This window comes from Gavia stellata, chromosome 11, assembly GCF_030936135.1.
Source record: "Gavia stellata isolate bGavSte3 chromosome 11, bGavSte3.hap2, whole genome shotgun sequence".
NCBI classification, from domain to species: domain Eukaryota; kingdom Metazoa; phylum Chordata; class Aves; order Gaviiformes; family Gaviidae; genus Gavia; species Gavia stellata.
Window position 1 is genome coordinate 12,878,094 of NC_082604.1, and position 60,989 is coordinate 12,939,082.

A 60,989-nucleotide genomic window follows, 5' to 3' on the forward strand; every position below is an offset into this window, starting at 1 on the left:
TCTTTTTTCAGTGCGAAAGAGAAGATGAAGATGTTTGGTAGAGTCTGAAGTCAAAGGCTGGCCATGGATACCCTATGCCATGGTTTTTAATTTTATTGTGCTAATAAACCCGACAGTGGACATGTGATGAAATTATCTTCTTGTGTAGCAATAGAGCATAAATCCTGTGCACGCCTTCAGCCTTTTGTCCCAATCGTATTTATGTAAGGCTAATTAATTGAGGGATTAATCAGCTACAGGTATCTGTTTTGTCCTTAGTTTAGAACTAAAATTGAGGGAAAGTTTTTAATTTTAGATTTATAAATTAAAACAATAATGGAAATTACTGCTTTTGAGGGGAGGAAGTTGTATTTAGTGAGCTGTGTTAGCAAACGTCTTCCAGTTTTTGTCTGGATGGACACAGGGATAATTTGTTATTCTGACATCCATGGAACAGCCACTGCTCCAGACTATAAACCGTTGTTCTGAAATGACTATGATCTGGACATTATCTGAAAAATAAACATTTTAAAATCAGTTTAAGACAGGATATACAGGGCTTTAAGTCTTCATTTTAGTCAGGAATGGCAGCAAATGCATTAATTGTGTTTTGTCCCTGCAGTCTTCCGGTAAGGAAGAAAATAGACTCATTCTGTAAAAGCAATTATTTTAAATGAACAATGATTTTTTTCTTTTTACAATAGCAGAAGAGGAAATGCTGTTTGAGTATTTTTTTCCTTGCAGGTACGTTCTAATTCATAGTAAACCAAGTGAACAATCCTCTATTAATTTGTTTTTTCCTTTATGTAGCTAGTAGACTGCAATTAATCCTTCTACCAGCAGAATTGATAAATAAGAGAATGAAGAAATAATGTTTCAGACTTTGACATGTATCTTTGGGTCACCCAGATGATATGAAAGTATTTGGACTGTTAAGAAATTAATTTCTTTTCCGACAATAAGTGAAAAACACTTACGTAGCCTACAACCATCAAGCTAGAACTACGCCGTCTAACTTCAGCGTGCATACTAATCTAACTGCTATGAAGTTTTGTGTATTCACCTCTAGAGGGATGGTTTACTTACCAGTTTCTCAGTTGCTCAGTGTACAATTTAAAGACTATTGCATAGCCCTTTGTACAGTTTTCTGTTTCTAGTGAAAACATAAATGTTTTTGTCAACTTAAAGGGCTTTTATTTCGTTAAAGAAGCAAAGCAATGGGGAGGGAGCCACAGGAGGAGACACTTGAACAGCTTGAGAGCACAGTGTATGTGCTCAGTAGAACTCAATTAAAAAATCTTTTTATTACAAGAGTCTCTGTGGTCACAGATGCTTATCTGTGTAATTCTAAGTGATACCCTGAGGAATTTTTAAGGCTATTCTGCTGCTTCAAGTTCAGACAGCAGCGTTTTTACTTACTTTGTGCTTAATGTCAACCCTTTTTAGATCAGGAAAAAGTGTTATGAAAGAGAAAGTTAGAAAAAAATATTTGTAACTGTACAGGAGGAAATGTCTTTAGGATTGCACGTACCCTTATGAAAAAACATAGTCGTCCTTTTCTCATTTGAGCAACAGCCATGAGCTCTAGTGAAAGAATACTTCAGGTTTCCGGATGCCAAAAGGATTTATTCTGAAATAAGTTGTTTAAAAACAAAACAAGAAGTATACTGAACCCAGCACTACCTGACTCAAACTGCACACAAACTTAGAAAAGTGAGAAATGTGAAAGAAGGAATTTTTTAATTAATAGGAATCTTAATCAGCTAATTGTCTCTAGAAACTGATTTATTATGTATGATTTGACCCAAAAGAAGTGGCAATCATATGTCTAGGGAACAGCAGAGTATGTATGTCACAATGGGATTTTATTTTCGTTGGTGTTACAGAAACCAAGTTAGAAAATAAGATACTGTAGTTTTTTTCAGATTTTACAATTGAACATTAAAAACAGGGAAAGTTTCTGTATGATTAACAATGGAGATCATATTTGACTATTCAAGACATCCGTTGTCAGGAATTTCTCTCCTGGGTTTAGATTTTAAATGAGCCTTGCTGCATTTTTTCCTGCTACTAAACTGTGCTGTTGAAGAACAACTCAAATAACAAAGGACGTACTAAAATAGAAAAAGAAAAAAAACTGCAGCTGAAGAATTATGGCTGAATTAATTTCTGGAATTAAATTTTTCTCTTGTCAGGAATAGATATGATAATACAGCTCACGCATCATTTTTAGCTGATTGTTATATTTACATATTCATGTACATAATTTTTATATAATGTATCGTATATATATTTATCACTTTTAGCTGTCAGACCCCTGAGCCACCAAAGGCTTTAAAGTGGACCTACTCAGTCTTTTCTCAAAGTGAACATGCTGAAAGAAACCAAAAGCTTCCTATCTCTAAAGTGAGATGGTATTAGCACACAAATTAGCAAACAAGAGCAAGAGAGTTCTTTACAGAGAAAGCTGAGGCTTATCAATGGAGTCTGATTAAAAACTTGGCAAATAACCTCCTGCCCAGTGTGCCTTATGGGACGAATCCCTCCACTCAATTTTGTCGTCCATTTGGGCAACTTTCAGCAGCCTCCTAATCTGTACATAATTTACACAGCTCCCCATTAGGTTCCTATAGAAACACCCTTACTTCTAGGTCTGGTTCTGAGCCTTTTCCCTGTTTCAAGCAAACCCTTTTGTTCGTGTCAGCTTTCCTGCCTGCCATTCCCTGCTTGCTGTGCCTCTGCCTGCCCTCCCCACCCTCTGCTCCAGAGCTGCTTCTCCAGAAAGGTCAGTGCTTCTCCAGGCAGCTCCCCTCTCCTCAGAAGGCTGCAGCCAGAATAAGTCTACTGCTCTGCTCTCTATACCATTTTGATAGTATATACATGTAGAATTGATGCGTAAGCCAGAAGCAAATTAGTAAAAGAAATACAGTCTTTGTCTCATCATTAACTCTTCAGCGTTATTCTTCCACCTGCATGTTAATCACAGGATAAGTAATCTGCCCTAAATATGATTAAAATGGAAAGACGACAATGATAAAAATAGAATACTCACAGCTTTGTAAATTAATGCAATGCAGGAAATTAAAATTAAATGATGATTTTTGGACAAAGATACAAGCTTTTTCAAAGTTAACGGCTGAGGACTGCAAACAAGGTTTTATGTCTTCCACTATAGAAATGGCACTAATGGCAAAACCTGAATCTCCACTGGCTTCCCCTAAATGCAGAATTTCTTAGGTCTGTGTTCAGGAACACTGTTTAACAATAACTGCTGACAGTTCCTTATGCTGCATAAACAATTCCTCCTCCCATCTAAATACAGAGTTACTAATTTGTGGCTTATTTGTCTCCCAGTTTACTTAAGGGTATGTATGTGTAGATCAATGTATGTAGATAAGATGAATGGGGTTTGTATCTTGGTAATTTGAATTCTTAATGATTAAGTGAAGAGGCCTAATTTAATATAAAAATTTGAAATTAAGCCTCCTTCTAAGAATGTTTTAAAATACAGAACGCATATTTACAAGACATATATTGTAGCTGCCCTACCTAGACTTCACTGTGGGTATTGACGTAATGACTTAGGATACTAACAAAAAATCTGCTCTCACTGAGATCATCTCAACCACTTGACAATTACCAAAGGGGAGGGAACCGATACAATTATATTTCATGGTCAAACTTAAGGCAGATGTTTAGTGTTTCCTGGTGTAGTATTTATTTGAACACTGTTTTGGGCAATATATAATGGATTTAAGAAATCTGCTGTATAGCATACATTGTGTTAAGAATATGAATTCATCGCCTGCTGTCCTCTGAAACAAGCTATGCAAATAACCATTTCCTCTTCAGTGACTTCAGTGTTTTAAAGGTGATTAACTCTATTTTTCTGCTATAGTCACGCAGGGCAACAGCAGTCGTTCCTCTCAAGTATTGGTTAATAACCTTTAAAAACGTTGTTAATAACCTTTTTCTGTGTGCCAGATTTCAGTAGTCCAACTTGACGTGAAGTGCAAGGATAGTAGCTTTACAGCAGCCTTAACACTACAGGTGTGTTCAGTGCAGTGACCAACTATGCTTAGCATGTTTTTAAATGCTAAGAACACAGCGCCGGTCTTCATAGCACATACGAAGCACAGTTCCTTCATCAGCTTCATAAATCATCTTCCACACAGGGAAACTACGCAGTGATTTCTGCCAGAAATCACAACCAGATTTACTCCTTAGGATGACTCTAAGTACTTTCTTTTGTTCGTATTACGGAATTATTAAAAAAAATCCATTTCTGTGGCCCCAAATTTGTTAACAAATAGATCTGTTAGATATTATCAATATGTCTTCGGACTGAATGTTAGAATGTGCAATTATGTTTGCACAAATCTACGCAGATGGGCTTTTATTATAAATGATCTTCTCTTTCTTTTGTTAGCAAACAATTTAGCAAATAAATAAAAAATGAAGATTGATGGTATTATAACAACAAAGTACCCATTACAATTACAGCAGCCAAGAACTGCAGTAAAAAGGATGTAAAACATTTCAGTCTATTTTTTAATACTCAGGGTTTTTTTTGTAGTTTAAGATTTTATTTTCTCATAGGCTCTGTGATTATAACAGACCACGTTTTGACAGGGTTTTCTTTCAGTTTTTCAGTGGACTAAATCCTGCTCCTCCTACTCAAATACTTCCATTCCTGTATGGGAAGTATCCCATTCCTGTATGGGTAGTATCTCCGCCTGCACAGGGGAACAGCATGGGGAGAAGACACAGCAGTTTTACATGTTATGTGAGCACTTGAATGTGGATTTTTGTTGTTTTTATCTGCAGTATGAATCTCAAAAAAAACTTTGCAGGAGCCACTATATATTTAAAAACTTGTATTTTACCATCATCTGGTAGTAACCACTGTTGCCCTTAAAGTATATAGAGATCAGTTAAATGTGCTGGTTTTAAGTATAGTTTTCTGTCAGAGGATTGCATCTGGCAGTAGGAGGTAGAATGAACATTTTTGGGTTGTATTATGATTAGGCAGCAATGGAAAGGGAGGCCTGTTGTATGTGCTTGTTCAAATGTGAGAGAAATTGGAAAATACCATTTAAAAATAATTTAAAACCTTTATTGGTGGCACTTTTGGGAAAATCCAGTAGCATTTACTGGGAATGAAACCTGCAGGAGTCTGCAGAATCGAAAGAAATGGGCATATGGAACCTATGTAGCTCTGATCCTCTTTTATATTATTCCTGTAGTATTTGTTTATAAAACTATGTTATAGACTACAAAGTGTATCTACTGCTCTTTCAAAACCACAGATAGTTAAAAATCAACAAAAATCAGTCGCAAAGAATCATAATTTTGTGTAAAATTATTTAATAATTTGCTGTAAGGGTAGTATAATCTGACAAAAAATGCTGTAAAAAAGTCAGACCAAAAATAGAGTAATGGTGGCATTCCCACACATTCAGACTAGGAAAAAAATGCTGACTGTCATTTTCCATTTTCAAAAGTTCTCTTTTTTCCAACTTCCTCTTTCAAAATCGTATAAATAGATTGACTGCATAACATAAAAAGTTGACATGATCTCAGTTCGTAAGCCTTGTGACTTTTGTGTGGGCATTCCACAATTGTACTTACTATAGGGATGCTCCCTACAAATGAATCTGTCAAGAACAGATGGATGTACGACTTCACTGAAAAAACGCTGAGCATCTTCGGTATCATTTGTGGTTAATGAGATGAAGGTGGTTAGCCTTTTAACAAATCTAGCTCTCATGGAAAGGCAGAAATATTCACAAAGAGTTAGTAAATAACCTCAGGTGACTGTATCAGTCAAGAGCTGTTCCTATATACCAGCTGGTTAAATATTTTTATAACTTCAGTTTGATGCCACCATCACTAAGGTGTGTGTATTTGGATTAGGAAATAAAACGAAACATACCCAAAACACGTAGGTTACCATATATTTTATAACAGTTAAAGGAGAACTACATGGCAATGGTTTATATAATACAGTGAACTTTCTGCTAAACAGCACATAAAAGCTAGCTTGCTGTAATTTTTTTTAGCTAATGTATGCTCAGAAGGACTAATAATAGGCCTTATGAGTCACAAGCATTCATTAAGTAAGCCACCAGCGTTTTAAAAACATAACAGTTGAAATCTAGTCTGTTTGAAGTGAACAAGTAAATTAATATGTTTTAAAAAATAGTGACTCTTTTAAAAACACTATGATAATATGCTTCTAAATATTTAAGATCCTTTATTCTACGCAGAACGAGCATGTTAATTACTGGATTAGCAAAAATGTCTTTCAAGACCAAACTTGAACCCATCTTCTAGGTTTTGAAATGCATTTGGAATGCTGGACTCCCTCACGATGGTCCCAAGGGAAGATGTGTTAGTCTCACCCGTGTTTGTTTATTCAAGAAGGCACAGTTTAGGCATAGCCTTTGGTTTTCAATGAAGAGCTGCTTTTTACTTTAGTTATCCAGCTGGCTTGATAGGGGTACAATTAAATCAAATGATTTCTTGAAGATCACTAAGGGAATCAGTGACTGGACTGGGAGAAGAAAGTTGGAGTGGGAAAACTGAAAATACTAGTTCCCATCATGGAACAATTTCTCAGTAGCATTTAAGTAAATTAGAGGGGCAACCTATTGTATTTCACAGTCATCTGCGCAAACTACCAGCATTGTATAGACTAAATTTACATCAGTAGGGAAATGTAGACGCGGAAGGAAAACTGGATGAAAAAAAAATTAACACTTTCATGTGATAGATGTCTAAACAGACATACCAGATAAAGAACAGGAAAATTTAAATGAAAATTTGTCTTCCAAAGCTTTTTGGTTTTGTGGGTATCACTTTCAGGGGAGAAGTTTGGCTGCATAATGAGTCTTTCTTGCTTGTCTTTAGTCATTTGTTAACCAACCTGTATGAACTGTAATTCTAGGATTTTTCTAATTTACAGGTGTTCAAAGTTCCTTTGTCATTTTGTTTGCTTAATTATCTTTTCTTTTTCCCATTTTTTAACAACCTAGAGACATGTCAGTACTATCATGAGACCATCATGTTGGTATGATACCACTGCTCTTATCTATAAGATTAGATTACTGCAAAAGACTTTTGCCTGTTGAATGCATTGATTACTGATAAGAGTAATAAGTTGTTATCTTCCATGATAACACAAGGCAATGACATATGCACATTGGCTCATAATTGGCATCACAAAATTTGGTGGTAAAGGAATAGTGAAATTTAGCATTTTCTAATGTAGTTTCAGGGGCAGGACACAGTGCTCCAGCAAAGACAGAGACTCCCACAATTGCTTTCTACCTTCTCCATCCTTCCAAACCCTACCTCACTTCTCCAGGCCTTTCATTCCCTCCAACATCAATTTTTCAACAGATTTCTGTTGTCATAGACTCTTCATTTCAGCCTCAGGCTCCTGGCTTAGCCAGTGCTGGCTTTCTCCTTGGCTTGCTGCCTAAGTCCCCTGCTGAACTCAGGATGTGGTTCTGCCAATCTAATTGTGGGCTGCTACCGAAAGGGGTAGTCCCATTCCTCCTGCTGTCTGCCCTGGTCTCCCTTGTGAGCCCAGTCAGGGAACTAAACTCGTATGTTACATTTTCTTTCTGTTGACTCTGAATCAGGTCATCATGGGGTAAAACAAACACCAATGCTAAAAGTCACAACCAGGGTTGGAAGGGACAGTGGAAGAGGGAGAGGAGGGACCATCTCTTTCAGCAGCACTTCACAAAATTAACTGAGTTTCATCATTAAACTTCATTTTCAGCCCCAGACTCCTCACCCTGCCTTTCCTGTTCTTCATCTGCCCTTTTTAGCCTCCCTTCCTAATGCCTTCCCATTTGCCCCTGCCCTTTCAGCTCCCATCTCAGAGTTACCCATCAGCTAATGCCAGCTGTCTTGCCCAGCTCCTGTTTCTGCCTCAGTCCTGGCACTTCACTGGTCTCTTGTAGACAGACCTTGTTAGTAACAGTGCCTGTGGTCCCTCACTCAATTGCTGTTTACAAAGTATTAGCTCAAAATGGGAGAAAAATATGTCAGCAATTAAGACGGATACCTTATTATTATAAACTCTTCTCAAAGCAGCTTTAATTAAGAAGCTCTTTTTCTTGTCCATGAAAAAATTCTGAAACTTAACTCTTACTGCATGTGTTATAAAATGGATAAAACCCCTAATAGTTATGAAGTAAAATTACCTAAAAATTGAACTTCCCTCACTTCGAGCCCTTTGTATTAAAAATAAGCAGTGAAATAGTTTTCAACAATAGTTAGAAGCTCTTTTTCGTTCTGTAAACAAATGCTGACTATTTGGGCAAGAGTCTCCTCTGCGTAATGCAAGTCAACTCCCATTGACTTAACAGGAGTTGTCGTGCTATATATGAGAGCAGAATCTTGTCTCTGTGAATAAAGGAGTTTTTTCAAGAGTGAGGGGGCTCTGCACAATGAATGCATTTTTACCAGCCCTTTCTGATTCATTGGCAAACTACCAAACACAAGAACTGTTTCTGTAGTCTTTCTACTCTCACAATGACAGACATTTTCTTTTCCATTTTTAGTGGGAAGTCTTTTGTATTTTTTTTTCTCATGAAAATGTGTGTCTTATGCTTCTTGGTATTTTGTACAATGAAGTAGAAAGCATTTCTCAGTCATAATATTTTTTAAGTTGGTCCTTCCTGAGTTCCTCATGTATCTTCTAATTCCAGTTTAAAACTTAGCTGAGGATAAAGAAGCAGATTTGGGTCTAACTTGTGCATACATCTCTTGCAATTCAAAAGCTGCTTTGAAACTAGACTGGGCAGACCCCTGTGGCAGTTACAGCAGCCCCAGGGAGCTATCCAAGTGGTGCCAAAATTGTGTCTTGCTGTGGTCCACCCTAGACCCAAACTAGAAAAGAAGGGGGTGGCTTTCTAGTCTTCAGGAATCCTCCAATGGGCCAAAGTGAAATTCACATGAAAGAAATTTAGCTTGTGCTAAAGAACTGGCCTCTGTAGAGTTTCTATACTGTAAAATACAGCAATCTTGCTTCCTATCATATTTTATTTTTTTGCCAGAGTTCTGCATGACAATTTTTAAAAAGAACTTGGCAAGTATCTTTATACAGTTAGTACTTTAGAAGTTTTGAATTTTTTGTGTTGTACGGTTTACATTTTTATCATCATCATACATTATTTTCTTGAAAGTGAGTCAAGGTGGTTTTCTTCCTGTTGTGCTTTGGAAAATCACCAGTTACACCACTACAGAGATCAGCTGTGCAGATAAAACTGCCTTTCCAGAGAAATAGGAAATTGTAAACTGAGGCCCATTCCTAGTGCTGAATGGTCTGTGAGGTGATGAGCCCAAACCTGACAATCGTCAGACATCCATATTCAGAACCACCAGTGTCACTCATTCATTTCTCTCTGTGGAACCAACTCAAATACTTCAGTAACCATCTGACCAAACATGGGCAAAATCCCTGTGGACAGCAGAGACAATTGGTCTTGCTTTCTGGACGGTGTCTGCAAGTAGAGAATACGGCTTCTGACTTAAAATGTCGCATATTGCAATGTTATTTGACGGTAAGCAAAGTCTTGCTGCCTATTGGGACACAACTGGATTTCTTCCAAAGCTGAATTAAAACCAGTCTTTAACAAGTATATCTAATCTCATGTTTAAAAACCAAGCAGAGGTGTACCCGCTATCTCTCCTGGTATAAACTATTTAAATATTTAATTGCCCTCACAGTCAGGAAATGTCAACATGAAGTTTGTCTAGCTACAGCTTCCAGCAAATGGATACCATTGCCTTTGTCAATGAGGCTGAAAAGGTCATACTATCAAGATCTCTTTTCTGTATTTAAGTACCTATTCAAAGTAATCCAGTCTCTTGTCAGGTCTTTTCTTTCAGAAACTGAATAAACTGAAATGTGGAAGCTTCCTATTGTAAGTTAGCTTGTTTTCTGCTCCCTGGATAATTTTTCAGTAGTCTTTGAACTATCGCTAATATTTCCATTTTGCTGTGTAAGTATCAGAAGTGGGTGCAGGTTTTTTTTTTTTTTTGTAGCATTTCTTCACCAGTGTGCGCACAGAGATCTTCTTTCTCAAAGACAAGGTTTTATGCACACTAGACTGCATTAGTTCTTTTTGCCACAGCATTGCCTGTGCTTTGCTGAACAAATGAACACATGGATCTTTCTATCCTTTCTAAACATTATCTCCAAAGACTTCATACAACCACCTAGTCTGCTAAGACAAAATACCTTCAGCTTAGGAATCAGCATCCAGAAGGATGCCACTAGAAACACATCAACTCATTGATAACTTGCCAGTGACAATTACATTTTGAAATGTCAGTGAGCCAGTTTTTAGTCAGGTTTTTTCTATATAAACAGGGTGTTTTGAATCAGAATGGCTTGTGGCACTAAATCAATAACTTGGAGAAACTCAAGTTTAAAATGGAATTGCAATTAGTTTTATCAGCTGAACATTTACTTATTTTTAAAAATGAAGATGTCTGTCCTACTCATCAGGGTCCTGAATGCACTTAATAGGCCTTAATTGCCTTGACCAGTCTAACTTGATCCTCGCCACCCATGGCCCCCCAGCCCCGTTTCACTCGACCCGGCACTGTCAGAGGTGTGCTGGTCTCCAGCCCCGGCTGTGCCTATACCTGGCCACGGGCCCTGCCGATCTGGACCCCGACTCCAGGGCTGATGTCCAGGCCTGGGCTCTTGTCTGTCCCTCTGCTGCCCCCCGGGCCCTGGCCGCGAGGTCATGTCCTGCTGCACCCACCCTGTGGGGTCCCCTGTGGCTCCCAGCCCCCAGGGAGCCACTGGCCTGCGCTGTGCCCTGACGCTGTCTTGCATAAAAGATAATGTAGGTCCGGAGGGATGTAGGCTGTCAAACACTGCCCTGTGATTGCAGCTAATTGTATAGCAGAATGTGCTGTCGCCATTCATTGCTTTAATTAACAAAGACCGGAATATGGGTGGACCTTTCCATTATTTCACCTGGGATCAGTGTCTAGCTAATGGGTTTGTATGTCCATGAGTCAAAATATTTACCCTTTTGCATCTCGGAAACGGTTTGATTTTTAGCAGGGATGAGGATCCACCCCTCCATCCAAGCCAGGCTGGGCTGCATGAGACTCATGATTTTGAAAACGAGTATAATAGTTATTATAGTCAAACTGAGCCTCTGAACTCACTGGAGCAGAGCACAGAAAGATTCCTATGTTTTATGATGAGCAGACTGAAGCGTTTCAGTGCTTGCTGGATAATACCTAGTTCCTCTAATACTTTGGTTTACATTTTCTTTAATGTTTTTTAAATATGAATATATTTAAATGTTGACATTTCATTGCATAATGTAGGGCATGGTTGTTCCTTAGAGGAACTTAGAGGAACTCCCCCAGTTTTTGTATCTAGTAAACTTCGATGTTATTGAATCAATATGGTGCCCCATCCAAAAAGGTGGCCATAGGCGCATTTTGCTGACATATTATTCCTTAAGAGTGCAGGATACCTATTTGAATAAACGGGGAAAAATAATTCAGCAAAGCAGTTGTTAGAATGGAATGACATTCAGTCTGTGCTTGGTGACATCTAAAAGAAAAAAAGAAAAATGGAAACGTCTTATTTTGGGCCTGAAATGCAATATATTAGCTGATCAGTGTGACACAGAGTAAGTAGTGAGTGATACCTGATTTTCTGCTGTTGTTTTAGAGCAAATAGAATGATTTAGATGATGTACTGTAACAGAAGAAAAGAGACTATTGGAATTAGACATGCAGGAGGCAAATAGGTTTATTCTATTCTATGCTTCACATTTACTGCTTTCTGGCATGAATAATACTGCAGCCATCATAAAGATTTAAACTAACCATGCTGATAAATACTTAATTCCTCTTGTTTAAGACATCTCTTATATTGTTGCTCTTACATTTTTAAGATGTAGTCTGTCTTAGCTTTTTCACTCAGGTTTGATCTCTGGCTTATTGACTATTTTAAGAACTGCTTTGATGTAGTAGCTCTCCTGTTACACTTGAGTTTTGCAAAATCCCTAATTAATGGTCCATTATTTACTTGGCTGAGCAATATATGAGGGATAATACGTTAGAGCTGACCCATAAGACGGTGTGATGGGGCTGGTGGTGTGCCGTGGCTGGCACTGCTCCGTTTAGTAATGGGGAAAGAGGGAACTTCAGGGGGTAAGCTCTTGATCCACGCCAGAGCGTAAATGGAGTCTGTTCCTCTGCAGTCAGCTGAGAGACAGAGAATGATTTTTTTGTGCTATTCTTACTTTGACCTTTAGGAGTGTGATAGCAAATGAGTTTTTGAGGTATTATGCTCAAAGAAGTCATATCATCAGTACCTCTTCTATGGAATTTTTACACATGTGTTCTTTTCCCAAGGGTTTGAGGATGGTGGCACAATTAAAGGAAGTTCCGAGATAAGAATTACGCTTGTTGACCTTTCTGTCTTCTGATGTTTTTCGCATAGGGTTGTGCTTCAGCAACAGCTCCCGCAGGGCAGCGTCTCCTCCTAGGGTCAGGTATCCGTTCGATACTGTAAAAACACAGCCGTGTCACGAACTAATCCGTTACGGGTCTAGGAGGGGAAAAAGGGGGATCGCTGCACCGTTTACAGGTTGCCCCGAGGAAGCACGGGCCTTGGCGGGCCCCTGCGTCCGGCGGGGCTCTCCCCGCGCGTGGCCGGCCGGCGGCTGAGGCGAGACCCCGGGCGGAGCTGTCGGCCCGCCGGGCCGGGGGAGGGCAGCGGCGCGGGGCGGGCGGGGCACAGGTGCCATTTAGGGCGCGATCTGCCCCGCGGCACGTCTCTCTCTCCAGAGATGGCGATGTCTCGCCGCCGCCGGCCGTAGCCGCACGCTGCGGGCCCGAAGCATCTCAGAAACGCCGCCGAGGCGCCAGAGCCGCACCTCCCCCCGCCCCGCGGCGGGGAGTGAGACCGGCGGGTGCCCGCAGGCCCCGCGCGCTCCCGGCCCCAACCGCCGCCGCGCGCGGAGCCGGAGCGGGCGCGAGGCAGGGCCGCGTGCCAGCGCGCAGCCGGGGCGCCGCATCGCGGGCGCGCGGCTGCTGGCCGCCAGGGGGCAGGCGCGCGGCGGGCGGGGATTGGCTGCCGAAGGGCGGAATGGTGCGGCGGTGAGTCCCGCCTCGCCGCGGAGGTGGGGAGGGAAGGTCCCTGCGTGACTGGTCCCCCGCCCGCTCTCCCGCCGGGCGCCGCGGCGGCAGTTACTTAGCGGTTGGGAGCGGGCGCTCGCTGCGGCTTTCTCTGCCTGGGAGGCTCTGCCGCCGGGGTGCGCGACGCAGCCGCTTCTCGCCTCGCCATGTCCAAGGAAGCGAAGAAGCCCTTCCGCCAGAGCATGGCCGAGTGGCGGCAGTTCGTCTATAACCCCAACAGCGGCGAGTTCCTGGGGCGCACGGCTAAGAGCTGGGGTAAGGGCTGCTGCGGGCGGGGGGGGGGGGGGGGGCGAGCCGACCCGGGCCGCCGGTGAAGGCGAGGGGCGGCGGGGGACGAGGCCGAGCGTGTGGGGGGCGGCAGCGGGAGGGCCCCCGCGGTGATGCGGGGCCGCGGAGCGGGAGGCGGGGGCCGCGGCGGCCAGGTGAGGCGGCCCGTGAGGCCGCGGCGCACGCGCGCCGGTAACCGTTACAACCGCTGCCGGTCTAAAAATAGCTCCGGCCGTGAGAGCGGGGGGGTGGGGGGGGCGGCGGCGCCTCCCGGAGCAGGTGGGGGTCGGGGGAGGAAGAGGAGTCTCTGGGAGCGCGTCCCGAGCTGACTCACCCTCCCGCCTCAGTACGCAAATGCAGCAAATGGGGCCCGCAGGCTCCTCCTCCGCCTGATCCGCGGAGGGACGGGGGGGGAGTGGGGGGACTCCGGGGGCCGCCTCGGTGCGGCTGTGACGGGCTTCCGCCGTGGAGGTGTGGGGCCGGCTCCCGCCCCGCGCTTATCTCTCCCAGCTGGTGGCGGCCTGCGTGCCCATCGGTGCAGCCGCCCTCCTCCATCCATTCCCCACCGCCCCCCCGCTCGCCGGCACCGCAGGAAATCGAGAATGAATGACCGCGAATTGCCTTTGTACTTCTAGACGTTAGCCGCGGATCAGAGAGGAAGAAGAAAACCCCAAACCCAAAAAGTTTATGAGCCCCGATTTCAGATAGTCTACAAAAGAATGATCGTTGTGCGTCGCTGTGCTAGATTTGTTCCAATGTAGGGCTTCTGGGCCTTTAATTTTTCTTAAATGAAGCTTTTAAATGAAGGTCCTCCAGTAAAGCTTGTGAAGGCAGCGTTTGTTTTCCTGCTTTCAGGTAGTCTTCCCATTGCTTTCCTCTGAGCTGGAAAGCATGTTGTTATAACCTTGTTGCTTCCAATAAAAATATTTGGATTTTCTGAGTATGTTTTCTCATATTAAACAGTTGTATAAATGCTTAATATTGGGATGTTTCTTCAGTCCTCACGGGACATAGTTACTGACTTCAGAAAATGCTGCGTCTCCTCCCAAAACTTGGATGTAGTTGGGATACTTAATAGCTGTGCTTACAAAACCAACAAGAATCTCAGCGTGGCGTAAAGGAACAGGCCAATACATCCTTGGCCTTGACACAATCTCAATGAATACTAATGTTGAAATAGTGAGGAGGAGCCTTCAGCAGACTATGCATGGGGTGTGCTCTCTTTGCGGTGCCAATGTCTCCTGTCTGTCAAGAGAGGGCCCTAGCTCTGACACGAGTTCTTCTCCATTCAGATGGAAATAAGGGCTTGCGAGCTACTCTGCCAGTTGAATAGCAAAGGAGAGGAAATTTCCACTATGCTGTTGTCTAGTGATCTTTCTGTACAGGCAGGTTTCCTGAAGTGCGTGGGCTGGATGAATAGGGGTATGGATTACAGAAGCCTGTCTGTGTCATGAATCTGACAAGCCCAAATACTGTGGGCACATTAGAAATAGCTTGTCACTTTTTAAAAAAAGCGAAGTTGAAACAATCTTCTCTGTTTAAACCTATCTAGCAGAAGTCACTTACAATGTTACTAGTCTGTGCTAGTCCAAGGCCAATAGATAACACTTGAAATTGATACTACTTAGTTGGTAATTGAGTTTCGACATCCAGATCCCTCGATAAAAGATATTTTTCTGTATTGAGAAAGTATATATCGGCTTAGATAGCAGTTTGAATAATTTTACTTCATTAATAAGTTTTCTTAAGTGGTTTACGTGATTGGTATGTGGTTAGCGCTATACACCTTAGCCCGGACATTAAAAGGTGACTGCTCCGCAGCACTATAAGTTGTCAGCGTATTTTTTTGTCAATATTTATTTGTCCTGGCATTTTCTGACTAATAAATTGTGCTTATTTAATTTGATTATATATATTAAGTAAACGATAGTCTTTGACTGTTTGGGGTGGTGGTGTGTGGTTTTCTGTTTGGTTTTTATTTTTTAATTGCAGAACGCTAATTGAGTGGTTCTGTTGGCCTAGAGGAATACGCAGGATTTGGTGTCACTTCTGCCCTTGCAGTACTGATGTGAACTTAAAGCAGTCTCACTGACTACTGTTCCTTTTCTGTTGCCGGTCTCCCCTCTGAAAGGCGGGGAGGTAGGAGAAGAGAGCTCTGGTTGCCATCCCGCTCAACTGTGGTGTCTCCAGGGGCATCATGATAAGAATTCCACGCGTATTTCTCTTGTCTCAAGACAGCTTCCTCACAGAAACGAGGCAGAAGCAGTAGAGAAACTGTTAAATAATTATTCACAGTGTGTGCGTGCTTTGCCCTAGTCTGAGGCAGTCCTGGGGGCTTATGTAAATTGTAACTGCAAGGCAGTGATTCTCTGTGAATCTGAGTGCTATGGCATTGGAGTACTCATCTTTATCTGCCATTTCTACACCAGGATTTGTAAAAAGATCAAACACAAGCAGCTCCTATACTCATTTGTCAGGTAACAGAGGCATGTTGCCTTTTAGAGTTTGGTAAAGAGTTGCCTTTTACAGTTTGGTAAGAACCCTGTACTAAGTCTCCCCTTGCTGTAAAAAATGAGATATTTTTTACTTTAATTTTTACAGAGGGATAATTCAATTTGAATCTTTCAGAAATTGGTATCCAAATCTAACCAAAAAAAAAAAAACCAAACACCAAAACCCTTACATTTTTAATTATCTGGCATAATAATTTGTTGTATTAAAGAGACAGAGTGTACTGGAAAAAACTGTTGATGAGTTGGTGGTGTTCTCAGCAGCAAGGTATAAAGGGTACTAATAGTCCTCACAGAGGTGATGGGAAGGAGGGTCAGTCCTGGGGTTTCACACAGGGTGTGATCAGGTATGGCAAAGAAAGGAGAACTTGGAAGGCTGCTGTGAGGGGCCTTCCTGTAAGTAAAAGGAAGATTAGCATCTGGCTCTGCCCATAATGGCAAGGTGCTATGCTTGCCTAGAATTATAGCAAGAACAGAGTGAGATCGTCATGAAAGTATTGTAATGGGATGCTCACTACACACTCAAATCTGTGCATAATCTTACAATTGAGACAGTAAACTCTTTTTACACGAGGTTACAGAAAAATAATTTGTGCCAAAAAAAATAGGCGATATAGAGTCTAGCAATACTTCATTTATGGTCACACTAGATGTCATGCCAAGCCTATTTAAGCCTTTCTGTAAAGCTAGTTGTGTCAAGTTGTTCAAGGTGGAGGTGGCATTGTCTTGAAGTACATAGACATTCAGACCTACTGAATATTCTTTTGAATGCTTAGCTGTATCCTTCAGTGCACAAACATGTGCTTGAAATTAAAAAAACCCAACCAAACAAAAAACCACCAACAAAACCCAGTGCCTTATTTTTAGGAAAACTTTCCACCATGTCAATGGATACACAGTCTTGTCAGTCACCATAACAAAAGCTTCAGTTTAGCTTCTGTTTACTTTTCGCTGAGTTCTTGCTGCAACATACAGTGCTGTCAAAGTTTTAACTGCTTTTCTGAGTTGATTCTTCTGTGTTCTTTACCAGTGTTTTGAGCAGGGTTTTGTTGTGATTTAGCTTTCTTCACAGGTAGTGTAATATTAAACATTCTGGCATCACTGTCTGCCATTGCAGTAGAAGCACTTACACATCCAAGTAGTGAATTGGAGAGAGATGCAGTGCTTTTTTTTGTATTGTGGCAGATGGACAGTTCATGTAAAAATTCCTGCACAGCCAGGAATGTGACAGCAGTAAAAAAAAGTTTTTCCATGATACTGCCTACCATAAGAAATGAATATTTAAGAAATCAGTAGAATATTTTATTTTCCATGACACAGATCGCTCTGAAGAAAGAAGGCTTGTCTTCTCTTGTTGCGGGTATCAGTAAGCTCTGGTGGTACAGTGAGGGTATTTTGGGGGTTTGGGTTTTTTTTGTGTTGTAAATGCTTAATCATGACATTAAGTACTGGCTTTTGTGATTCTTTGCCAATGTTGCACTTGACAGTTTTTTTTGTTGTCTCCTGAAACGTTTAGCCATGTTATACGTGGAACCCTGGCTTTTTGCGAAATAAACTGTAACACAGGACAGAGGTTTTATTTCTTCCTGAAGTCTTCCTTCCCTCTTTCTTTCTCTCCCTCCTCCTACCATCCCCAAAATTTGGAAAACAGTAATTCTCAAGTATCTAGGGAATAAAGTTGAAACATGATTAGTGCTTATCTAATATGTATCGTTATGTTAGTTTAAGGCAAGGAATCCACCTGCTGGTGGACCAAAAGTCATCCTTGATGTTGCTGGTGTTGGTGGTAGTCACTAGTTATATTACTTAGGTATTTAAATCTCACTAGTTAAAGATACTGAAGAATGATCATGCAGGTGATAGGATCAATGCAGTGTGGAATCCAACAAACTATAAAGACAGCATTTCATTTTTGTTGTTGCAGGTAATCTTGAATAGTTGCTTCCATGTCTGTTGTGAGAGTGTTTATATTGATACCTGTATATATCTACCTATGTATTACATACAGGTAGATCTGCCAATCTGGTTTGTGGCAGATTCACATGCTTTTTATCACTTTTGCCATGTAAAGTTTGGAAAGCTTGTATTCATCATAGAAATGATGGCCAGGCACTTGATATCTTGCATTCACCAGAGTCAGAAATTCTAATTTTCATAGCACAGAAGTGTTTTGATTCCTGCAAATGAACTCCAGCTAATAATGGCACCAACATGTTGGTTCAGAAATAGCAGTTTTCCAGATTTGACTGTTGCTTATCCATGTGGTGAGGATATGAAGGGGTTTTGGTACTCTGATGCCCTGCAATAAGAAAAGAAAAAAAAAAAAGAAACAACGCAAAAAAAACCTAGGTAAATTGTAATGTAGAATTTTGGTTTTGAAAGTTTTCCTTGTGTGATAGTTTTAGTGTCAAAGACTGAGAGACTCGAAGGGTTTGGTGTAGCAAGATGTTCTGCAACAATTGAATTGAGCTGCATGTTAGATGTGGTAGCTGTACTTAACTTGGAGTAAATGTGGAGGATAGCTTTCCACTCTTACTTGGGTATGTCTTGTTTCCTGACAAGAAACCCAGTGTTATGTGAAGTTGTTTTAGCAGAGCTGCTTGACAGGTTATGGCTTGCTCACTGTGATTAGTTTAGGATAATTAATACTAATAGGCTCACAAAGAGTAGCTTACTCAGTTTGGGGCCGTTGGAAGTTGCAGAAGGGTTTCTTGTTTGTTTTTTCCCTCTTTTTAATGTGGCAAAGTAGCATACGTGGGGCAGTTTAGTGGTCAGTGTTCTGCAGTGCATTTACAAGCTATATTAAAATAAAGATTAAAACTAATCTGTGCATGTGTGTGCACGCATGCTTCGCTGGACTGGTGGAGTTTCAGGGCTGTGAACAGAAAGTGTTTTTCTAGCCTTGTTACTGCTGCAGCGTTGGTGGATATGATGTTGCTGGGAGGGACAGGACTCCGTAAGGGACTGTTCACACTGCAGTCTCCACCATGGTGTCGGTCACTGGGGTCCCTCTCGTTTTCCCCAGTATTGGCGCTCCCTCTGTGCACATGGAGGCTCCCCAGGGACTGCCTACATGTAGCAGTTCTGCCCTGCTGCAGCTCTTGGCAGGGGAGGGGGACCCCAGCAGTCCCCTTCCCCACTGGAGTAGAGAGGTGTAGTGTAGGTGGGTAGGCACCATTGCCTCGACCGAGGGAGCAAAAGGAGAGAGCTGCAGCAGGCTTGGATCAACTCTTCAGGGTGCTTCAAAATGAGGTCCAAGGCCAGTATTGCAGATGTTGTGGTAGCATTGGCCCAGAGCAGTACTATACTTAGGGCCATGTCTGCTTAGAAGTGCACCACTGGTGCTGTTATGCCCGTCAGTAATAAACAAGTGGGCAGGGATTTTTTTTTTAATTTGTTTTTTTTTTTTTTTTTTTTTACCCAGTGAAGTTAGGCATCATCTTTTGGATATTAAATCACAGAATCACAGAATGACAGGGGTTGGAAGGGACCTCTGGAGATCATCTAGTCCAACCCCCCCACCAGAGCAGGGTCACCTAGAGCAGGCTGCACAGGAATGTGTCCAGGGGAGTTTTGAGTATCTCCAGAGAAGGAGACTCCACAACCTCTCTGGGCAGCCTCTTCCAGTACTCTACCACCCTCAAAGTAAACACATTCCTCCTCATGTTTAGATGGAGCTTCCTATGACCAAGTTTGTGCCCGTTACCTCTCATCCTGTCACTGGGCACCACTGAAAAAAGACTGGCCCCAGCCTCCTGGCACCCACCCCTTCAGTATTTATTAGCATGAATAAGATCCCCAATGCTTATAAATACTGAAGGGGAGGGTGCCAGATGTATTCTGAAATAGCTCAATGAAAAAGATTTCCCTGACTTTCTTGCTTTTATGCTAGTTGCCACAGAAGGTGCTTGTCGTGTCTTAAATGTCAAACTTTTTTTCTGTTCCATTGGAACTGATTGATGAATGTCTTGATCACTTGATGGAAAGTGTATTTTTTAGACAGCTTGATGAAAGTGTATTCAATAATTGATTAACTTGTAGGGATCAAAATGAGAGCTGACCAAAGGTTTTGTAAGGGAGGTTTTTTGTTTGTTTTTGTGATACCCAAAATACTTTGGGTATTAATCAGAAGGTCATTGTTCTGTTTTGGATCCAGTTAAAGCAATTGTAAGCTTATAGGTAAAGCAAATCACTGGTGTGCCGCATACAGATGCAACTTCCATAATGGCTTTTGTTGATTAGGATTTCTACTATTTGTTTTTATATGTTCTTTTCAGCTTCTAAATAGCCTTAGAAATAGTTTATAATAGATGTCTAGCTGTCTTGTTCATTATGGAGTCAGCTTGTTCTTTTGTTCACGTACTTGGCTACTTAACTTCTAATCACTGTGTTGTATCTTACATCTCGGTGGTTCACAAATGTATTTTAAATAGCTGATCACTTTCAGATTATTGCAGATTGGTAAGTAACTTTCTCAACATGTGAAACTGAAAACTAAAACCAAACCAAAATCCAGTAACATTCAGTTGGTTGCTGCAGAGAACTTATGTTATGGTAAAGATAATTTGGGAACCACTTCATTATTTTAATATACGTACACTGAATTCTTTCAGGAGAAATAATACAGGTGCTTGCATCTTTAACAGTCATGGATTACCGGGGGCTGTAGTACACTAGAAAATATTTCGGTGCAAAATGCAAGCATAGTTTCTGGGACAGGAGCCAGGGGTTAGGCTTCCTTCTGTCATCTTCCAGTGGACAATACACATCACTGGGGTACAGTCATTTTTGCTTTTGATTTTTCCTGAAAAATTCTGTACTGTATTCTCTCATATAATCAAGTGTCAGTGGTAGAATGTTGCATAATGGTTTTGATGTGCTTTTCTTGATCTGAGTTATATTTCTTTGGCTTCCTGATAGCAGCCTTATAGCTAGAATATTTTATAAAAATTGAATTTGCCTCATTGTTTGGTTATGTTTTTGCATTAGAAAGGTTTTGAAGATGGCTCTCTGTGCAAGCATCTGAATTCCTCAATACTTGTATAGCTCCCATTCTTTTTGACAATGTCTATGCATGTGTCCTTAAGTCTCAAGTGTTCAGTCTTAAAACAGAATCACATGCTCTTTTTTTAGGTTAGTGTTGTATACTCGATTAATAAAACAATTTCTGTTGCATCTTAAATGTCTTTTAGTAAGTCTTCCATCCATATAGTATATATGCTTCATCTTTAGTTGGGAACTATCTCCGGGTAAACATAATTTTCAAAGGTAATCTAATAGTAAACATCAATTCATAGTCTCAGAACTTCTGAAAACAAAACCAAGGAAATGTAGCAAACAGTACACTGTTTTTGGTTTTTTTTGCTTTAATGAGGTACACTAACATGGGTCCGTCAGGGTCAAAAACCAAATAATGCAAGAATACAAAACCTTGTTTGAAGACTTAGTTACTAAAATAATTGAGCCGTTGCAAATTTTGAAAGGCTTTTAAATAAGGGTTATGCATCATACCTTGGAGAAAAAGGGCAGAAAGTTCTTTGAAAAATCTCTGCAGCTGATCTGAGTCCCTATCATCTCTAAAGTAAAATTTTAGCTTTGGCCTGTCTGTTACCTTGTCTTTTCAGTAAACAACTGATATGTGCATCCAGAGTGCGTCTCTGCACGCGTAATGAAAAATGGGGGGGGGGGGGGGGGCGGGGGGGAAGAACAGGGGAAAAAAATAAAAACACTTCATCACAGTAATTTTTCAAGCTGTTTTCCTAAGTAGTGTTCTCAGGTAGCGATTTGTTGCAGCTAAGTGGTGGAGAAGTACAGCATCATAATAGGCTGTTTCCTTGAGGCTTTTTCCTCGGGTTTTGAGGAGCTCTTCCTTAAGCAACTATCAGGTTGAAGCTAGTAACATCTGTGTAATTGGTGAATTCCAGGAACGTTACCGGGTCCCCAGGGTAGATTGGTAAAGCAGGTGGATGTGTTGGGCAAAGACTTTTGATAAGTCTGAATAGAAGGCTTGGTTTGTTTTCAGAAATATGCAGCAGAAAGCATTTTCACCTTGCAAAGTCTCTTGTAACAGGATGTATGTGTGAATGAATGCTCTGTGTGGAGTTCTCTCAAATACCAACTGTTATTAAAGCACCAATCGCTTCCTACCTCTTCTGGATCCAGTGTCATAATTTTACCTTTTCACTCAGTTCTTTCATCTTCCCTACAACCCCTTCCTTTCCAGATACAAAACTATAATTCCCTTAAACAAGTGAAAGTTGTGTGGTTTTTTTTCCCCGGATGGATTGCTTAGTCATCTTTGCCAGCTTTCCTATGTAGCCCAAAGAGTGGATTTTAATGCTTCTGTCTTAAAAACAGAGATGCCAAAATGCCCTGTAAATTTTAAGAGCCAGAAAGTATGAAAAAAAACGTGTTTGCATGCATTATGCTGCACTGTGCAATACATACATGTATGCTAGAGGCATATTGATTTATAACTACAATTAGGAGTGGCAAGGGATTGGGCGGGGGGAACCAAAACCAAACGTTGTATTGCTTATTTCCCATTTTGATTTTCAAAATAGGTAATAGAATTAGCTGAAATGAAAATAGTAATTTTAGCTTTTTCTTTACAGGTTTGATCTTGCTATTCTATCTGGTATTTTATGGCTTCCTAGCAGCACTCTTCACATTTACAATGTGGGTTATGCTTCAGACACTGAGCAGTGATATACCAAAATATCGTGACCGGATTTCTAGTCCAGGTAACAGTGTATTTATTTTTTCATAAACCTCTGTCTGGTTTAACAGATAAATTTCATTTGAGAGTTTGTTTGAAGTATGAACTGCCTAAGAGAAACTGTGATTATTATTCAATTACTTACAGGTTTCAAAGGTAAAACTTGGCATGAGGCAAGTTATATACGTTTATAGCATAAATTCAGTCAGTAGCTTTTTGTGTGTATGTGCTAACTTTTGCTATTTTTTCTCTAAGTTCTTTTCAGTTGAATTTGTCATGTATGTAGACTGCAATTTTACCTGCACATCCACACAACGTGCTGTTGTGGAAGTGGAATTATCATTTAATCAATGTGCTTTAACGATGCTATAAACCAGTTCTCTTGGATCAGATGGAAGGCCACTTGTGATTAGTATTTGATACTTCGAAGAAAGTACAGGAAGGCTGTACTATGGGGGTGATCTGCTCAAGAGCATGTAATGACTATGGTACGAAGGCGTTTCCAGAGTTTTCATTATAGTATTAGATAGCTTTCAACCAACATGGAATGTCTTGTGGATTCCAGGGGTTGCTGACCTATTATGTAGGGGTCCACTGAAGAGAGAGGGTCCCATTTTATGATGAACCTAAGTCCACATAATATGTAGCTGCCACTAAAAGTGGTGTCTTGCATCCTGGAACTTCTGCTTCCTTTGTGTACATGCCCGTCCAGTCCCACTGTTGGCTGGTTCAAGGAGCTATATGTGACAGAAAAAAATCCCTGCACAAATAAAAATGAATAATAAGGTGATTGTCTTTTTAATTTTTTTCCTTCTTTTTTTTACTTTTTTTTTTTTAAAGATTGGTTTAAATATATCACAAAAATCTGTCATTATAGGCTCTATTTTGGTGTATCTCCATATTGGAAAAAAATTAAGGATTTTCACTCCGAAAGATTTAAAAGATGCTTCTGCATACTTTAACTACACCAAAGAGATTAGTGTTTTCTAGTTACTGTTTCTGGAGAATGTGTAAGTATTTGATTTGTAAATGCAACTTAAATGATTGGGCGATCTGAAAATGTGATATCTCAAATTTTATAACAACTTGGCTTAGGGACCAATTTTATGTTAAAAACACAACAAAACTAAATGGCTATGCAATATTAATATTTTGGTGGAAGTTAGACGACATTATTTTTAAAAATACTTTTTCCTTTTTTTTGAACTCCAAACTCTTAAAATTAACCAGCATCTTGCAGCTGCAACAACACTTAAGATGAAACAGTAATCTTTGTGTGAGCATGTTGCAGTTGGGCCAATGTGATAAATGTTTCTGGATTCTGAACAGAATTTGTTTTGAGGTAGTGTTCAGGCCTGCTCTAACAAGTGTTCATTTCTTATAAGGGATTCTTGAGGATTTGTGCTGTTTTTTCAAGCTAAGAATGGGCTAAATGCGGGAAATAATAATAATAATAGACCTGCTTAGTTTAAAAAAAAAAGAAAGATAAAAAAAAAGAAAGTGTCTTAGTTGACCATTTCTCCCCATTTCCTTTGTGGTGTTCAGAACCTTGGTAGTGAATGGAGTTGTGGGTGGCTGTGACTTGAGTGACTTTTTTTTTTCTCATGCCTCTCGCAGTTCAGAGTATTAATTTTCCTTTGTGTGGAAATAAGTCATAAGGGATGTTTGTTTAAAAAAGTACGTATGCCATGATTAGTTTTTAATTTAAGAATTCCTATAACATTTCTGAATTAAATCTTTTTCTTAACAATGTCTTTATTATTCATACATAAAAGTTAATAAAATTGCTTATTTCTGTTTTAATGTTTCTCTTTAACTCTGTCATTTTTCACTTGCAGTGAAACATGTCATGTTCCTGGCTGTAAAACTTTAAATTATAAAACAAAATTCTACACACAAAACCTGGATGGCGTAGGTCAAAGGTTTTACTCTTGTGTTAAACATACTTGGAAATCTCACAGTTGATTTATTTTATAATTGATATTTGACTTGAATTGTACACTGGGATATAATAGTATCAATCAAATCCAGATTATTTAAATGTAATCTCTGTTACAATCCTAGATATGATCCTATGTTGAGGCTGCTAATTTTTTTCCTCTAGAAGAGCCCAAATCCTGCATCTCTCTCAGTCTATGCATCAGTCCTTCAAATAGCTTTTTCTGCAGAATTTATATCATAGTCTCTAGGCAGACTGTGATCCACTGGAATTGGAGCAGTCCCTTCCTCTTAGGATGTTTTTGAAGTTCCCCTGAAGCAATACATCTCTTCAAATTATTGTTTCATTCATTGATGACCAGTTTAGTTACTTTGTCATATTCACTTTGAAAAACAGCATCTAAGTTCTTCATTTACAGTATAATTCTATAGATAATAACAATCTCTTCTCCCCTAAAACGCCTTAGTGTGTAAAACCACTTCAGTGATTTTTCAGCCCTGTTACTAATTATCTTGTATTTTGTTGAATCCCAGTTCAGTGTGGAGGCTGGAAGATGGCTGTAATGGTGCAAAGTAATTTGCAGTCTAAAGTGGCATTTGTAGTTTTATATGGACTGTTAGTCATTAAGGCACTTAGTTGTGGCTTGGCTGGAAATAATTTAACTGCTGCTAATGCAGGAAGGAGAATTTATGATTTATTGGAAATCCTACAAAAAAGGTAGAGTAAAAAAGCATTAAATTATATCTGGGCTTTTCTGGAATCTAAAATATGTTTGTCTATAATAAATTTCTAGTATATACCTTTATTATTTCCCAGTTTAAAGTATTTGCAATAATTTCTGCCTTCAAATGAGAAGCTTGGTCATTTCTATAGGTGAATCCTTAATAGACCTGGGCTGCTTAATTGCACTTTCTATATGCCTTCCAAAAGCTTACTGTGATTGATTAACGACAGTAATGTATTAAGAATCCAACATTAAGACAACTTATCTGACTTTATCTTCCCATTGTAGTCTTATCTTCTTAAATGTTTATTTTGTATACAGAAGGCCTGATTCTATTTTTATTTTTTACTTTTGGGAGATAAGTTTTGTTTTCTGCCTTAAACTTTATTCATTTGGGAATCTAGTTTTAAATGTTCTTGCCAGAGGATAGGAAGCTACATGGCATCCTAAGCTGACACAACTAGTTGCTGCTATAATTGCACGTCTTCCCTTGTGCCAAATTTGACGTTGATCAAACCCTTTTAATATTCTAACTTAGAAGAAAACTAATCTAATAAAAAATAGGTTGGGTTGTTTTGGTTTTTTTTCTTTTGTGGAACTGCAATGTCAGTTCTTGGCTATACTTGAAGAGACAGATGCATGGACACTCATCTGTTAATCACAACTGCAGGGTTTTTATCCGTTCTAATTATTTATATTAAATAAGAGTTACCTTAAGGTAGTGTGAATAAAGCAATCAATCATATACCCTTTTTTGAACAGATTTAATCTCTTCTGCAATATCTGGTGGTGTGGTGCTATTTCTTCTGCTACTGAAGCTGTGATGAGTAATAGTGGCATTAGGTATCCGTATTAGTGACAACTCTTGATGGTACAAGACTGTATGTATTATCAGGGAGTGTGCCTTTTGCTTTTACCTGCTACAAAAACCCCCCTAAGATTTAACTCTGTACCTTTCCTTACCCATATCCTGGGAAGAAGGACAGTTCACATCTATCAAGGGCCCAAACTCCATGTCAGTGTCCACCTTTTTCATCCTTCAACGCAAAGCTGGACTTGAGCATTTGGTAATCTGTGTCCTTTTTTCCTCTGCCGGTCCTGGCTCCCTGGCTGTAGATTGCTTGTGTTCCAGTACCCTTGGCCAGCAGCTGAATGAAGCCAGCCGTAGGCCCCCTCTGCAGCAGACAGGGGAATCCTGACTGCTGCAGTGTCCGGTACTAGAAGCCTGGGAGGCATCTCAAGAGCCTTTGTAGTTACCACAGCGTGACTAAGGCATACCCCTTCAAGTGACACGCATGTGGTAGTGGTTTGATAAAGTTTGTTGTATTCTCCGTGGAAAAGATGACATCTAAACTTTCTGTTTGAGGAGAAAGAGGAAAGGACTAAAAACTAACTTGGCTTGTCTGTTTTGATTGGGAAATCTTTCAAGCCATCTTTATGCATTATAATTTTTAAACAAAAATGCTTTGTTCCTTGTGCATTTCTATGAGATTAATACAGTCATAGTTTCACTTTATATTGCCTAAAGCTTTGAAGCATAGCTTTAACTGGAGGCTTGGTGTGGTTTTGGGTATTTTTTCAATTATTTTTTAAGTTTAATTTGCTGAATATGGAAAGTGGGAAGTGAATCAGTAAAATTCTTAGATTGAAAGTGATTAAGTTGTTGATTTTGCTATTCCTAATCAGTTGGGTTTGGTTTGTGAATTGCAGTTATACATTGGATTGAATTTAAGTATTAATTCATGTAATGTTGATTTTGATACCTGACTTCAAAACTACCTTCCAGTACTATGTAATATAGGGGTAACATTGATGTTTCTTTACAGATAGGTATTTTCCAATCTATGGATATGATTTTTGAGTAGGTTAGAGTGGTATAGGGAAGATGAGTTGTTTAGTTCTTCACTTGCACTTTTTCTTTTTAAGGACTTATGATTTCACCAAAGCCAGACACTGCATTGGAATTTTACTTTAACAAGAGTGATGCCCAGTCATATGCAGAATATGTTTCTACACTAAGAAAATTTCTTGAATGTAAGTTATTTACAACTGCCCAAGTAATTCAGGAGTCTTACTGTTGAGTACATTAGTTTCCTTTTTTGCTTGTAGTTACCAATTGCTAATGAAAACTGATGCAAGTTCAGGCTTACTCTAGACATGTGTGTTATTAAAGTATATATTTTACAGAAAAAGGTAAGCCTCAATACCTGTATTGGACAGGAAACCTGAGTATGAGGAATAGTGGAGTACATAACGGAGAGTTTTGGGTCCCAGTCCAGTGTTTCACTGACATGGTTGTTTAAGTACTACAAGATGTAGAAATTGTATATGCCAAAAGAATTCAGTGTAAAATATTTGGAGGCAAAGTTTATCAAGACTTAACTGATCAGTCTTCATCTAAATGGCTTGGTAACTGAGTGAGAATCCTTTAGTTTTAAGAACTTGAGTGTTTGCCTGTTTGAAAAATGAGGCACACAAAGATTAAATTAATTGCAATTTATTCATTTTCACCCCGATACACAGTTTTTAGGGGCTGTAAAATCTCACCTGCATGCATGAGGCTACATAAGCTATACTTGAATCTATATGGATTCATAGTTTTGGTGCCTACTAAAAGCTTCTATGAGTAGGCTTTTCTTTCAGAGCTCTGCCAAGGGTTCCTGGGAGGAATGCTACATTTCATGATTACCTGCCTCTCCTGCAGTTCAGTGGGTTTTGGACTCATGCATTGAGGATGAGCGTATAGCCTTTTTCCATTTTACTTTGTTTATGCTTAGTTGGGGTTGGGGTGTAAGGGAAGGGAACAAAACCATAAAACTTGTTAAATGTGCATAGATGAGTGTTTGTAACAATGTGATCTGTCTGCTTGAGAATGTGAGAAACAACTTGGGATGTTAGTATAACATCAGTTATAATACCTGATGTAAATGCAGAGACAATTTGGTATTAGTCATTGAAATACTTGAAGTTTTCCCATGTGTTTATGAAACACACACGTGCACAGGGAAAATTGGTTTAGTTTCCAGGTAAAAACTTGATTGTTTATATTTTAATACGTTATTAGTTTAGAATATATAATTAGCTTAGAATTAGTTTATGTACAGAAATTAATGAAGTTGTGATTATTGATATGATTCAAAAAGTAGGACAGCGTCATTTCTTTTGTAATACTCTTTTTGTTCTTTCATTCAAGTATAGTGCCACTTCTTGATAGGCTTTGAAAAATAAGTGTTTGTTAAGATGGATGTAAGAGACATAGTGCTGTGAAAATAGTCCTTTGAGAAAACTCCTAGACAAGTAACAACTATAAATTAGGCTTTTGCAGTTTTTGGCTACTTGTATGCTTTATACCATTGATTTATGAGCTATTTCTGTTTCATAGCATATGATGATTCAAAGCAATCCCAAAACATAAACTGTACACCAGGAAGGATTTTTGATCAGAATGATGTTGCTGTTAAAAAGGCATGTCGATTTAACCTCTCTGAGCTTGGACAATGCTCTGGAAAGGAAGATAAGACCTTTGGCTATTCTAAAGGAACTCCCTGTGTGCTTGTGAAAATGAACAGAGTAAGTGCCTACTTATTTTTTAATTCTTAGTACAAGTGCTCCCAAATACCACTGTATGAAAAACGACTGTAGAAAAGGACTGAAATACGTGTTCAGTTTGCTTCTCAAGATATTTGCATTTCTGGAATAGCGTAATTTACTGAAATGTCTAGCAATTCATGTGTTTCAAGTATTGGCTTTGATTACTTGCATCAAGATATCTGAAAATCCTATTTTAAGGAGTATGGTGCTATTTGTTTTTGCTTACTGTTCTGTGTAACAGATTCTAAACCACTGTGTAAGTAAAGTGTGTTTTACTTCATGTCTGCATTCCAGAAATGTAATTAGAACGTCATGCATTCTGTAACTCCTGAACTGTGTAAGGTGACGAAAACTTCACTGAGTGAATAAGTATTTGACTTTTCAGTGATGTTATACGTTACTTGAACTGCTAACTGGTTTGAGCCATTAAGGTTACATGCTGAATGTGAAAGAAGAAAATAGTCTCTTCTGTGGCCACTGTAACTATTTGAGCTTTGACTTAACAATGCTTTAAATACTAGTCTTAGTCTAAAATTGTGCTTCATATAAAAATGACACTAGATAGATTTGCTCCCTGTATGAACTCTGTCATATTAAGTGGGAGAAAAGGGAGAAAAGGTCAAATTTAGTCTGTAAAACTGGGAAGGGGAAGAAAGTCTATAAATATTTTAACTTTCTCTCCTTTAGATAATTGGATTAAAGCCTGAAGGGGAACCACGTATACAGTGTACATCTAAGGTCAGTTCTGAATGTAAGAAAGAAGCGTGTAGTTAATTTTCTTTGTGATTAGGATGAAAAGTGAAGTACTATACTGTATCAGAACATTTATTTCACTCTCTTCCTTTCTTGTTAGACTTTGTAATTTTTTTTGGTTTTCATCTTACTGTATGTCTAGTTCAGTTTGAGTGTATTTAATTTCTTCAGTGTACTTATAAAAATACTTTTTTGTTGTGGTTTCATCTTTAGATGTATTTGAGCTACCTGACTTGCTTTAGAGTCGAGGAAAATGCATACCTGTAATTTGTGGTCATATTTGTTTATTTATTTATTTATTTATTGTGAGTTGTGTTTTGTTTTCCCATTTCATAATCTATATTTTTATTTTTTCTCCATGCTGCAAGTGCACCTTAGACAATTTTATAAATGATGGGTAAGACACAGTGTGGAAACTAATGTTACTGTTCAAGTAAAAGTTGCCTTCAAATCAAGTATAAACTACTTACAATAACAGCTAATCTATGCATATTTGTTGTGAACCAATGGATTTACCCAGAATGTTTTATGGCAACTATAATAATTACTTTGACTTCTGCATATTTTTCCTAGACTGCTTGGGGAGCAGTGAAAGCCTTGGTAAGTTAGTAGCTTGAGCAAGGGATGGAGTCATGGCTTTTAGCTTGAGGTGACTGATAGAAATGTAGGCTGGGAAATTTCAGCAATTAATGGGACAAATACTGTAAATGTTCCTGCCTTCATCCTAGGTACCTGTGGTAGGCATAAATTTTAACACTTGATTTTTGTGGAGTCTTGAAAAGTTTTGATGTCCCGATGACAGTCTGTTGCAAGTAAAAGTGATTCCTTCTCTTGTTTGAGGCTGATTTCTTTGTGTCCATTCTTAAAAAATGTTGTTCTGTTGGAGGAATTATTTGTTTCTTTAGAATAAAGCAATTAAGTTCCTTCTACTTTTACTAGTACTCTTTCTTCTTTAACTTCTAGTTTATAATTGTTTGTAATGTGGTACCCCAAACTGGACAGAAGTTTGCCTCTAGCTGAGGTATTGTTGATGACAGAATTTTTCCTTCTGTCATCACATTGGAAGTAAGGTGAATTTGCCATTTGTAATACGTTGAGTCTTTATTGTAATCATTCTACTATTTAGATCTTTCTTCTGGTTATTTCCCAGTCTGTATTTGTACATGATTTCTTGAAGTTCAGAGTTTTGAATTTCATGTTGCTATTTTTGGCCCTCCCTCTGTAATTTTTCATGATCATTTTAATGGGATCAAGTTCTCTGAAGTGTTTTGAACTACTTATGGCTCGGTGCCATCAATGAATGAACTTCCTTTTACATCTCGCAAGTCCTTATTGAAAACACTGAATAGGGTCCAGGACAATCATCTTCATTTCCATCTGAAATGCCTTGTGAGGTGTTGAGAACTAATGTTCAAGTGATTTATAAAGTATTGATGGTAATCCTGTTTTATGATGATCGTATTTCCTCAGCTTTCTTATATGGATGCTCTATGAGACAGTGGTACAAGCTATACTAAGCAAATCACAGGCGATGCTTTTTCTTATCCTCTTAGCTGATTTCACTAGCAAAATAATAAGTTTGATAACAACTTTGTTGATCATGGTGGGGTTTTTTGCTGTTTTTTTACCCTTTGAGATACTTACATATAAATTGTATTCTATGTTACGGTGTGTGTTTTCTTGCATCCTTTTTAAGTACGAAGTACTGCTTTTTACCATAACCAGTTAGAATTTCCCTGATCTACACAAGTGCGGTGTTTTTAAATTTTAGGATTATTAATCTTATTAGTTCTTTCGTGACTTTCATGGGAAATGTTTGTCAGGCATTGCCACTTTGAATGCATCTATTTTATCTTAAATTAGCCTGTTCTTGCCCTAGCTCATCATGATTTACCTGCTTAGGAAAGCTTAAGTATGGGTTACAATTCATCCTTAAGTATGGGTTACAATTCATCCTTAAGTACGGGTTACAATACATCCTTCTCTGTAGACAACAAAGTGGAGAAGGAGCATCAACAACTTTCATTTTCTCCTTTTGTGTATGCTTCATTTTTACAGAACTCCTTCTTTCTGTTATGTCCCTTGCTTACTGAAACTCTAAACTTAAGGATTACACTGTTCTTTACAGCTCATGAGGCCTTGTTTCCAATTCCGTTTTTATTTCTTTGACTCTTTAGGGTATGAGTGCTGTGTAACGGTCTCTTCCTCTTCTATAGGGGATAAGGTGAATCCTTACCTGGAAATAATATCTTGTGGCTTTTCTGGATCTTGTTGATGTAAGGATGTGAATTGTGACCCTCTTGTGCGTGCACTGGAAAGGTGGAGGAGGATGGCCAATAGGCTTTTGTGCATTTTGCAGATGAGTTTATAATCACATTGCATCTGCCACTGTATTTGAATGTTCCCTAAATACTGGCTCATAACAGAAGTTGAAGTGTAGTGGTCATTTGTACTTATCTATTGCATCTCTTATTCGGGGTGTTTACCTAGTCTTTAAGTAACTGATATGTTCTGTTGCGGTGTTTTGGGGTTTGTTTTTTTCCTTGTGTGTTGCTGTCAGCAGATGTGGATTAAAAGAATTCAGAGTCTACTGCAAAGTTTAATCCAGTTGACACGCATTTCTGAAAATAAACCCTGTGCTGGTATTAGCTTCATAGAATATATGAGCATATTTGTGCAGTTCATAGCACAAATGCAACTTACTAGTAATTTTAAATTTTACATCAGAAATCTTTAACATCTGAGTGATTTGGCTTAAAAGGTGACTTACTTGAGCAGAGCGGAAATCCTATTATAATGTTGTCTTCTTTTTTTTAGCCTGTAGATTTGCTGTTTACTGATTATTTTTTTTTTTTTTTCTTTCCCCTTCACCTACGTTTTTAAATATTTCTTGTTGTTCATAGTTAGAGTTTTACATATATTGAGAGCAACTTGGAGAAGTGTCTGCCTGGACTTAACACAATCTGACTTGTAAATGAAAAGAGAAATATATTTTTCTTTTAAATTAAGAGGACAAGTCTCTCAAATACAGAATTAGATTAAATTAAGAGGACAAGTCTCTCAAATACAGAATTAGATTAATAGCTTCTGTCTGCACATCCTACCAGTCTTTGCCACCTGAAACGTCGTTTACGTTTTCCCCTTTGAAATTTATCTTCTTGAAGTATTCCCCTGTGAGGTGATTCTTCTTTCTTCTCCTTGCACTTTTCCTATGGGATTTTTTTAAAACACAAAGATTTTAGATAGATCTGTGATTTCAAAGTCACACACTTGATAGTTCGGGATGCTCCCCCAATTGCCCCCACATAGAGGTAGCTGTCCTCACTCTAATTTCTGTAGATTAGGGAAGTGAGTGTTTGCAGTGTCAGGCACTAATTACAGCTGGTTCTTCCTCCTGCACCCTGGAGGAACTGACCTGCTGTAGTCTTGAGGATCTCCATAGAGAGAAACAAGCCAAAAAAGGATTGTGTTTCCAAGAAATTTAAAGATCAGCATTTTAGGTCTTTAGTTTTGGGCTGAAGGTGCGCAATTTCTTGTGCGCTGGGACATCTTGCAGCAGTATTCTTTCCAGTTAAAACTGCCTTTACTGAAGACTGGTAGATTCAATGCATGCTATTTTTTTTTTTTTCCCAACTACAGAAATGAAAAATAGCCTTAATTCCAAAATTATATATTTCTGCTGTTTAGCGACCATCTTGACTTTGTATTAGGTATCGCTTTCTAGTTTACAAGAATGAAGAATGTCTGTATGAATGACACTATGTGCCTTGCTATTGTCAACATACTCAGCATCTGAGTTACCTTGCTTTCTGTGGCAGGAATCTTGGATGTTTTGCAGTTTCTACTAATGGATACTGCTCTTTATCTTACGCAATGATACTATTTCTTCTTCTCAAATGATTATAGACCAGTCTTGTCCAAGTTATCTCCTTAGGTCTTTGTACATTATTTTAACATCTGCAAAATTACTCTTTCTAAGACACAGTCTTAATAAAGACCCAGTAAGTGAGGTGGAAGTCTATCTGTCCAGCTAAGTGGTCTGATTTTTAGAATTGCTGACTGCCTGCAACTCTTTGTGGAAATTGTAAATGGTAAGCAGAAAAAGCAACACTAACGGACTGATTCTTGAAGTTCTTCAGCAAATGCAGCTTGTTTAGGTGTTTGTTTTTTGTTTTTTTTTTTTTTTTTTAAATTGTGTAGGGATATTAATTAGGATTAATTAATTATTAAAGAAAACCCCAAACCCCACAGCAGTTGCATGAGACAGGCAGTTGCATGTCCCAGAACCTCTCTGCTATTGCATTGATAGCCTAATGCGTATATATTTATGACTGCATGTATGCCTTGTGTTTAGCTGCTCCAGAAAGCTCTACTCCTATTTATCTGTCTTATGTTATTCTGTATTCTGATTTTTTTAACCATTTTTTCAGAAATATATTTGAAAAATTAGTATCTTCAGCTGCATGAGTTTTGAATAAGATAAAGAATAATGGTGAAAAGCAACACATTTCTATTTAGTAATTAAATTCACTAGCTCAAGGTCCAAAATACTTAATAAACATATACTGAGGAATTGCAATAATTTAGAGTGCAAAGGGATAAAAATGTGGCCATATCCTAAACACCATATTGTATGTTGTTTTGAGGAGGCGAGGAGAAGGTATGCTTGAGCTGTGGTTTATTCTTTACATTTTTTGATCTTTGTGTTCCTCTTTTGCTTAGTTGTATTACTGCAGTTGTCTTCTGAACTCTGTAGTGTATCTTTTTAAAATTGCAGCTGTTGTATACGGTCGTATAAAAAAGACAATGAAAGTTACTAATGCACTTTGAACTTGAGAATTACACTGAACAAGCAGTGATGTTCTGAAGATACATTTAGCATTTTGAGGGAGTTGCTGTAGTGGCATTTCCCTTTATCACGGTAATATGTTTACCTTATTATAGAAAGTCACATTAGATGTGGGCATTTCCTACTGGTTTGAACTTGCGGTAGTTTGACATCCTGCCAGGATACACAGTCCTAAGGAATATTGTACATACGGACATGTGTCTGTGTATCACTATACTGACAGCCTGTCTCTGGGACAGCTCAATCATATATACATATTTTGTATATCTTATAGATTGGGTGACTCCTTCGTCAGAAATTAGGCAGCAACTTTGTAGGTAGCTTTTTCTTATTACGAGATTTGGGATTATAGGGAGAAGTCTAGCAATAAGGCATGCATATGTGTATTATTCCTCTAAGGTGGTGATGGCACACAGAAACTCTAGTGACACCACCATTTTAAACTTGGGTTTCCTTTTAGGTAGCCTTTATTGCAAGGTTAACTGAACAAATGTTAGGAACAGTACACCACTGCAGGGAGGAAGCTATAGTTCTTTGTGAAGGGTTGTATTGTTCCAAATTTGAGAGGCTTAAAAACCTGGCTTTAAACAGAAATTCATCTTTAACTTAAATATGGATGTGCTGTTGCTTCACCAAAATATCCAGGCTTGCTTGTGGATACTTGGGATTTTAGCTTATATATGGGGTTTTTTTGATGGTTGTTAAATTTTTCAAGGCAATGAATATCTTCTCCCCCCTTCCCCTTTTCTCTGACTCATAAGGGAAACACGAAGGCAAGCTGTCTTGACTTGATTACTAATTTAAATACTACTGTTAATAATCCTTACTGTAGCAGATGTGTGCAGCATGTAACTGTTCGCCAAACATAAATCTATTTTGGAAGTTATTCTAAGAGTTTTTAGCTCAGTTGCCTTTTCTAGGGATCTTGCATTTTATCATTGGGTTATAATTCTAATATTGTACTCATTTTTATGCAAGCAGATGTTAACTTTTCATTTTGTTGCTATCTCCAATCACAGGAAGAAGGCATGGTTGAGATAAATTATTTTCCTCCTGAAGGCTTGATTGATCTAATGTACTTTCCATACTATGGGAAAAGCTTGCATGTAAGTATGCCTTAATGACGGTCTTCATTTTGTAAATGTTTTGTTTCTGTTTACATTTACAATTACTAATATCAGATTGATTCTGAAGTTTGAACTTTGTAATGAGATACTCATAAGGAATATTACATATGCAGAAATTTTACAGTGATTGATGAGATTAGAGATACGCTTTAGCAGACATAACGAAATAAACTGGGCATTGTCTTAATGAAGAAGAGGCTGTATACTAGCAGTATTAAGGGCATCTGCTGCTTTTTGGTCGCTGATATCTTTGGAATCTTTTTGAATGCGGGAAAGGCAGGAAAAGTAAACTGGTTCTTTGGATTACAATACAGTTTCTAATAGTTAATCCTTGGGGTTTATGTATAGTATATTAAGTTTGTAATTCATTATGGAAATGTTGATTATATTCCTTTTGTGGCTCTGCAGTCATGTTTTCTATTTGCTCTGTTTTATGAAGAACCGCTTCAAGGTAGCAGATAGATTTTTTTTTTTTCTTTCTTCTTTTTTTTTAATTTTCTTATCTTTGTTTTTCTTTGCTTGCTGCATCTATCCTCATTGTATTCTGACATAAATTTTATTTATCTAATTGAAGAACACTTAAGTTATAAAAAACCCCAAAGCTCACTACTTTATGGACACAGAATATGTGGAGTTAAAACTCCAATTTATTTTCAAACTTTAATTTAGTTATTTTTTCTTTTTTTCTTGCATCAACTTGTGATAACTACATACAGAAAATCTGTACCTTCTATCAAATATAAAATTATATTGCCTCTTACTGACCAAGTTATTTAGTCTAATAAACCTCTTCACTGTTCGCCATTGAAGATAGTACTTTTTAAACATAAACCTATTAGATCCATAGCATACCACAGTGGTTGTTTGTAATTTACCCAAAGTGATTTTTGTATTAAATTATTCCTTTATCTTTTATTTTTCCAGTGTACTCTATGCTTACTTGCAGCAGTTCCCGTAACCTTTTTTTTTATCCTCACTTGGCTTTTACTAGTGAGGAAGGAGTTTGGTTTTCTTCAACATTTGCTTTCATGTTACTTATGGGTAGTTCTGTGCTTTTCCATTTTGCTGCCAGGCTTTTTGAATTGGTAAACCATGAATTTTCTTAGACATACAAGATTAGAGAAAGACTGTCAAACTGTGCTGCCAACAGGCAGAGTCAGTATATACTCTATTCCCTTCTTGGAATGAAAGAATAGGGAGAGAGAGCACTGCTTCCCTAAGAAATGCAAAATACAGCATCAGTAGACCTTGAGATGTCAGGAGGTAGTTTGTACCAAAGACGGGATGAAGAACTGAAGAACTTTGCTGACAAAATTCCTGTCTTGCTGCTATACTGATGGAAAAGGAAAGATTATGAAAGGACAGTAATGAAGTCAGGCAAAACTCAATGCTATTCCTTGCTTGGCTCAGGTGATTAAGAAAAAGCTTTACCTTTTTTTTTTTTAATTAATTTTAACTTTTTTTTTTTTTGTAGTTTTGGTTCAATGTCCTTTCATGTTCACTTTGTCATGTGGTGTATGGGCTATGGTTTGAGGGATTCTTGCTTATGTGAGGCTCAATTCTCATAACTTTGGTATATTGTGAAAAAGAAGAGTCAGTAAGAAGAGTTGTGAGAGGCTGAGGTATTTGACTAGGTCTCAAGAGGCTGATTTCTTGGCTATACAACAAAATTTTTATATTATAGCAGTGTGGAATTCTTGAATTACTTTATTCTATAAAGAAGTTAAGAGGATTCAATTAATCTTGCTGCTCTTGGGCTAAGGTAGGAGCCATAAAAGTACTAGTATCTACAGTTTTGTGGTCCAGAATGGTTATTTGCCTTTTGCTGCTCAGCACAATGAGCCCAACTTCCTGACCTTAGGGAATGTTACCTTTTTTAGATGATCTGTAGTTCTTAATGAGGATACTGATACTCTCCGCACCCCCCACCCCCCCATTTTTATATTGAGTAAAAGTCCATTCTGGTACCATCTTGTCTTTGAAACATCATAGAAATTTGTGTACCTATTTGAAAAAATCTTGTTGATGAGAGGACTTCTCTGAGGAAACACAGGAATTTTATTTCTGATTTTTAGAAAACTCAGTACCTCAAATGTGGTATCTCCTTACAACCGGAGAATTTTGAGCATGCCTTGCCTAGCTGCATGTCCTCCTCCCAGTTTGAAGTTTATAGGATCACAGGAAAATTTCTGATCTAGTAAAATCACTATTCAAAGAAAGTAGTTATTTCAATCTACTTCTTACTAATACTTCACATTAAAGATTTTATCACATCAGCTTCCATGCCATCATTCTTTGTAAATTAGGCTTTAAGTATTCTGTAGTGCTTTCTTTGATAGAGAAGTAGAGAAGATAACCTAAAAATAACAGAAATGTATTAGGGAGTCTCTTAAGTTAATGAGGAAAAAAAAAAAATCTAACCCAAAATTTTGTTCAATTAAAATTTAAGGCTTATACTGTAGTGTCATATTTAGTCCACTGGCTTATATGAATTTTTACCAAGAAAATAAATAATTTTGCTTAATCAGAAGTCAGCAGTATTGACCTAAAAACTACAAATAAATTATGGAAATACTTTATGAATATTAGATTAAATGCTGCTTTAACAGTATATAATAAATAAGCTCTTATTTAATTCATAGGCACTTTACAAGAGAATTCAAGTTGTCCAAATTGAATTGGACTTGAGAAATAATACTGGGTTGCAAAAAAAAAATTAATTCTACATTTATTCTTAAACTTTAATTTTTATTATAGGGAATGGAGTCAAGAATTGTAATTATTCTACCAAATATGATTGACCAGGATACTGTCAGAATGTGCAAGGAAAGGTTTCTGTGTAAAGCTATTAAAAAGATAACGCATTTTAGAATGAATTGTTGCTGAACAAGTAAATGGGCTAGGGTGGAAGGGAATCTAGTTTACTAGTATTTGATGAATCATGCTTTTGGCAGATTTAAAAAAACCCCAAAACCCAAAGCTAACAGAAGAGATAATGGAACGGATAGGAAGGAAGACTATCATTTCAGCAGCTGTTTCAGGTAGAGGTTTCTAGAAAAGTTGGACCCAATGTAATAGAAAGAGGTAAAGTCATATGCCTCTTGAAGATACTGTCTGTGACTTAAGTTATGTTGAATGTATTAGTTAAGAAATAGTATGAAGAATGTATGCCTGACTATCTAACTTGGGAAAAAAAAAGTCTTACCTGATTCAGACTGGGCTTTGAAAAGTTGGCTTCTTGATTAGCTTTTTTCTTAACTGTTCTGATGGATTAAATGTTAATTTAAATGCTAACTTACTCTGGTATCTCAAATATTTTCCCCATCTTTCTGTTTACTAGGCTCACTATTTACAGCCTCTAGTGGCTGTTCAACTAGCAATTAACTCCAACAGTACCAAAGAAGAAATAGCAATTGAGTGTAAGATCCTGGGCTCACCTAATTTAAAAAATGAAGATGATCGTGACAAGTTTCTGGGACGAATTGCCTTCAAAGTTCAGATGACTGAATAGCAGGAGTAAAAAATTCTCCACAAAGTAAACATTGTGTTGTCTGTTTTGTATCAGCTGGACATGCCATTCTAGGATATGAGACCACCTTGGAGAATGTTAAGGTGGTTTATGGCGTTCAGGGTAGCATAAATAATATGCTTCCAAATCGTATGTTTAAAATCCCTCAAAATAAATGCCTATCCTGCTTCTGCCTGCCCCATTGGAACAGTGTACAGACTATAGTTATGTCATAGGGACCTGTAAATAGCTGTTTTCAAACACATAATAATGGTGACCTTTGTCCTGTTCTAAAATGTGGTTTTATCCCCCAAGTGAGTGTCTCAAGCTTAATGTGCTGTGCTATGTAAATATTGTATTGATTTAACACTGGTTTAACTGTCATATCTCAATGCTGACACAGTTATAGGGATAAATAATAAATGGTACCTGATTGACATAGTGATTTTTTTTTGTAAGAGTAAACACCTCCAACGTAAATTGTGTGTATGGGAGTGGGTGGGTGGATGGATGGCTGTGTGGAGATGCCTTAAATTGTAGACTGGGTGGCGTGGGACAGTTGAAATGGCATTTAAGAGTTGGTATGGATTTCTGAAAGTAAGTGCTCAACTAGTACTTTCTTGTGCTTGTCACTGTGCAAGTATTGTGTACATGTAATAATTGGTATAGAGTTTGGTATTCTAGCTGAGGAATTGAATCTTTCTTCGTGTTGTTAATTGCTTGCGATATGTGGAGCACAAATAAAATCTATACAATATTTTAAAACTTTTTAGTTCAGAAATATCAATATACAACAATTTAAATTGTTTAGGGTCCTGGTAACAGTTGTACAACAGAGCTGCTTGAAAGAAATGGCCTCACTATTGTGGGAATAGGCTTTCATTTTCCAATTAAAAAATTTACTGAAGAACCCTCTGTTTAAAAAAAAAAAAAAGAAAAAAGAAAAAAAAGGATTGTCTTGATTAAACATTCCTGTTTAATTTATATACTCTGTTTTGTTGCATCATTTTAACATGCTTCACGTCTTCGTCTGCTCTTTCATCTTGGATTTTCTGTGTATTTTCTCATCATCCATTTAGAAAATTGGTGTCATCAACTGCTTTATAGAAATATCCTATTGATTTGGAGTGGATTACTTGCAGTTTAAATTAAGTATTTTTATCAATCCAGTTGCTAAAATGACTACAAATAGACTGGTTTATTTGTGACTGCTCCTCACATTAAACCAAGTTGACCCATTATATTGGGTCATAACTTCTACAGTTGTGCTGACATGGGATTTATATTACTCTTCCCCAGGGATTTTGTTTGTTTGTTTTGGTCTTGGTTTTTTTGAGTACATGGTCCACATTCTGATGTCTTCTCAATATTAAAGACCACAGCAAATCAACATTTGTGTAAATACCTGTATGTTCTGCTAGCAAGGCCTAAATTTGTTACTTAACATGCTTTTATGCCTAATTCTTATAGTGGCTTTTGATATTTTATTTAAACAAATTAAATGAATGCTTACTGAAATTCAAGATCCAGTCTTAATGCCCTGCTTTGGAAATGTTTGAGGCCAGCCTAAGCCACATTAGTGCAAAACTTTTTTAACACCTGTGCAAGCTTACACTGGTGCACAGTTGGAGGAAGCTGCTCTTAATGGGACTTGAACAGTGTGTTGAACCTCATTAAAAATAGATTTATACTGATCTGATACCATTCAGCATGCTTTTTTGTTGTCTACAAAAGAAAAAATGTTGTTCCTTACAATATGCAATGGGTACTTTTGTAATAATAGCATGTGTTAATACTGAGTAAGAATGTTCTTTCAAAATATTCCATTACTAATGTTTCAAATCATGCACTTTTAGAGCTGGGATACCTGGGGTCTTGAAAATAGGACTAATTGCTTCTCTGTATATTAATACTGCCTAGAAGTATTTTAATAGTCCTGAGGGAACTTAAAGTGTAGATATTGCATTTGAAAATGAAAAAGACTAGCTTCATGTAAAAAAAAAAAAATTCACGTTTGTGTTCACTTAGGAATGGTAAGAAGTTCTGGAGAAACACTCAGTTTTCAAATGAGCTGATTTTTGCAACAATTTCTCTTTTGACTTATCTATATAGACAAAGCATGAAATGGCAACTCTTCACCAGCACTTTTCAGACAGGTAGAACTCAATAAACTCCTGTTCTCCCTAGATTTTGTAGAAGTGTTTTTGGTTTTTTTTTAATTTAATCACATAAGGACTATCGGCTGCGGGGAGGGGGGGAAAGAAAAACCTTTTGAAAGGGTTCAGCTATCAAAATTAACATGTAAAATCTATGTAGGTAATGAGTCTAGTGTTAAAATATTTAGTTAAACTGAACTATTTCCTCATTTTTATTTCTGTGTCTTAGGAATTTCAGTAAGTAAATGATCTGGCAGTTAGTTTTAAACAGGTGTGTTGACTGTTAGGACATGATAAAATTACTAATTTTCTTCATGTGAAATTTACAGTAAATTTTCCTTGGACTTAATTTTAAATTGTGATTAAAGATTTAAATCTACTAACTTGTTACCAGAAATCTGGAATGTTTAACTTTTATACTGGTAAATACTTATTTGTCTTACTGGCTAACTTTTAGTGCCTTTGAGTCTGGAACAAGGACTTTTAAACATTGTGAAATTGCCAGTTGTTGCAGGTGCTGTTTCATACCACCATGCCCCATTCCCTCTACCCCTGCCACCCCACGCATGAACACATACACTCAGGGTTAAAGGGGAAGCTGAAAAGAAGATTGTGAAGAGACAAAATTAGCTGAAGGTGATTAGCTGATCATGCAGTAGATAAGATGATTCCTTGAGGACAAATGACATTTAGCACTGACCAGCAATTATTCCTGCTGGGGATGATGCTGTTTCTAGGACACTAATAATGAAAACAAAGACACCCTTTCCTTTTGTACTGAAATGTCTTCTTTAGCAGTTCCCAAGCAATAGAGAGAAAAAGAAAAAATCTGGATGCAAATGTAGAGTAGAAGGAAGAGTTGTAGACTAAGGGAGTTGTGAATCTGTATAGAGACAAAGACAAGTGTTGGGGGGGTGTTGCTTTTTGGTTTTTTAATCCCCTGCACCCCTCCCCTCTGTCAGTAGGAGGCTTGGAAAGGAAAACTACATTTCTCTGCACCAAGCCCTGCTGACTGATTTCCTACAATGTTTTAAATGCAATGTTCTTGGGATCCTGGCACAGAACCTGGATTTTCCCTGTTTCAAGATTTTTTTCTACCTCTCCGTGAAGCTTATTCATCATAACTTTTGGATGATACGAGGCAAATAGAGCTTGAAGCTGAATGTGAAGTTTTGCATACTTAAACATTCAGAGAGTACACTTTGGTCTTCTTACAAAATGAGATGGATCTCCTGTGATGGAGAAAAATGTCTTAATTTTCTAATTTAAGGCTGAACTGAAAAATACTAGCTTTAGATACTAAGAATATGTGGGCAGCTCAGAGTATGGATTTCTAAACGTCAGAATGCTTGAAGCTTCAATCTTAAGTTTATCTTTTTGCAATTATTCAGAGCTTTGACATCCCTTCTATTGAAACATCCATCTTCTTGCTAGTTAGGCACTTTATTAAAACATGTCAGCATTCATGCTAAATCTACTGTCAAATTATTGAAGCCTTTTAATGAATTTATCTTTATTTAATATGTTTGTAGTCAGTATACCTGAAAACTAGTACCTTTTCCTCTTATAGAAGAAATAATTCTGTTAATACCATCTACCATGAAAAATCTTTAATTTAGACAGATTATTTTTTTGGCATAGTATTAATGGAATATTCAAGGCATAAATGTGTTTAGAAACAACTGTTCAGATTTGCCCGTAGGTCAGACCTAGCTCTGTACCTGTTGAGAATAGAAGAAACTTCACCTACAACAGGCAGAACTCTGGCCTCCCTTTGCTACAAGCCGTTGCAAACTTGGAAATGGTTTGAGGCCATTGTGCTTTCTACCCGTGCTGTACACTGGGGGAATATAATTATTTTATTTAGTTCAGCCCACCCTCTACAGCAAAACTGAATTGTTTTTTCTGGTTTGGTATTTATTTTTTTTCTTTTAGGTAAGAATAAAGAATACATGTGGGGTTTCCTTCCATTGACTTTTGAAGAATTTCCCTTCTGTATTGGAAGCTATACTTGTATTAGCTATGCTGGGGGAAAAATAGTTGAAGTAACTTTTAACCTCAGCTGTTTCACATTATGAGTCTTTGTCCTGATGTTTGTTTGGTTACAGGTGTTGGGCTACACACTGAAAATGTGACTTCTCTTTTACCTTAGAAGTTACCTGACTATGAAGTCAGTGTTGCTGTAGCAAAGATTCCATCATAGAGGCTTGATTTTACAAGCTTTTTTTTTTTTTTTAAGTCTTGGTTGCCCTTCAGTTAAAATACATAGAGTAACTGTCATTGTCTTGTTAGAAGAAGCATTTTAATATGAAAGACCAGAGTGAGTTCTTCTATAGGATACGTTCCACAGTTTTTCTTCCTATCTAAATGGGAGGGAAGAAAATCAGAGAAAAGCTAAGCTGAAAATTCAGGTTATTGCAGTTTGAAATCTGTTAATTTGGTGACTGTGATTCTTAACATAAAATCAATGCAATATGAGGGTTATCAGAAGCTTGCATGTCACTGTAGTTTGTTTGGATGAAATAGCTCTAATCATTCATAACTAAAAGTAAGACTTTTTTTGTCTCTTTAAATCTCAGGCAAGCACCTAAAGAAGCCAATAAAGGAAATTTCAAAGTTATGTTCACTAGCATGTACTTAAATCTTTTTATGTGATGCAACTCTGAACAGTGAGTATCGCATGTAGTTGTGGAAGCGGTGCCTTATTTTGATTTTGCATTAACTGAAGGGAAATGCTAAGAGTTTAATCTGTATTTGGCAACAATTCCTTAAAAGGGCTGATAGGTATCAATGTATTTGAAACAAAAAAAGTAATCCCATATTTTATTTTAGAAAGTATACTTAGCTGTGCATATTATGTGTTAGAGAGGATTATAATCTTTTGAATTTGCTTTACAGTTGCATGGAATAAAAATGTGTCCTTCCAGTACCCAAATATTTTGTGACTTGTGAGCATATTAATGCTATTTCTATTTTTCTGACACAAAAGAGCCCCTACAGTGATAACTCCTCCAGGGTTTATTGTCCCTAACAAGGTTTCTCTTAAGCCTGCTGTGGCTGTAGATTCTAACTTCAGAAACTGCCACTTCATTCCTAATTACAAATGCGACAGATGCACTTACTTAACACTTTAAATATTTTAATGGCTGTTACTTAGCACCAAGTTGTCTGAACATTTTAAGTGTTCTTCTGAATGAGAAAAAGCATAATGCATCAGAGCTTGTGTGAGTTTTGGTGTAAGGAATGGTTTTTGGTTAACTCCTGACTTCCTTTTGCTTCTTTTGCCTTTTAAGTTTATGGCGAAGTTAGCATAGAATTAGCACAGCATCTGTAAGTTCCTCTCTAAATTTGTTTGGGCTTAGAAATTGCTTATTTTAAACACTACTTACAAGTGGTAGTAAATTTCAGCCTGATTGGTTTAAATGTTAGTTTAAAACAAATCCACAGATAAGGTTACAAATCTTAATCCACTCTTAAGAAAAGCTGCACAAGTGGCTCTGCCTTCTTTTGAGGTGGCGAGTATAGTAGCCGCTCATCATTTTGTCCTCCTGTTCCTCTACTAAATCCTTAAGCAAACTGCTCAGTAGTTCATTGAGCAATTCACTTAAGGCCAACTATAGCCACAGGTGTAAAGTTAAGAGCCTTCTGAGACTTCTCCCCTGGTCCCTCACCCTCAGCATTTCAAGTGGCTAAAGCCCAACGTAGTGAGTCAATAAAGTACAGAGAAGGTCAGCTGCTAAAGAAAGTGAAATGGGATTCTTGATCTGAATCTGATTCTTGACTTTGTAAGAAAACGAGAAAATAAGTGCACCTCTGAAAAAGTAAAGTTGAATTCAGATAAGTTTTTCCAGGTGGTTGGGAGCATCTTAGTTACTTTACTTGATGTTTTTTATATATATGTCCTCTCAGCTGATGATGCCTGGATGTATCCATTGCATGCCGAGAGCAAGTACTATCTCCTGAGGCCAGCCATACAGTTTGAACTGGAGGAGTTTGCGGTCACGTTGACAAGACTTGCAGGTTCATTGCAGTGCAGTCTCATCTTCAGGCTTACAATCCTTGTGCTATGGAAGAGAAGGGAAGTTATCTGGTAGGAGGATGTAAGTTTTGAAAGAAGGGAAATGTTTCTATAGGTAGTTCCCTCAGTCTAGATTGATAGCTCTGTATGCTTACAGATTGAGGAAACTTTTTTCCCCAAAGGTAACACAATAGCTGTTAAGAAAAGGAGGATGTGATACGGAATGGTTGGGAACTGGGGAGGTGTCAGGCATGGGACATGGAAGGTTTGTAATGCTTGTGTGGATTGTATGGTAACTTCCTTGTTGAGTATAAGGAAGCTTCTTGAAGCTGTTAACAGATTGTTTGGATGGTCTGAAGTGAATTATATGCAAACCAGCAGCATTATGGATAGGAGAAAAGTTAAGGGGGTAAAATATAATCTGTGTTTGTTTGGTGGTTTTTTTTTTCTTTAGAGCACTATATGATCAAATATTAGCTCCTTTAGTAGCCTTTTTGTGAAATGTACCACATAGTTTAGAAAATGATACAGAAAAAAGAGGTTACATTTAGGAAAACTGGGGACAACTTACAGGACAAAAAGAATATATTTTCCCGGTGTAAATTCCAACTAGAACAGAACAGATCTAGACTTCTATCACTTCAACAATTTTCAAATGAAAGATGAGAGTGAAGCTGATAGGAGTAGAAAGGTTTGCACTGAGGTTCAAGGTGATGCATTAACCTACAGGTGAAGTCTGAAACACCTCTTAATTTTATTGATTATCTTAAAGGATGCAAAAACAGAACACAGTGAAGAACAACCTTCATTACATAAAACCCCTTTAATATGACACAAAAGTAATAGATCCCAAATCAAGTATATACTAAAATGCTTATAGTTTTAAGGGTTTACCTATAGTAGTAATATCCTCACTTAATGCCAAGGCATTTCAGAAAAATAGTAAAAGAAAAATCATTAGGGGCACTGTAGCAGTAAGGTACAAATTATACTGGAATGGCAGGGCATGAGTGATAACTACATATTAAAGAAACAAGGTAAAATAGCTGTCGGTGAATAATACTGGCTGTCATTTGGACTTAATTATTTTGTCTGCATGGGAAGAGTGCTATAGGGTTAATTAGTAATCAGTTATCAAGTTTGTATGGTATCAAGCATGTGAGATTTTAATGTCAAAATCATATCTAAGTCTCTTAAGGTGAGAGAGCGTTATTCCATTAATGCAGGGTATAGAATGACCAAAGAAGATACAGGAGGTGGTAAAACCACTAGGTCAGAATAGGGAGTTGTTCTGACCGCTGACACAGGGTACTCACGTACTGGTATACAAGTCAGATGATGGTGTCTCTTGTGTTTGCTTCAGCCATGCTTAAACCTTTCCTGATGTCTTAATAACAGAACTGGGGGATGACAAAAGAAACCCAACAACTTTCCAGGATTGTTCTGAAAAAAACGTGCTCTGTAGATCTTGAACTTTAACATAGTTTGCAGTGGCAAGTGTCTGTGAGCCCACTCAAATAAGTGTGGTCAGACACCTTCATCAGATTACAAATTTGAAATGTACACACTGTGCAATGTGTCTTGTAACTTTTAAAATCACTGTATTGGAGTCCTTTTCTCATGTGGGAGAAGGAAGATAAAGGGTTAGTCATCCCCATTTTTTCTTGCTATTTCCCTTCCTGTTCAAAGATTAGTTCTGATTAATAGCGGGAATACTTCTATTTGCTATCTTTCCTTTAGTAGTGGTGTTTAGCTCCCCAGCTCTTCACATTTGCTAGCAGAATAGATAACAGGAGAACATCAAAGATCCTGTTTGGTAAGACCTTTAGTTCCTCAAAGACCTTCAGTTTATTGCTAAAGTTCAGGAGGATGTCTAGAAGATGACAGCTTTCTTCTCCAACGTAGCTGTCTGGTGCAGCAAAAGAAAAGATCTATGTATCACTAACCCTGTAGTGTTTTATTATAAGACACAGAAGCCCTGATTTGAGGTGTTAAGCGGTGACCTTCAGGAAGCCGCAGCCTAGAGAGGTTGAGAAAGAGCACACAGGTCAGTGTGTGTGTAACAGCTTACTGATTTTTTGATCATTTGATCTTTTTGAAATAATGTGTACAGTCTCTAGCTGAAAACAATAGGTATGATGATTGATCTGGATGCTCCTAATGGTTTGACAAATACCTTGAAAATTAAAGTCTGGGGGTTTTTGTCACCTGTATTTTAGTGATCAAGGTATTTGTCTAAAGCCTTGCTTCCTGCTGCAGTGTAACACAGTCAAGCAGAAAGCTGCTGCAGTGAATCTCATGTTTCCAAGTGCCCCAATGTGTTAAAGTAGGTCAAAAATTGCATAAGATGCCATGACTGGAAACTGCTGTAGGCTGACTTGCATATAAAAACTCAGCAGTGCAACTAGCAAATGCACTCTGACAAACAGAAATGCAGCCATGACTTAAAACATGACAAGAGAGCTCTCTGAAATCTCCCTAGGACATGAATGGCTGTTGGAATCGTGAGATGTCTTTGCCCCTTGGGTTCACGTTGCTGCTATCTGCTGAGCCAGAGTCGCCTGCCTGGCTTGTCAGGGGTTTCACACTGTTCTTGTCTGCAGGGAGCTCAGGCACAAGGCTCCTTAACTTGTTCTGGATCGCAGAAGATGTATTCTATACTTTCCTGCTTACCAGGCTCCTCTTAAGAACAAGCAGACACAGCACAGTGAAAATCGTGTAAAGTTAAGAATCTGTAATAGCTCTTCCACTGACTGAACAGTTGCTGGTGATTAGTAATGACCAATGGGAGTTTGCGGAGGTAAGTGCAAAGTCTTTGCAGTTTCTGCACGCAGGAGCAGCCACTGCTGTTCAGTTTAACACTAACGTGCCCTGTGGAGCACTGAGCAGAGTACAGTGCTTGCGTTTTCCCTCTTTTGAAGCACTGTTTCATAGCTTCAGCACAGAGGGGGAATACATGCCCAGGTATCCAATTTTTGTAGTATTTTACCTTTTTTATAGAGTTACAAAAACATGTAAATGGAGGAAAAAAAAAGTAACTCTGGAAATACTTAGTATCACCTTCAAAAGCTCGTCAGTGTGTGTTCTTTTCCTGGTGTGTATGCATCCTGTACCCATGAAACCAGACTCACTTGGTCAGCAATGTCTGTTGGCCTGCTCTGTTTCTGTGCCCTTGTACCACTTAACTACATTGGGCAGCATCAAGAACAGCGCATGGGCCACTTACCTTCAGGTTTTGGTTCTTAAGAGGCTGACCACTGGTAAGGGCAGTCTTCTGTATTTTTTTTTTCTTCTGGCTACTGATATTTTCATATCATCTTTTTCTAATGCAAATTTAACTAGTTGAATAGAAACAAGAAAAAAACTCCCAGTTTGAGGGATTATACCCACTAGCAATCAGAGTGGGGTATATTTGGCTGCAGTTATCTTTTAGTGCAGTATATTTGTTTTAACTGTGAATGGTTTATTAGTCATAAAATATACCACTTGATGGATGCATTTTTCCAAAGGTTTGAAACAGGGCTACTCCTCTATGAAATGAATTAACGAGACCTATGTCTGAGTCTGGCAATAATTCTTTCCACTCTGCAGTTATTTACGAAAAATCTTCGGCAATCAGTACTGCTTTATTTCCCGGAATTGTTGCGTCTCTGGGTGATATACCCATTTGTTATCATGCCAATCACACATTTCCTGTATTTAAATAGATAAATAGATGGCTTGATACCAATCATCTCAGGAACACACATAATCATACAGTTACATGGACTGGAAGGGTCCTCAGTTAATGTACAAACCTGGTCAGGTCTCTGCCGGTGCAAAAGCTTCTGCCCCTCATTTGCTGCTCAAGGGCCAACAGATACCGATCTGATAAATGCTCTGATATAGTTAACTCAGTCATTTGGCGACAGACCCTAGACGGAATAGACCTATCACTCAATCTTAATTTAATAGTCTTAATATATTGCCTGATGTCAGAAAACTGTAGGTAGGAGCTTGGCAGAACATGAATAAAGTTTGTAAACCTAGAATGTTTCCAACTTGCCTTTAGTCATGCTAGTGAGACGATGAGAAAATATCAAAGATGAGAATGTTCGAAAGTAATAAAAACAATGAACATCTTGGGCTTTCCCTGGGCTTAGATCAGAATGGCTGGCCTGACTGCAAACAGCCAGCAGCTGTATTCATTTACATCTCATATCAAAGTTATCTTATTAGCAATAGGTGTAGCAGCTGCTACAATTTGGTTAGTTTACTATGAATAATACCTAATTACTTTGTTATGGTAATGTGAAAATGTTATCTTAGTGTTAAGATGATGATAACTAAAAAAAAAAAAAAAAAGGTCACCCTCAAAGGGTGTTTTGCATGCACTGGATCTTTTTCCATCTTGAAGTTTTTGTCTGCAGATTCTCCAGAGCTGTTTGTATTTTTTAACTCTCCAATGTATTTAAAACAGTTAAGGTTTTTTACCTTCAGAGGTTTGCCACCCGTCAGATCTAAGTGTTTAGTTGAATCACTTTTTTTTTCCCCAATTAATACCATATAGATTTCACACACTTCACGTATTCTCCCTGTCGTGATTGTTCTGTATCACTCTGAGTCTATGTTCAGAATTTTGCAGTAATGATCTTTCTTTCTCATGGGGAGAGGCCACTCTCTGTGGGAGGGGCTCCTTGAATTTCGTAAATCCAGTCGGGGAGTCCATACAAGGACGAACAGTTGGGGAAGTCCCAGGCACTGCTTTAAAGGGAGAATAGGTAAAAGTATCTGCCAGAAACTGTTTTGTCCACTTTTTCTTAACTATTTGGTACTAAAAATAGACTCCCCCATTCTAGCAGCTGAGCACCGCTGACCTACAGGACGCTTCAAACTCTGGAATTTCCTATAAAAGTCCTAAAGTCATCCTAACGGAGGCCTGTGCCGGGGCTTGTTCCCAGCGTGGCTCGGGGCAGCCGGCCCCGCAGGCCGCACGCGCCAGCCCTTCAGTGCAGCCGACGGGCCCCGCTGTGGGCAGCGCCGGGGGGTCTGCTCCGGGGGGGGAAGGGGTCCTCCTCCCCCCTGGTCCGGCCCGGCCCGAATCGCCGGTTCCCCCGGTAACACACCGCTCTGCAGCTGCAGAGAAAATACCCCACCGCGCCCCACCTGCCCGTCCCGCCGCCGCCCCGGCCAGGGCGGTTGGGGGGCGGCGCTGGCGCGCGCAGCGGCCGTTAGCCGTTGGGGGAGGGGGCGAGGGGCTCTCCTCAGCGGGCCGCCGCCGCGCCGCGGGACGGACGGAGGTAGCGCAGGTAACGGGGGCGGTAGGTGGGGGAGAGCGGGCAGGCCGCGGCGGGCAGGCGGGGAGCCGGTCCCGGGGCGGGGGCCAAGGGGGAAAGGGGCAGCGGCCGGCGCCTCAGGACGGGGGAGAGGGCAGCGGCGGGGCGGCCGCAGAGCGGCGCCGCGGTCAGCGCGGAGCGCCTGGCGGTAACGGGGCTGACCGCCGCCTGGGTCGGCACGCCCGGGCTCGGGGAACGAGCGACCTCAGTCACGGCGGGGGCTGAGCAGGGGAGAGCCGGTGCGTCTCTGGTAGGGCTGTGAAGAGGAGAAGGGCGTCTGCCGGCGGTTCCGGACGGTGCGGGGCGTTTCGGCCTGGTTCTCTGCAGGTGTGGGGAAGATGTGCAAAGTAAGTATAGTTAGGTGATACCGCAGGTGTGAAAACTCAAAATGCGACTTTGTTTTTTGGGGAACGAGCGCAAAACCAACTTCGGAAGCGTTAAGACAGTGGCAGGTGGCATTACGTTGCACCGTGTGTTTGGAGTAGGGTGCGGCGGCTCTGCCTTCCCTGGGTCAGCCGCCCGTTCAGCCTTTGTGCTTCGTCGTGGCCGCAGGAAGTCTGCCCACAGTCCTCCGCGTGCAGAGCGCGCTGCGCCGGACCTGGCTCGTGCGGAGGGCCGAGGTGTGCAACAGCTCCGTCATCCTCGTGCTGTTTAAGAGCAGAGTGAGCTGGTGAGTGAGTATTGCTGTATCACTGAACCAGGAACAAAACAGACAGAAGCAAATATGGGGACTAGGCAAATACAGGATATATCCTAAAGAGAGGGATACAGGTTTTCGGAAAGGCGAATAATATGGCTGTTCTGGTCATAACTTGCGAGTCTGCAACAGTAGATTTAAAGCACAAGAACTGCCTTTTAACAAAATACATGAACATGCAAACGCCTCTCTTTCTGATGATTAATTAAGGTGTGGCCTTAAAGCATGCTGGCAACTGGAAGCTCTGCTTTTTTTTTATTTTCTTCCCACCTTTAAAAAAAAAATCTTACCTTTACCACAGAGAAGCTTTCTGTGGGGTGCAACATGGGCAATTACAGTGCATGAGCTATCTATGGTGAGTTCACACCCCTCCTTACCTTGCAGCAACTTGTTCTTGTCCATGCCCTCAACCTAATCCTGTTACTGAGAGCTCTGAGTGCCGTTTAATTTCATTCTGGAAAGCCGGAGGCTTAAATTGTACACAGTTAAATGCTAGGACGTTTTCCCATCAGGCGTGTGGGTTACTCATTTGAATTGTTTTTTAACTCCTAAACGAGCCAAGAAATTTATGTCTTTGTGGTGCTTATTTATTAAAAGTAACTATCTTGTTTATGCCAGCAGCTGCTGTAAAAATGTAGTCTACTGCTTTTTACATAATATGGTATTAAACATGATTTTTGTTATTTAGTATTTGAAAAATAATGTTCAATTAATGGTGATAGATTAATTAAATGTAATATTTGTGTATTGTCATTGCTGCATAACCTGGACTTTACCATCAAGATGATGAAAACTTGGGTTAGCACAGATCATTTGAACCAAAGGAGTATTGGTTTCATGGTTTCATGTATTCTAAACCAATGGTGCTTAGATAACTGCCATTTTGTAACTCTGTTTGCTGCGTTATGCTGGAAGAACACGAACCCTTCTGTTTGCCAGTACTTCTTCCTTTTGATGTCATCTCATTGTTGCAGGCTTTTACATCACTTCCTGCTCAGCTATGTCTGGGACAATGGTTTTCAGTCACGGTTCGTGAACTGTGAGTTCTCTGAATGACTGGTGAGGGATTCTCAAAATGTAACATCATCAAGGCTGCAATCGGTTATCTAGGTGGCAGCTGTAAGAACCAATAGGCAGGAATGCAAATCCTTCAACCACTTGTGTTTTTTCAGTACAACAGAGTTGTTTTAAGCATTGTGACAGATGAGAAGCACTGTTTATCCTGTGAAATACATAGAAACAGTTTCTTGTGTTTTGTTACGCTTGAACAGTGGTTTCAGCAAGGAGACAATCCCAGTGATGTTTGGTTTTTGAGCCTTTTAAATGATCTACAGTGGGAGCAATGGAATAGGAATTCGCTATTAAGTAGGACCACAAGAGCAAAGATATGTCGTTCTTCAGGCAGACGAAGGACAGGCACACTGCAGTAAAGCTGAGCCGTGTTCAGGAGCAACCTACACGAATCACATGCAGTCAGGGACATTACTCGTGACAGTGGACTTCCACAATGAAGTATTGTTCAGATTTATCTCCTAGCCTACACTTGTGGTTGAGACAAAGTTTGACGAATAATAAACCTACGTATATTTAGTGTTTTTCTGTTTTCCCTGAATGTTTAGAGATCTTTTTGCTTTCTAACAGAATGCATGTAATTCAGCAAAATACAATTTTAAAGACTTTTTTCCTTGGTTGAAAAAAAAAAAAAATTTGTGGTTGTCTTAATATTTCTGTTGTTACTGTTAGCACAGAGCACCTTAATACTGCAGCAGTTATCATTGCTTGATTTCTTTTTTTAGAAAACATACAGATTTATGTGAAGGAAAACATAAAACAGTTTGCATGATGCTATCTTATGGGACAGTCAAAAAAATTCTAACCAAAAGTATTTGTAATTTCAGAGAGAGCTATTTGCAGACTTCTCCATTCTTAGACAACCATGCCGAGTACTTCTTTCTTAGAATAAAAGGCCTTTTATGCATTAACATTTTCTCAGCCTCTATGTTGGGTTCTTGGAGGGGAGATCCCCAGGTGAAAACATGGCACAAAGAAATAAAGTAGTTTACAACAAATACCTGTCATTTCAGATTCTTAGAGGAGAGTATTTATTCCAGCCAGCTTCACCGTTAGTTTAATGTTCCAGAATCCTTCTGGTAGCAACTCACATAGCACTGACACAAAAGGAGGTACAGATTTTTAGACTCTTTTTTTTTTTTTTTAAATAAGCAGTATCTTTATTACTGAGATAAAGACTGTACCCTCTCATTTCTTCAATTGTGCTTCTTGCCCATGAAAACCACATAACAAGAGTTTTTAGCTAGTTATTCGGGGCTAACTGGAGTCTGCCAAATCAATTCATGAAAATGCTTTCCCAAATATGCGAACACATTTTAAATGAAAGGGGTCTATGCTAGAGTTTCTATTTATTACACAAGAATGAAGTTACAGTTTTGCAAGTCTTTTCCTATTGTCTTTTAGCCTTTACTTTCAGCTGGTTTGAGATTAAAAATATTGAGTCATGGGTCTTCTCTGCACGTGGGGAAGAACAAGCACTGTGAAATTACTTGGCGTTTTTGTATTTGGTGCAGTTAGAAAACCAACACAGGTGGTGAAGAGAGGCTGTATTTAATGCTCCCTAAGTTCTTTTCATTTGGATTCTTGCTAACGAACTATGCAGAAGCGGTTGGAAGGATATATGTTCAGAGCCTATAGATGTTTGAAGGGTTTCCGCAGGATAGAGGATTTAGCATGAGACACAAGGGTAGCACACAGAGTACTGGAACAAAGCGTGCTGAGGAGAACACTGTGAATTCCTTCCTAGCAGACTTGACTGTTAAATAGAAAGACCTAACACTTTTAAGAAAACAGAATGAAAAAGTCTGTGTCAAATGTACATTCCGTTTGACGTGGAAATTGATTAGCTGAGGCCTTCTGTTAGGTATAGATTGGGTGCATGTCTTGATGAGATAGTGACAATAATATTCCTAAACATTTTGTGAGTTACTGTGTCAAAATGTAACAGTTTCAAAAGTCTGGCATCTTTCACTGGATAATGACATACTAAGTTTCTCTGAATGGTAAACTAACCAATGAGGCCACAATTGCTAGATTTTTATATTTATTTTCAAAACACCAAAGGATGCATTATTTCCTGGACATTAAATTGTAAAGTAGGAGGGTTTTTTTTTTTTAAATGAGGTACATGTACTGTTAAGATTAACCTTGAGCAATTTTTTTCCACAATGTTTTTCTCAAAAACAAGCCCAATCCTGTTGCCTTGAAATTCTTTTATTCAATTCTTCTAGTGAAGCTTTACGTTCCTGTTCACAGACAACTGGTTATTTTTCTCCAAAACGTACATAGTCTTCGCTTCAGTCAGACATGTCTGCTCCCCACCTCCATTTTGCAATGTACAATTCCCACTTGCAGCATTTTCAGTAAACATGGGATCAATTGAGTATACAGAAATAGCTTCTTCTATAAAATTTCCATTAAAAAAATAACAAGTTTTTATTTACAAAGTGTTTGCTACTACAAAGTAATATTTCCTATTGGTTCAAATATACTATTTGCTAATGCCAGTGTTCCTATTAGGAAAGTAAAACTTTGTATATGCATTTTTCTTTATATCTTTGCCAGTGTTTAAAGCACATATAATACTACCACATTCTTCTTTACACTACTCCTAGCCATGTACAATGTGGCAGTAGAAATTAACACTATTTGATCAGGACAAAAAAATCAGCATAGCTTAATAGCAGTCTTTCTGCAAAAATAAAACTTTAGTTTATAATTTAAGGTATTTGGAACGAAAGAATTCTATGGAGAATTCAAAAATACACAGCAAATTGTTTGAAAGAAGAATGGGCAACTTGGACTTTCCCGAAGACATAGGGGTTTAGCACAAGAAAAGTGAGAAAAATTTTGACTGAAGTGTTTGTGTGACACTTTACGCCAATATATATGTTGGGGGAGGGGGAGAGTAAGATGAGTGGATTAAAAAATTAATTAAAACTTCAAATACCATATAGTTAGCATCCTCATAAATTGGATTTGTTAGTACTTCTTTTCTTCTCACCCACTATGTTTACAAACCCTCCTTTGAGTTCAGCTTTGAAAGAGGGCATAAAATAGCTTTGTCTATGACTGGCCTCGTTCTTAAAAAAAAAAAAAAAAAAAAAAGAAAAAAAGAAGTCTTACTTCATCTAAAAGTTAATGGACTTTCAAGTGGTTTCTGCATTTTAAACATAAGAAGGAAGCGTCTCTACAACTTACTTCCATGTAGACTATAGTAGATGTTAAAAAGTGCTGCTGTAACGGGGGGACGGATGGACCTGCCTTTTTTATCATACTGCATGTTGCAGCGGCTCCGTAACATCGGTTGATGTGTACGTCAGCATTATCTCATTGGCAAGGGACTGATCTATTGCCAGATCATCTAAGAAGTGCCAACAGACATGTACTGTTGTAGAAACTGCCTGTACTTGCTGGCTAGTTACTCTCGACACGATGTAGGATACGCAAATATAAAGGTTGGTGCCTTGGTCTCAGGGCATTATTTGCAGTCAGGTCCTGAGGAATGAGGATGAACTCATGTCCTAGTTCTTAAAGGTTTGTTCAAAGTAGGATGAATTTTTTTCACTGTAGATGCTTGTGAGATACAGTGTCATAACATTTGCATATACTTCTGAAGTATTTTTCATGTATACGGCCTGCCTTTAAAGACAAGGGAATGTGCCAGAAACTTGTGTGATGGGTTGTGATTCAGCTGTTGTTTTCCTAGGGAAATTCTGGGAGACCCACTTAATCCCTGAATTAGTGCAACCAAGTCTACTGATTGTTAAAGTTACGTTAGAGATTTAACAAACGCACCAAAAAAACTGGAGACTGATTTTGTGGACTTAACCTTTTCTGGTCAATGTTTTAACTTTTGTGGCCATTCGGAATAATTGTATGTCACCTAAGAATTTCAGTGGGAAGGGCTATGGATATCTGGTTGGTTTTTTTTTCCTCTTTGACTGCCTTGGTCTTACGGGTGTGCCATTGCTGCTTCATGGAAGGCACAAGAACCAGATAGTGCTAGGGATTAGTGTCTCTGTTTTACTCAGCCTGGATAATGAGAATCGGCTAACACCAGGTCACTGTTAAGGACTCATTTTGTCTTGGAAAAAGTTTCCTGTATACTGCACAGATGAGTTTGATTTACGTCTACAACTGGATTCACATTTTACATAGCTGTATCCTGCTGTCCCTTGGTGTTAATGTATCTAAAGCACCTACACCTGGAGAGTGTTAAGTATTTAAGAACAGCATTTAGAGAAGTCAGAAGATTAAGTGGTTGCCACTTATTCTAGCCAATACTAAGAGGAGATGCAAGTCTGGGCTACTGGGAAGTTCCTGTATCTGTGTGGAATTATCATGGCCCTCCTACAGATACTGGTCTGATCCAGCTCAGCTTGCTCTTCTTATTGGAGAAAGGAAAAATTAAGTAAGTTATTAATTTGCTCCATATTGTTCCTAAGCAGGAGGCTTTCTCCTGGGATTTGGATGGTTAGGTCTCAGAAGTTTCTTCTGCCCGATTTAGAGCAACGATTTTTGGCGTCCTGCAGCTTAGGTGGATATCCTAAATGTTGGATTCTTGGGTACTCTCAAGATGTAAGCAGAAAGAAAACATTTTGGGTTTGGCTGATCTTTGGGGTAGGCCAGACAAGGTAGGAGTACTAAAAGAACAGCTGCAATGAACAGCCCCTTCAATTGTTACTGTCGGACTGCTTTTATGAGCATCCCCTCACCTAACTGTTAGTACCAGCTGGGTTAGGTATCCATGGATGCCAACTCAGGTAATTAGATTGAACGAGCTAGGAAGTACTTGTATGCGCAGCTCTGCAGTGACTTGAAAGGATGGTAATACTTAGCAGAGAGAATGAACAACTAGAAGGAATGTTGGTTGTGGGGATTTTTGTGGCAGTATACTGGGGTCCAGGGGAGAACAGTTGCTCACAGCCTCTTAAAAACACTCACCGGACTAAATTCTAACGGGTAAATAGGAAAGACAGAATCTGATCTGGGAACTTGGTTAAGTCCAGGAATGAGAGTTTCAGAAGTTTCACGGTATCAGGATTTGGTTATGTGAACACCTGCCTGCAGAAAATTAAGTATTTAGAGCTGTTAACATGGTTGCAAGGGTAGGTGTGTGATAATTAGAATTTACGAATGATTTATTGGCATATTACTTCTAGACATAGGTCAGAGTTCAAGAAGTGGCGTATTTCAAAAACCAAAAACTCAATAAACAGACCAAAGGTCCTTAGCCTCTTCCTTGTTCATCAGTAATGCTGCAATAGGCACCATTTCCCAGTGCTGAAGGTCAAGATGCCTTCAGCCGTAAAATATACCAGGCCTTGGAGTAACTCAACTGCAGCATTTCTTTCTTTAAAATTAATTAAGCAGAAGGATGTCACATCGAAATATAACTATTATTAGATTCTTTTAAAGAAAAAAATTTAAAGCTCATATAGTCTTTTCCCAGCTTCATTATATCTGGTTATTTAAAATACTTATGTTTCTGAGAGACTCTTGTAATGGAAGGATATAAATTAGGTGGGTCAGTCAGAAGGTAACTTGTTTTGGTTTGTTTACTATATACCATACCCTGTGGTTACTAGTTTTGTTTTTATATGAATCCAAACCCCAAATGTCTTTAACTCATTAAAAGGAAAGCCTTCTCAATAAACTGCCTGGATTATTTTCAGCTGAGAAGAGCCAGTTTATTATAAAAATCAGTACTGGCCAGTGTTCAAATGTGATTAAGTTTCAGCCATGCTCTTGAATTAAAATAATGGATATGGTCAGAAGAAAGAGCACTTGACATTTAAAACTCTAGCTGTGGAATTCTGAATTCAAGCATCACGTTAGGTATGAACTTGAGGGTTTTGTTTTTCTTTTTTTAAAAAAAGAAAGGACTAAAATTTGGTTATTAGGCCTTTTTAGATAATGTGACTTCAGGCTTACTTAGCTGATCAGCATCAGGTCCTTCTGTGGCTATTCTGGGTACTCAGCAATTTCCACCAGCTCAAAAGGATTAAGAGTATTTGCAAGCTATAGTTTAAAAAACTAAACAAAACCCTTAACCAAAATGGAAATATCTACAGTGTTGCTTGTACCAGGTTTAATGAAGTTAGTTAGTTAAAATCATATCTTCAGTTAAACTGGTATCATTTGCTTTAGTCTTTACTTAAATATACACACTTTCTTAGATTAGGTGGACTGTTGCCATTAATTCCAGTGTTGAAATGAGAAGACTGGCACACCTTAATCCAATTTTAAAAACCAATATCCACAAACATTCTATCAGATTTCCACATAATAGAAAAATGCTGTCTCCCACTCACACTTTTTCAACTAGTTTGTGGTGCTGACAAGTTTTCTAAGTCAAATTTAGATTTTTCAAGCACCATAAAGCAAGTCCAGAAATAAAGCTGTTTACTGCAATATATATAAAAGCATTTACACACAGCATTATATTGCTTGCAACCAAGTGCCTTCTGAACGCATAATCAAGAAATAGCGTTCCAAGACACAGAATCATGTCACACATGAAAATTTAAATGTTAACTTTGTCTTATAAGAGATACCATCTAGTACCAGTTGCTACTTGTTTCACACCAATGAATGTCAAGGGTATTGCACAAGACCGGAGAGGATGATGGTATCTGAACAGAAGATGGGAAACCCAGTCTTGCTAATGACCATTTTATTCTGGAAAGTATCTGCTGCTGGCTTTCAGAGGGAGGGAAGGCCTGCATGTTGAAGCAACTGAGCACACCTACTGCCATTAGCTTAGTGGGATCTGTGTGGTTGCTTAATATTCTCTATCCCCTTGTTACTCATAATTGCTCAGAGCTCAATTGAGATGCAACAGCTGCATTTTGTGAGGTCCTGCATTTACCTGCTTTGTTTTGGGGTTTTGTGGTTTGTTTTTTTTTTTTTTTTTTTTTTAAGTATGTCAGCTAAGCTCAACAAGAATCATTGAAAGGCTTGCCTGAGATCACACATCGGTGACTATGGCTGGGTAAGACCCAAAATTCTCCTAGTTCCCAGACTTTAGTATAACCGCAGTGCTTTAGTTGAACTTCATCCTCAACTGACACTTGGCACAAAGAATCCCAAGGAAAGAATTGCCTTTTGAAGTCTTTTCTAAATGTTCTAACTTGTTTTGTCCTTTGTATTCAACTAGTTCAGGAAAAAGAACTTTTAAAGTCTTGGTTCAACTATCTAAATAAATGTTATGTGCTCCTAGATTTTTTTTTTTTTTTTAAAAAGAAGTTGATAGTGTGAAGTTTCCCGGAAAGCAAGTAGTTGTGCAGTCTGCTGCTTTGAAGGACAGGGACATCAGTGGAAGGAAGGTATCACTGAAGATCTTCCTCCTATAAAGCAGAAAGCACACTGACTGCTAATAAAATACATTCCATTTCTGGGCGGGAAGCCTTTTTTGGCTAGGTTCTTATAGTTCAAAGTGCTCCTCTTTAGCAATTTCTAAGTGTTTTTGATGTTTTTTTCTTTTTACACAGATCTTGAGTGGGAAGTGTGAAAAAAGTGTAAAGTTACATGTGGCCTTTAATGTATTGGGGATCAGGGGAATAATAACTTTAGAAAAGGTACCCCTCTTTGAGTTCCTTAGGATTCTGCATATATCAGGTATCTTTGATCTGCCCTCTCCAATGAAAGCTGACTGACAAGACAGTTTTTGAAAAAACAATGGGTTTTTAAGAATAAAAGCAATTATCTGTTGAAAGCAAATGTCATTCATGAAGCTGACAATTTCACAGTAATATGCCTGGAGTATCTGTTACCTTCTCCTCTTCTTATTTCAAAAGTGAGCCACTTCAGTCAAGTGCATTGACTCTCTCAGAAAGAATATTATTTTGTATTTGTAAAGCTTTCCTTCATCTGGAGGTAGTGTTACAGATTTGGTTGAAGTGAGGTGGTGTAAATCCCTCAGCCTGCTGTTGCCTGTGAGCCATGAGCACAGGACAGTCTGAACAGTCTTGCCCAGAGGGTGAATAACATGGTAGGTATATAATAATTAATTTGTATACTTGCAACTCATTTGCATAAGCTAGATAGCTCTACTCACTCAGTCAGGAGCTATACCTAAACAATGGTGCCGCCCTACCTGTACCTCAAACGCAGGAGTTCCAACTATCTGTGAAAAGTTTCTAAATTTTTTATGCAAACATGCAGGTGTGCTTGTACGCTCCTCACATTTTTACCTGTCCTGTATGTAGCTAGTCATGTGCTAACTCCTGTACAACAGCCAGGTAGCTTTTTAGCTGGAGCCTCAGTTTATCTCACTAGCTTAGGCTTGGTGCTTTTGGATCTTGTTGGCTTGAGTGCTGGTTTGCCTGTAAAAGATCATGTGGACACATCCCACACCATGCTAGAGTAATGGCCATGGCAGTCAAGGGATACAGTTTGCTGCCATTGCTCAAGCAAATAACAGTATTACGAGCTGCCTGATCTCGTAACTAAGTAACAGAGCCAACGTCGTTGAGCTCTGACAGCTAATACACTGGTATTTAGAAGAAACAGGTCAACTATTTACATACAGTATAAAAACTAAAAAGAAGTAACGCTATTTT

General features: G+C 38.7%; 1 protein-coding gene across 3 annotated transcripts; it reads left to right on the plus strand.

Moving 5' to 3' along the window:
- The first annotated feature begins 13,230 nt into the window (after positions 1-13,230).
- On the plus strand, positions 13,231-40,305 carry ATP1B3 (ATPase Na+/K+ transporting subunit beta 3). 3 transcript variants are annotated; one of them, XM_059822403.1, is made up of 8 exons: positions 13,231-13,434; positions 22,571-22,699; positions 27,264-27,371; positions 28,720-28,907; positions 29,616-29,666; positions 30,255-30,281; positions 35,550-35,636; positions 38,998-40,305. In XM_059822403.1, exons 1-8 carry the CDS (start codon positions 13,326-13,328, stop codon positions 39,166-39,168), a joined length of 870 nt encoding a protein of 289 aa, XP_059678386.1. In that variant the 5' UTR covers positions 13,231-13,325; the 3' UTR covers positions 39,169-40,305. The 3 variants fall into 3 exon arrangements, with proteins under 3 accessions (XP_059678386.1, XP_059678387.1, XP_059678385.1); XM_059822404.1 differs by lacking the exon at positions 30,255-30,281 and having other exon boundaries at positions 29,616-29,670; positions 35,557-35,636; XM_059822402.1 differs by lacking the exon at positions 30,255-30,281.
- Positions 40,306-60,989: the final 20,684 nt, after the last annotated feature.

Coding starts and splice junctions, on each gene's coding strand:
- ATP1B3 (XM_059822403.1), top strand. CDS start 13,326: ATGTCCAAGGAAGCGAAGAAGCCCTTCCGCCAGAGCATGGCCGAGTGG. Junction 27,372..28,719: donor ACTAAGAAAATTTCTTGAAT/GTAAGTTATTTA, acceptor TCTGTTTCATAG/CATATGATGATTCAAAGCAA. Junction 28,908..29,615: donor TGCTTGTGAAAATGAACAGA/GTAAGTGCCTAC, acceptor TCTCTCCTTTAG/ATAATTGGATTAAAGCCTGA.